At 39.6% G+C, this 72,089-nt stretch overlaps 1 protein-coding gene across 2 annotated transcripts in view; it reads left to right on the top strand.

The window, feature by feature from the left end:
• Positions 1-71,342: 71,342 nt before the first annotated feature.
• The window catches only part of LRRC55 (leucine rich repeat containing 55), a 9,025-nt gene continuing 8,278 nt past the window's right edge, over positions 71,343-72,089 (top strand). The window contains exon 1 of one of the 2 annotated variants that reach the window (XM_007497462.2): positions 71,343-71,751. The gene's annotated coding sequence lies outside the window, so the exon portion shown is untranslated. Of the gene's footprint in view, positions 71,752-72,024 lie in introns of those variants that run through there. The other variant, XM_001376135.3, reaches the window with a different exon arrangement.

The raw sequence follows: 72,089 nt of genomic DNA, 5'->3' as shown, positions 1-72,089 counted from the left end.
TATTGTCAATGGGATTAATGGCAAATAAAGACAATAAGAACAAGTCATCAAAGTTCACCAAATGCCTTAAAGCTTCTACAATGTTTTCTTCTCCCCAACTCTGTCAGCCAGTGGGTAGGTATCTTGAGTCCTATTTTATCAATGAGGAAACTGAAGATCTGAAACAGGAATGTGTTGCCCAAGGTAATCCCACAAGGGTGCAATGAACTGGGAATGAAGATGCTCTTTTGTGACTCCCATTCCAATAACCATTCTCTTCCCACAAGACTACTCTGTTTCCAAATCCGGTTTAAACTTTTTCAAGCCAATAATCTTTCTAACCAGAATACGGACCACCCTGCTCTAGGAATCTGAGAATAAGCTATGCTTCTATAAGCCCAATCAATGACTGTTTCTTTGAATCAGGAGCCTCCTGATTAAAATATTATCTTTGCCGACTGAGCCCTGGGTCTTTCGTGGGATTTGATTTATCATGTAATAACAGTGAGGTCTATGGGGTGTTCAAGGAAGACTAGCACCCCTGGTATGAGGGTTTTCTGAGCACTTTTCAGGACTGTTCATCCACATTTGGTGTCCACCTTTCACCCAATTCTCACCTGAAGTGCCTAGAAGTTGTAGCATGCACAGCAATCACACCCCAATAAAACCACCTTGGGAGGGAGGTTAATATAGGTTGAGAGTAATCAACAAGCCTCAAACCCATCAGTGAGTGAGGAAGATATCTATTCTAAGCACCCAAAGACTTCCACTGTGGAATGGATAGAAGAAAACAATTTGTTCCATTAGCCATGAAGGCAGCTGAAGCATGTGCAATGGAGCACTTAATTTTCTTTTGTCTTACCACTGGTCTTGACTGACTCTGGAAGAGAGATTGAGGCTATGACTTTGTGCAACTCTGCCTCACTTACATTCAGTTCCTGGGCAAGTCAAGACAGCACCCCATGATATCATTGATCATCTTCAAAAAGGGAGAAACAGCAACAATAATAGTGATGTACAAGAACACTTTAATGAGTAAATTAAACCTACGGCTTTTGTCAAACTGCCCATGCTTCTGTGGAAGATATCTCTCAGCACTGTAGGAAGAAAGGGCAAAGCAAAATCTCATTTCAATCCCCATAATGGCTCCTTGAGTCAGGGGATATTGTGATTATCATTTTACAGTTGATAAAATTGATGCTGATAGCCTCATCAGACTTTAGTACCCAGGCTTCTATGCTCTCACTCAAGCATTCTTTTAACACAGCACTTATTTCTAAAAGCACTTATAAACTTCATCTAACCCTCACAATCTTAAAATTGCTATTGATTTATTTTGAAATGTATTTTCTTAAAACTATTACCTTCTGTCTGGGAACCAACACTAAGTATTCGTTCTGAGGCAGAAGAGTGGTAAAGACTAGGCAACTGAGGTTAAATGACTTGCCCAGGGTCACACAACTAGGAAATGTCTGAGGTCAGATTTGAACCTAGGACCTCCCATCTCTATACCCAGCTCTATCTATGCTTATTTCCTTTCTTCCTTTGGGTGCTTCTTAATTTCAGTTCTTCAGAGACTCTAGTGTTCCAGGACCTAGTGACATAAGACAAAAAAAAAAGAACACTCGTAGTTAAAACATAGATCTTGTAATTAAAATTTAGGGGAGACTGAGGCAGGTAGAAATTAGTTTCTCTCTGCAAGGAGTATTATATTTTTAGAGGTTTATTAAAGGTTAAGGATCAAAGAAAATACAGAATAAGAAAAAACACGTGCCTAGGCCAGAGGCCTAGACAAGATAACCTCACATCATGAAAGATACGCCTCTGCTCCAAAACGGAAGTCCAAAAAAGCTCAAAAACCTTTGCAATCAGGTTAAATCCCTTCTCAATCTCAGCCCAGATAAGATTACAGGGCATTCTGGGGAAGTGGAGCAAAGGCTTGTGGGTATTGAAGTCCTGGATTCCAATCCATTTTTACAATCTATTTAGGAGTCCTTTAAAAAATCTATAGTTTCTCAAAGATGATCCAGTCTACTTTTCTTCTACTCTTTCATGCTATGTCCAACTCATTACTTCTCTTTGTTAAGGTCTAAATAAATGTCTCTGTCTATCTTGGGAGCCAAGTTCCAATTTATAAAATGGGTGACTAGGAGGATGTAAAGTTGTTTCCGTGGAGAGCTGAGTTCTGAGTTCCAAATACATTTTCAAAATTTCCAAACATTTCTAGTTTTGCTCCCTTGTATTGCCCTTACCTCCAGGCTCATGAATATCTCACCTCTCTCTTCTTTGTGCACTGGAATGTAATGCTGTCTTATATAACAAGGATCCTCCCACTGGCAACTAAAATAAGACATCAAATCCCTGCCACATCAGGCACCTAATAATCACGAGGTGTTTGTTAGACTTCTCATTCGGCATTGATTCAAAATTCTGATCATAAAGGGAAAGCTTCCAAATTTCAAACCTGCACTAGAAGGTTTCTTTTTAGCTCGGATGACCTCTGTTCTCTATTCAAAGGTCAGTCTCAGTTTCAATATTCTAAGGTCAATTTGACTCAGTGGGCTTTTAAGTGCCTACTGAGTGCCAGACACCATTCTAGGCACTGATAATGCAAAAATGAAAAACAACATGGTCTTTGTCCCCAAAGAGTTTACAGGCTAAGAGGGAGAATATAATTGGACATGGATAAAACAGCATGTAATATATGTGTATATAATATTATAATATCTAATAATACAAATGTTATCTATAATTATTACATAATTGAATAATAGCAATAACTAGTTCTTATGTAGTACTTTAAAACCGATAAATTTATTGTCTTCCTGGCCAAGATTTTCAAACATGTTCTCTTCACTAATGCCATCATTCTCATCCCCCTCTTAAAGATCCTGTTCTCTTCTCCAGAGACCCTGAGCTCTGGCAGGTGACTGCCTTATCTTTCCCAGAATTAGACCTTCATGTTAATTCCTGGCCATTCCCAAGCCATATCCCTACATTAGTAGCTAGTAGCTCCTCTTCCCTTGAAGCTTCCCTCAGTATGTTGTCTTCCCCGAATAGAATGCAAGCTTCTATAAGGCAGGGGCCATTCTGTTTTCCAGTTGTTGTTGTTCTAAAACCCAGAACTTAGTAAAGTATCTGACATATAGTAATTACTTAATACATTCTTTATCATTCATCCATTCATGATCCTACTTGCATCTCACCACAACTGTGTGACATAGATGCAACAGGTAGTATTGTCTCCTTGTTATAGATGATAAAAGTGAGGCTTAAGGAGGTCATTAAGTCATTGATTTGGAAGCAGAAATGACTTTACAGGGCACTGAGTCCAATTTTTTTTTATGTTCAAAAATGAAGAAACTCAGGCAGTTGGCATGTTGCATGATGCTGCAAGAAATATACCTCTTTCTCATCCAAGTCCAGACACAAGAGAGAGTAGAAAGAACACCCCACCTTTCATTAGAAAAGTCCCACATTCCCATCTGGCTTCTGACTTACTAGTTGTGAATATGGGCAAGTGACTTACTCTCTATGAGCATCAGGTCTTCTTCCATAAAATGGTGATAATTGTAGCAACATCACATGGTTTGCTGTGAGAGGGCAAAGAGACAATATTGGGGAGGAAACTGCCCTGTAAAAATTGAAATATATAACTATAAGTTATCTTTATAAGAGTGGCCAATATAAGAAAAAATGGCATGAGATGCTAGCCTTTAATGCAGAGGTATTTAATCTGGTATCTGTAGACTAGTTTAATATATATGTATATATGTATAAATAATTGAATTTTAGTATAAGTTGACTCCTTTGTAATGTAAACTATTTTGTTTTTTATTTATTTATTTTAAGCATATATCTATTTTCTTTATACTTTATTTTTAATTTCTATTTAATTTCATTTCTTTGTTTTATTTCTTTTATTCCTTTATATTTTATCTATATCTCTTTGTTATTAATTTATATGTATTTTTATTTCATTTTTATGCATTTAAAAACATCATTCTGAGAAGGGATACTTGGGTTTTTCTAGACTTGTGAATTTTAAAACTATTCTACCCTAATCAGACCATTCTTTAGAAGATCTGATTTAGCTATTTCCTGATCAATAACAATGGAGATACAGAATCAGGTCTTGGAAAACCCACATTCTCCACCCTACTCAGTTTAACAAGATTTTGAAAGGTCTGCATAAAACTCAAGATTTAATTATCTGAGGAGATGGCCTTCAACAGACATGTGCAAAAAAAAGGACAGACCTCTGGGCTGTCCTAAGTCAAGCTAAGTCCTCATTGGTACAGATGAGATGCAGAAAAGTGATTTAAAAACTATATAAGGCACATCAGTTTCTGCCTCTCTCTCTTTCCCTGGAGAGACCACTCTGGCTGGCAGCATGCTAAGTGCTCTGACATCTTGGAGTATTGGGTAGTGAGTTTGCCCTAGAGTTGATTTCAGGTTTGGGCATCTTAGCTAAGTCTCTTTGGGGGTCCGGCTGATTCTTTCCTCTTTCACACTCAAAACCTTACTTTCTAGATATCCTATCTTTCTGCCTGATACTAGCCCCTTCCTTCTTCCTTCTTCTTAAAATCTTCTCTACTATATCAATTAAATCACCATAAGATTTGGCAGCTGACCTGGGTATTTTATTATTTGGGATTTCCTTTGACGACCACTTAAATTTAGATTTTTTTCAATCTCAACCATAATTTCACCCTTTACAGACTGCCAGAGGATTCAGTGGTATAAAAAAAAAAGGTTAAGAATTCTTGCTTTTTGATCTCTCCAAGGTAGAAGGCATTGAAAAGGAAGAATTTAAAGATGAAAGGGAGTTTGTTAACAACATGGAGTGTATACTGGTACTATGTCCATGCCCCAAAAAGATCAAAGAAAGAGAACTTCCCATACATATAAAAATTAGTTATGGCAGTTCTTTTTTTAGTAGCAAAGAATTAAGTACTAAGGAAATTCCCATCAATTGGAGAATGACTGAACAAGTTGAGGTATATGATTGTGCTAAGAACTAATGAGAGATTGTTTTAGGAAAACTTGGAAAGACTTATATGAGCTGATGGAAATGAAGTGAGCAGAACCAGAAGGACAATTTTTACAGTAACATTATAAAGGTAATCTACTTTGAATCACAATAATTGCACCAGTTGCAATTCCAGAAGACTCATGATCAAGTATACTAGCCACCTCCTTGGACTTAGAGTGCAGTTTGAACCATATTTTCTTCTCCTTAATTTTTTTGGACATGACTGATTCGGGAATTTGTTTTGAAAAACTCTACAAATTTTAATATATTTTGTTTTTCTTGTCTTTTCAGTAGGTAGAAGAGGAAGAGGGGGAAACTTAAGAGGAACTTAAAATAAACTTGAATTTTTAAAAACATGGAGAGTATGTGGTAGGGAGCATGGATTCAGATGACACCGAATGGAGGCTGGAAAGGATTAGAGATAGAAATGATGTTCCAGACTTTTCTAGTTCTTAAGTTCTTGGATCCCATTTCTCCATTAAACACCATAATTCTGAGACTGAATTTGGAAATGAAATATTAAGCATATGGAGCAGTAAATTCATTGTTCTCATCCCCTAAGCTAGCAAGTCCTATTTCCTGTAGCCTCACCTGGGATGGTCTTCCCTGTGATATCTTGCTTTGCATGATTCTATTTCATAAACCTTAGAATCTCTATCAAGTTAAGGTTCTGGCTTCAGATATGCCACTAAATATTGTTTCCTGTCTTTACTCTTCCTTCAGCCTCTGTTCCTACATTCTTAAAATAATAATGATTATTCTTCCATGACCTACCTTACTGGAGTGTTAAAAGGATCCAAAAAGAGAAGATATTGAAATCATTATTTTATTACATAGGTTAATGACAAATCCCTTTGAATAGGTGCAACCTTTGAATGGGTGAAACTTTTTTTTAACCTTCACCTCCTGTCTTAGAATCAATATTGTGTATTGGTTCTAAGGCAGAAGAAAGATAAGGACTAGGCAATGGGGGTTAAGTGACTTGCCCAGGGACACACAGCCAGGAAGTATCTAAGGCCAGATTTGAACCCTGGACCTCCCATCTCTGGGCCTGGCTCTCAATCCACTGAGCCACCCAGCTGCCCCCTGAAACTTTTTTTAAATCATCGTCAGTCCACAATGTTTCCATCCAAGAGATTGAATGATGGACATCCAGGTAACACAGTAGATCAGTGTCAAAGGGCCATAGAAGATTGTTTGCCTCAGCTGGTCAGGAACCAAAGCATTTAGCATTGAATAAAAGACACATCTCACAAAAAAAAGACAGACAGCTGCTCTTTTATTCAACCTTATATCCCAGAATGGAGATTATCCTTTTGAATTTGAATTTTTAGACTGTGTGGGAAGATATGTCTCTCAGCAAGCCTGTATCCTGATCCATTTTAAAACAAGATCTGGGATTGGCATAAAGCCAGAGACTTTGACACTGGTGGGAGCAGAAGAATATGAGTCAGCTCGTTGCTCTTCCTCTATCCCTATCCCCAGCAAATCAGATGGGACCAGAGATGCAGGAAATTGTTAACACTGACAACCGTTAAATAAATCTATCATGAAGTATGAAATAGAATATCAGTATAGTCTAAGAAAGTAGCCAGTCCAAAGAGACCCAGAGGATCATGGGATTCAAAATCAAAATGGAACTTTAGAAATCTTGAATTTTTTTTTTATTTTATGAATGAGGAAACTGAGACCCAGAGATGTTAAGTGACTTGCTCAAGGTCATAAAAGCAGTGAATGTCAGGGCTGGAATGTGAACCAAGGTTTATTCAATAAATTGTTCAATTTTTTTTTTAAGCACTGAGGCTACAAACATTATGAATGAAACATTTCCTACTTACAAGGGCCTTATATTCTAATGGGAGAGGCAACAACAATACATTTACTTAAAGGGTATCCTAAAAGTCTTAAAGCCATTCAAGTTAAAACTATGATTTGATCTAATCCCACACAGTTGCTGATGAGAATACTTGTTTCCAGTGCTGTCAATCTACATTCCCTTAAGCCTAATTAAGTCTGTAAATAAATCCTTTCTTCATTCTACTTTCTATTTGCTTTCTACTTGACCTCACTTCTGTGTTTCCTCTACTAATCTCTACTTCCATTTTCTTCTCTCTGTAAACCTGGTGATTGGTGGTTATCTTTAAGTGGATTTCCCTCTCACTTTTCCTTATCTTTAGATTCTCCCAGGATCACTTATTCCTACTTTCAATACCAATAATAAAGCCTGCTTTGGAATTAACTCCTTGGGAATGACTAATTACCCTCTCTTCCCAGCTGATTCCCAGGCAAACCTCTTCCCCATTCTTCCCCATCCTCTCCTTTGAGTAAGTGGGAGTCACCAGAGTATTCCTGTTTTTAACTAGAGCTTTACATTAAAGAGTTTCAGTACTTCATATTTGAGATCAGATAATTGGGAATTTCTTTCTTTCCTGATGTTTTATAATGATTCAGTGATAGGCAACATGGGGTAGTGGATAAAAAGCTGGCCTGAGAATTAGGAAGACTTGCCTCTGATTGAAACTGGCTGCATGGTTCTAGGTAAATCAATTAATGTCTCAGCACATCAGGCAACTATCAAACTCTAACTTGTAGAGCAGTTTCTAATCTGTATTGGTACAGAGACTTCCTCACTGAGAATTCTCTACCCTGATGAGAATCAGATGCCCAGTCCAAAAGAAATATGAAATATTCTCAGTAGGGAAAAATTCTAGTATATAATGATAGTATTTCATATTTTCAGCTTACTTTACTTTTTTAAACCCTCACTTTCCATCTTAGAATCAATATGAAATATCAGTTCTGGAGCAGAATAGCAATAAGGGCCAAGCAACTGGGGTTAAATGCCTTGCCCAGTCACACAACTAGCCAGGTGTCTGTGGTCAGATTTGAACCCATGTCCTCCCAACTCTGGACCAGGCACTCTATCCACTACTCTTTACCTTCCTTTATTTATCAATAAACATGAATTTGTTCAACACAACTGTGTGCCAAACAGTGTTCAGAATACTGGGAACAAAAAGATAGAAATGAAACCTTCTCAGTCTTCAAGGAGCTTACATTCTATTAGGGGAAACAACATGTACATATTTAAGTGAGGGAGAATATAAAATAATTTCTTATGAGGACAGCAAGAGGCACAGTAGACAGAATACTAGGCCTCAAATCAGGAAAATTTGAATTCAAATCTATCCTCAGACACTCATTAGCTATTTGACCCTGAGAAAGTCATTTAACCCTTGTTTGCCTCAGTTTCCTCAACTATAAAAATGAACTGGAGAAGGAAATGGCAAACCACTTCAGTGTCTTTGCCAAGATAACCCCAAATTGGGTCATGGGGAGTCAAAACAACTCAAATGACTGAAAACAATCATTTCTTATGGGAGAAGTACTAGCTTTTAGGGGCATTTTGTATAGAATGTGGCACATGAACTAAGCTTTAAACAAGAAAGTCCTGTTGTGTTACATTATTGCCTCCCTCCCCCATTTGGGTTAAAGAGAAGTGAAACAATTTTCTGTGGTCACACAGCTCATAAGGATTGGAGCTGGGACTAGACCCCAAGTTTTCTGACTCCACATCAGATATGTACTCTTTCAACTACACCACCCATCACAGAAGACCATCTCCCCCTTACTTGATGAAATGGAGAAATTTTGGATTCACATAAATCTTACTCTCCCTATTTTACCCTTCCTTCATCTATGTTTCCTTCTCTCTCTGGTATATAGACAGTTAGAAAAATCACCACTACTAATCAGAACTATGGATAGTTCCAGAGACATTGACTACCCCAACTCTTCAAAGTTACACATCAATGTATCCATCTGGATCTAAAATAGAGACACAATTTTTACCAATGAACATTCTTGTGAAATAGAATTTTACTGTTCAAATTGTGAATTCTTGAAATGCTGGAGTTTACAGAGGGTCCCCCCAACCAAGTTTGGTCCTGAACAATCCATAAAAAAATGAATCAGTCAACAATTATTTATAAAATATCTACTCTATGCCAGACACTGTGCACTAAGGATATAAGTACAAACAATTTCAAAATCCCTACTCATAAAGAGCTTATGTTCTAATGTAAGAGACAATAAGCACATCTGAAATATTTAGCATAATGATTTCTCATATACAATGAGTATCATATTGCTTGCCTTCTCAGTGGGTAGAAGAGAAATTGATTTGGAAACCTAATTTTTCAACATGAATGTTAAAAAATAAAACACTCAAAATATATAACATAAAAAAGAAGTAAATAGGGGGCAGCTGGGTAGCTCAGTGGATTGAGAACCAGGCCTAGAGATGGGAGGTCCTAGGTTCAAATCCAGCCTCAGCCACTTTCTAGCTGTGTGACCCTGGGCAAGTCACTTGACCCCCATTGCCTAGCCCTTACCACTCTTCTGCCTTGGAGCCAATACACAGTAATGACTCCAAGATGGAAGGTAAGGGTTTAAAAAAAAAAAGTAAATAAATACGATATGCTAATTAGTTAAATACAAAGTGGTTTGACAGGGAGGGTATTAGCAGTAAGAGAATCAGGAAAGATTTCATTTAGAAGGTGTTTTGAGCTGTAGCTTAAAGGAAGAGAAGGTCCCTATAAGATAGAGGTAAAGAAAGAGCACATATAGGGGCAACTAGGTAGCTCAGTGGATAGAGATCCAGGTCTGGAGGCAGAGTTCCTGAGTTCAAATCTGGCTTCAGATACTTCCTAGTTGGGTGACCCTCAACAAGTCATTTAACCCTCGTTGCCTAAATCTAACAGCTCTTCTGCCTTGAAACCAATACTTAGTATTGATTCTAAGACAGAAGATAATGGTTGTCTTTTTTTAAAGGAGGATATTCTAGGGATGGAAGACAAAACAGCCACTGTAAAGGTACAGAGTCTAAAGATGGAGTTTTCCTCCAACAATTCACTGTGGCATTCTTGGTAATGATAGCAGCACTGGTTTTAGAGTTCTTGCTCTTACACTTTCTAACTATAGTTGTTCAGTTGATTTTAAGTTATATCTGACTCTTCATGAAGCAATTTGGGGTTTTCTTAGCAAATATAGTAGAATGGCTTGTCATTTCCTTCTTTGTCTCATTTAACAGATGAGAAAACTGAAGTCAATTAGGTAAAGTGACTTACCCAGGATCACACACCTAGTACACATCTGAGGTTGGACTTGAATTTACATAGCTGAGTCTTCCTGACTCTAGGTCTAATAACACTCTATCCACTGTACTACCTGGCTGCTCCTTTCTAATTGTAACCTTGGGCCAATTACCCTTTCTAAGTCCTACTTGCTTCATGTGTTATTTGATGGAGATAATTTTTATGCTACTAGCCTCACAGAATTGCTATAAAGTTTATTAAATCTTAGAGGCTTATTAAAATGCTACTTAGCATTACAATCATTGTTATATTTAGTTTCTAATCAGATTCTTAAGGGTCCCTTGGTCACCCTGTATGACCAGTTTCAATCCTTTCACTTCTTTTGCCATTAATAAGGCTATTTCCCTCTGCCCTTCTAGTTTTTACTCATTAATCAAGGTACAACTCAAATGGCACACACCTCTGAAATGTTCTCTGTTTCGCTACTGTATCTCCTAGAAGTAATCTTTCCCTCCTAAAATACCATAGCACATGTGCCTCTCCTATCATGTTTAGCACTTTGTCAAATATTGGTTAATATGTGCTAAGTACTTAATATATAAAAGTTCCCATGAAATGAGTATTCATGTGATTAAATTTTAAGGCATTTTGTAAATGGTGATTATCTTCACCTTCCCACTCTGCCTTGTATTATATTTGTATATCTACAATTTGCCTCTATCTTGGGCCATCAGTTTCTTGGAATTAATGAACATTTCTGATATGAGGGTAAATCTGTGCTCTTGAAGACACAAGATTTGGATTTGATTCCTAGGTTCAACACATAATTGATATGGATTGCATAGGGAAATCACAGAAATACAGAATCTCAGAGTCGGAAAGGCCCTCAGAGGCCTTCTTATTGCTGTTCACTCATGTCTAACTCTTCATGGACATTTGGGGTTCTCTTGACAAAGAGACAGGAGTGGTTTGCCATTTTCTTAGCCAGCTCATTTACCAAATGAGTGACTTGCCCAGGTCACAGAGTTAGTTTCTGAAGTTGGATTTGAACTCAGGAAGATGAGTCTTCATGATTTCCAGCATGGAACTCTGTCCACTAAGCCATGTAAACCTTAAAATTTCTTAGACTTATGAATGTTGGAAATTTCCCCATTGGGAAATCTCATACTGGAAAAAATTTCCTACTGATAGTAAGAACTCTATTGGAATGTGAACCCCCTTGGCATGGGAGGATCCTTCTCCTCCCTACCTAAGACTACTTTAGGACAGAAACCTTTTGCTAAACAATGGAAAGGGCTTTGACCTATGCTTAAGCATAGAACAGGAAGTTCTTTGAGTCATGATTGATTTTAGAATTGATACAATAGAGATACTTGGAATGACAGAACCGGGTCTTGAAACTACAATCTCCACCCTACTCAGAGTAAAAGGATTTAGGAAGGGCTGCAGCAAGGATGAAGATTTAATTATTTGAGAATATGACCTTCAACAGACATGTGCAAAGGGGCAGACCTCTGGGCCATCCTGGGTTAAGCTAGAGCCACCATTGGCACAGAGAAGACATGGACAGTGATTGGTAGATGTGAGATCTGAGGGGAGGGAACTTAGATGGTTTCCTTAAAGATATCGGGGGCTGAGGACTGGAGGGGTTCGAGAGGTTTTGCTCTGAGAGGTTGTGCTCTGAGAAGTTTTGCTCTGAAGGAGGCTGGAGGTGGAGGCCGCTGAGACTGTTTCTCCATTTTGGTCACGTGAGTGATAGGGACTGATCTCTTTTCTTTGCCTCAGCTATCTAAGGGCTTGGGCCTTTTGGCCCAGCCTACAAAACAGAGGGGGTATTTAAGCCCTATTCCCTTCTCTCCCCTTTCTCTCTCTCTCTCTCTAATACCTTTCTTCCTCCTGTTTGTAATTAAACTCCATAAAAGGTTGACTGCTGACTTGAGTTTTCATTTAGGAATTACATAGCTAAATTCCTTGGCGACTTTAAATTAATATATATCAGTCTTTTAAAGTGATTTCCTTGTCACAGCCACCTAGTTGTCTTCAGACCAATCCAGGTCCTAAATCTGTCCATGGAAACTATGCTAATACCATGGCATTAGGGACGTAGAGATAAGCATACCAGTAGACAGTTTTTTTTTTTGGCAGGATCTTATAGTAGAATAACTTTAAATCACTAGACATGAGCCCAAATCTCAGCTCTGCTATTTATTATCTATATGACCTTAGGTAAGTCAATTCAATTTAACTGACCCTCAGTTTCCTCATATCTAAAATTTAAAGATTAAACTAAGAAGTCCCTGTGTTTCCTTCCAACTCTAAATTCCATAATTTAAATGTAATTTTTCTGAAATCTATTTCCCACACCTCTCTCTCCTCTTCCCACTTCTAATTTACTCCTTTTATCTACTGTGGGTTGGAAATCCAAATACCCAAGCTCGAATGCAGGAAAAATATAACTAGGTATAAAACAAGAGGTAAAGGGGGTCTGAATTAATAGCCTAAGAGAGTTCCTTAAAAGGAGAAGGCTTCAATTTTCAACATGGACTCCATTTCATTTCATCAAATCAAAACCTCATAGTTCTGGAGCTAGAAGGGTCACTTAACCAGAGGAGTAGTGACCTTCCCTAGGGCACATGGGTAGTGAACAACAGAGATGGAACCTAGACCCAAGTCCTCTGATAGATCCAACACATTTCACCAAATATTTACTAAATACTTGCTCCATGTGAATTCCTGAGCTGGGAATGGCTAGGTGTGCCTAGATATGCTAAACCTAACCCTTACTAAACCTAAGCCTTACTCTTCGGCTTATTTGGGAAGGAAAGAAAAGGAGCAGCTAGGTGGTTCAATAGACAGAGCACCTCAGATAGGGTTAGGAAGACCTAAGTTCAAATGCAGCCTCAGACACTTATTAGCAGTGTGACCTTAGAAAGTCAGCTTCCTTGTTTCCTTATCTGTAAAATGATCTGGAGAAGGAAATGGCAAACCACTCCAGCATCTTTGCCAAGAAAACCTCAAATAGCACCAGGAGGAGTCAGATATGACTAAAATTACTTCAACAACAAACAAGAGAGGAGGGATGATATTAATGTTCATCAGAATGTGTTAGTGCATCTGACCCACACATAACACACTCCTATGGCCAGAAACTAAGGAGACAAATCTAAAATAACTAATGGAGCTTACATTCTACAGTTCATGTGGCTTTTCTTCAGTATAGTTCTGTAATCACATTTGTGTAGTGAACTGCCAAAGAGGAACCACCAATGCAAGAAAACAAATTTTGTGCAACAGAAGTTGTCTTAGAGTATTTAGAGTTCAAGTGACTTGTTCAGGGTCATTGAATCCAAAGTGGTACTTGAATTGAAGTTTCCCCGACTCCTAAAGCATCTCTCTACTATACCAAGGTGCCTCTTATATATGAGATATGTCCCATATGTCTATGTAAGTGTGAGACAAAACAAGATACCACAATCAATTATTCCATCAATCAGCAAGCATTTGACACGTGATAGTCACTGTGCAATCCATAAGAGATATAAAGAAAAGCCCAGGGGGCATCTGGGTGGTTCAGTGGATTGAGAGCCAAGCCCAGAGATGGGAGGTCCTGGGTTAAAATCTGGCCTCAGACACTTCCTATCTGTGTGACCCTGGGAAAGTCACTTGACCCCCATTGCCTAGCCCTCACCATTCTTCTGCCTTAGAACCAACACAGTATTGGTTCTAAGATGGAAGGTAAGGACTTAAAAAAAGAAAAGAAAAGGAAAGAAGAGAAGAGAAGAGAAGAGAAGAGAAGAGAAGAGAAGAGAAGAGAAGAGAAGAGAAGAGAAGAGAAGAGAAGAGAAGAGAAGAGAAGAGAAGAGAAGAGAAGAGAAGAGAAGAGAAGAGAAGAGAAGGAAAAGAAAAGAAAAGAAAAGAAAAGAAAAGAAAAGAAAAGAAAAGAAAAGAAAAGAAAAGAAAAGAAAAGAAAAGAAAAGAAAAGAAAAGAGAAGAGAAGAGAAGAAAAGAAAAGAAAAGCCCCAAAAGGGAAATATTCTATGTGAAGGAGAAAGGAGCAACCAGGGATGCACCATAGACCAGGTAGCATCTTTAGTTGTCCTTGAAATACTCACTTCTATTTAATGGTGAATGGATGAATGATAAAGCATTTAGCAAATGATTACTACATGTCAGGTAGTGCTGGAAATAGAAATACAAAAGCAAATTAGTTCCTACTCTCAAAGAACTTAGGTTCTAAGTGAGGAGCATGACATGAAAAGCTGACTTGAATAGGAATGGGGAAAGAAAGAGGAGGGTATGATTTGAAGATGGCAGCTGAGAAGTCCAACATCTTCAATGTTTCCTGTTGTTGAAATCTCAATAGTGTCTCCCTATCACTGAAAGTTGCTAAGGAGACACTGGACAGCAATCTATGAGGTCTCTTGTAAATGGGGTAGTTTAAATTATCTGTTCTCTACAGCCTCCTCCAGCTCTGATATTCTATGATGCAACTCAATTCATAAGTATCCTTTAAGGGCCTACTCTGTCCAAAGAATTTTGGTAGGAGTTGGGGAGCTAAAGACTAAAAAACATCAAGCAATCACATGATTATCTCAATAGATGCAGAAAAAGCCTTTGATAAAATACAACACCCATTCCTACGAAAAACACTAGAAAGCATAGGAATAGAAGGGTCATTCCTAAAAATAATAAACAGTATATATCTAAAACCATCAGCTAATATCATCTGCAATGGGGATAAACTAAATCCATTCCCATTAAGATCAGGAGTGAAACAAGGATGCCCATTATCACCTCTATTATTTGACATTGTATTAGAAACACTAGCAGTAGCAATTAGAGAAGAAAAAGAAATTGAAGGCATCAAAATAGGCAAGGAGGAGACCAAATTATCACTCTTTGCAGATGACATGATGGTCTACTTAAAGAATCCTAGAGACTCAACCAAAAAGCTAATTGAAATAATCAACAACTTTAGCAAAGTTGCAGGATACAAAATAAACCCACATAAGTCATCAGCATTTCTATATAATTCCAACACAGCTCAGCAGCAAGAACTAGAAAGAGAAATCCCATTCAAAATTACCCAAGACAAAATAAAATACTTAGGAATCTATCTCCCGAGACAAACACAGGATCTATATGAACACAACTACAAAACACTTTCCACACAACTAAAACTAGACTTGAACAATTGGAAGAACATTAACTGCTCATGGGTAGGACGAGCCAATATAATAAAAATGACCATCCTACCCAAACTCATCTATCTATTTAGTGCCATACCCATGGAACTTCCAAAAAATTTTTTTACTGACTTAGAAAAAAACATAACAAAGTTCATTTGGAAGAACAAAAGATCAAGGATATCCAGGGAATTAATGAAAAAAAACACAAATGAGGGGGGTCTTGCAGTCCCAGATCTCAGACTATATTATAAAGCAGCGGTCATCAAAACAATTTGGTACTGGCTAAGAGACAGAAAGGAGGATCAGTGGAATAGACTGGGGGCAAGCAACCTCAGCAAGACAGTATATGACAAACCCAAAGATCCCAGCTTTTGGGACAAAAATCCACTATTTCATAAAAACTGTTGGGAAAATTGGAGGACAGTGTGGGAAAGATTAGGCTTAGATCAACACCTCACACCCTACACCAAGATAAATTCAAAATGGATGAATGACTTGAACATAAAGAAGGAAACTATAAGAAAATTAGGCGAACACAGAATAGTATACATGTCAGACCTTTGGGAAGGGAAATACTTCAAAACCAAGCAAGAATTAGAAAGAATTACAAAATGCAAAATAAATAATCTGGATTACATCAAATTAAAAAGTTTTTGTACAAACAAAACCAATGTAACCAAAATCAGAAGGGTAGCAACAAATTGGGAAACAATCTTCATAAAAACCTCTGACAAGGGTTTAATTACTAAAATTTATAAAGAACTAAATCAATTGTACAAAAAATCAAGCCATTCTCCAATTGACAAATGGGCAAGGGACATGAACAGGCAATTCTCAGCCAAAGAAATCAAAACTATTAATAAGCACATGAAAAAGTGCTCTACATCTCTTATAATCAGAGAGATGCAAATCAAAACAACCTCACACCTAGCAGATTGGCTAACATGACAGCTATGGAAAGTAATGAATGCTGGAGGGGATGTGGCAAAGTGGGGACATTAATTCATTTCTGGTGGAGTTGTGAACTGATCCAACCATTCTGGAGGGCAATTTGGAACTATGTCCAAAGGGCGATAAAAGACTGTCTGCCCTTTGATCCAGCCATAGCACTGCTGGGCTTGTACCCCAAAGAGATAATGGACACAAAGACTTGTACAAAAATATTCATAGCTGCGCTCTTTGTGGTGACCAAAAATTGGAAAATGAGGGGATGCCCATCAATTGGGGAATGGCTGAACAAATTGTGGTATATGTTGGTGATGGAATACTATTGTGCTAAAAGGAATAATAAAGTGGAGAAGTTCCATGGAGACTGGAACAACCTCCAGGAAGTAATGCAGAGCGAGAGGAGCAGAACCAGGAAAACATTGTACACAGAGACTGATACATTGTGGTAAGACTTTAGAATGGATGAAAAGGGGACTGAGTTTATAAAACCTGGGCTCATTGATTCCAGTTTCCATTTAGTGAAATAGGTGGGGTTGAGCCAAAGCATACGTTATTTTATTTTAGATTCATGATATTTTATTAAATGATATGAAGAGGGGAAGGACTGTGTATACTAAGTTAATCTGACTGCTTTTTCAGATTAATATTCTTAGTGAAACTTTATTAAAGGTAAAAAAACAAAAAATGTGTTTGTATTGTAGTTGCTGTTTGTATCATGTTTATGTATATGTATGCTTTCAAAAATATTTTGAATATACATGAAATTCAACTTTTCAAATAAAAGTTCAACTTCATGTAATCTTAAAAAAAAAAAAACATCAAGCAGTCTGTCTCTCTCTCTCTTCAAGGAGATTACTTTCTTCTAAAAGAGTCAATAGAGTCACTAGGGCCCGGTGTTCAAATCCCAGACTTGCCATTTACAAACAGTATGGTCTTGGGAGTCTGCCATAATGTATAGAATATGGGACCTGGATTTAGAAAAAACATGTTCAAATCCTATCTCAGATTCTTGTGAGCTGGATGATTCTGAGCAAGTCATATAACTTTGATGAGCCTGTTTCCTCATCTGTAAAAATAAAAAAGGAGAAGGGGGTGGGGAGATGTCTAGACCAGACAACCTGATAAGGCCCTTCCAACACATAAGCTGTGACATTTTGTTTATGAAGTGTGTGTCAATAGATAAGAAAATACAAGATAAATTTGAAGTTGGAGGAAAACATGAAGGACCAACGATATCTGAAAAAGGATGAGTAGGAGCTAAAATCCATCTTGTGTCTTGACAGAAGCTAAAGATTTTTGTCAGAGAAGGGATTTGAACCCAACTCCTACAATCTTTTCCCAATTGCCTACAACTGATAAATAACCTATGGCTTCATTCATCTAGGTGCTTCTTCTATCAAACCAGATCATATTTCCTTCATCCTTTCGCTGCAGATGCTTTAATGAGCTGCTTGGACAAAAAAAATAATAATAATAATTTCCTATTGATCATCCCTTTATCCATGAATATAGCTAGCCTGGTCATAGATTTGGATTTGGAAGGGAGCTAAGAGGTTATCTAGTCCAACACTTTCACTTTACAGAAAAGGAAACTGAGGTCTAGGAAGGTTAAGTGACTTGCCCAATGTTATTTAGGTAGTTAGGAGAAAAATTATGGTTTGGACAAAATTCCTCTGACTCTACATAACATCATGGACTTCACTGTGGCATCTGTGACCAGGACTTTTATTATAGACTTTTTGGCTTGATAAGATTGACCACAGCCTGAATTCCACTGAAATGGTCTTCCAGAATACAGATTACCTCCACACCTTGGAGAAGCATCAGAGGAGGAGGAGGAGGAGGAGGAGGAGAAAGAAGGAGAGAAAAAAGGAAGAGGAAGCCACCAGGGGCTCATTGAGACAGCTGATGGATTTTACAGACTGGTAAATAAAGCCATTCTCTTTTCAGCATCACTGGGAACCCAGGTGTGGGCTCTGCCTCTTGGGAAAGTGTTAATTTCCCTACCAGGTGTCCTTGGCTGGGGATGATTCGAGCATCAATGGTGGGTGGCCATCATCCAAAACCAAACAATAGGGCAAAAATAGCTCCCGAACTCCTGCTTCCACTCCTTCCCTGCCTAGTCATCTAGTTCAACCCCACCCACCTACCCACCCTCAAATCCACACCCAGGAGCTCATAAGTAAGAAGCAGGCTTCATTCAACTTTTGTTTTCAAGTTTAGCCAAATAAAATATTAACTTTTAAATGTCAGATGGCTGGTTTAGTGGATGAAGAATTTCCATAGGAATAGCAGCTATGGTATAGTGGACAGGGTTTCAGATTTAGATTTGAGACCAGGTTCTGCCACTTACTGCCTCTGTGACCTTGGGCAATTCACTCTCTTTTCTGGCCTCCATATCCTCATCTGAACAAGGGGTATGAATTAGGTGTAAATAATCAATTTCCACGTCCTATGAAAGTGAGGACACAAAGAGGCCTTCCAGTGATAACAGGATTCTAAAATTCACTTGTTTACAAATATTAATCTGGGATCTTGTGTTCTTCCTTGACTATTTGATGAACCTTAGATTCCCAAGATATGCAATAAGATATTCCTACGTACTTGGTTCCCTCAGACATTTGTTAACTGTATGACATTGGAGAAGTTATCAAACCTCATTGAATCTCAGTTTCCTCATCTGTAAAATAGGCATAATAACAATAACAAATGAAAATCAAAGAACAAACATATATTAATTGCTATGTACTATGATTAGCACTAGGTATGCAAAAAAAAAAGCAAAACCCATCTCTGTTCTCAGGGAAACAGCATGTAAAAAACCAAATTTGCAAGACAAATGCAAAAAAGATGAAAGTAATCACAGAGAAGATGATAGGATAAGGTGTCAATCTGAAAGCACCAAGTGCTTATTGTAATGGTTCTTTTTAAAGAAACTCAATCATCAAAGCTCAGGACTAAAAATCTGGAGATCATCTTATTGATCACCTATGATACTTGGAATCACCTCAATGGCATCGCTAATGAAAGATCATCTGTCTTCCTGAACAAATGCAGTGATGGGAAACTCCTAATTTAAAGTAGAATTCTATTCCATTGGGTGCAACTCCAATTCTCTGGAAGTATTTCTTTACATCAAACCAAAGTCTGTCTCTTCAAACTTCCACCCACCCTCCCTAAAATAAGTCTAATCCCGTTTTCATGTGAAATCCCTGCAAGTATCTGAAAACTGCCATCATCCTTAGCCCTATACCAGGTCTTCTCTTCTACAAGCTAAATATATCTAGTTTTTTCAGTCTGGTCTCAGCTGACATGGTTTTTAAATGTTGGTTAAGGTTTCGATAATAGCATGGCAAACTTCAATTTCTTTTTTTTTAATTTATATTATTATATAAAACACTCTTCTATATTGATCATTGTTGTAACAGCACTCTCATATATAACCCCCCCCAAAAAAAAACCATAAATACACAAATGTGAAAGACAATTCCAACAGTTCCTTCTCATAAGTCTTTCAGGATTATCCCAGATCATTGCATTGCCAAGAGTAGCCAAGTTCTCACAGATAATCATCATCCAATATAATTATTTCTGTGTACAGTGTTCTCCCAGTTCTGCTCATTTCACTCTACATTAATTCCTACAGATCTTTCCAGCTTTTTCTGAAGTCATCTTTCTTATGTCATAGCATAATAGCATTCCATCACCAACATTGTACTATAATTTGTTTAGCCATTGTCCAACGGATGGACATTCCCTCAATTTCTAATATTTTGCCACTACAAAAAGAGCTTCTCTAAGTATTTTTGTACAAGTAGGTTCTTTCCTCTTTTTTATTATTTCTTTGGGATATATATCTCTTTGGACCCTAGTAGTGGTATCACTGGGTCACAGTTTTATAGCCTTTTGGGCATAATTCCAAATTGACCTCCAGAATGTTTGCTTCAATTCACAACTCCACCAACTGAAAAAACCAAATCAAACTCTCTTTGTCTATCAATCAACAACTTTTGAGTTAATCAATCAAAAACTTAAGTACCCCTACTTAGTAACTTACTAGTCACTAAGTATGAGATTTCACAAGTCACTAACTAGAGCGGTTGACAACTCCAGGGGCCAACTCCCTGCCCCTGGGCAGTGTTAGGCAAATTGAAAGACTGCAATTGGTTCCCATAAAGTAGGGAAGGGGGGACAGGCAGTGATGTGGAAAAAGGAATATAAAAAGTCCTGAACCTTTCCAAAGGACTTCTCCTTTGAACTTCTACTCCTTTTGAGTTCATTTTTTGAGACATTCACTCTGCATCAGTGAATTGGACTGAAGGTGGAGACTCTTCCTGGATCCTAGTTGGCTTCTGGGTGAGTAGCTCACCTTCCTTTCCTGGCTTCTGGAGAGATTGTTTCCATAGAGGCCTTCCTTTCCTGGAGGAGACTGTGTTGATGGAACCCTCATTGAAGACACCACTGGGACTCCTGGCTTAAGAGAATACCATGACTCCATGTGGAGATCAGGACTTGAGAGCCCTTGCCAGGTGGTGAGGTGGACTTCTTTGGACAGAAATTATAGGGTATCTAGCTAGGCAATACTTTCTACTTCCTTCCTACATTTCTTTCTTTTACTATATCTCTATTAAACTAAATTGTTAAGAGCAGCTAACATATTATGACTTGAGTTAATTTTTTTAATTCAGTGATCACAATATTACTTCACAACTTTCATATTTAGCATAAAACCTAAATTTTAAATTCTTACACAATAATGCATTAGTGTCCCAATTTTGCCACATTCCCTCCAAATTTACTACTTTCCTTTACAGCCATATTGACCAATCTGATAGGTATGAGATGGTACCTGAACATTGTTTTAATTTGCATTTCTCTAATCAAGAGGGATATCGAACATTTTTATATGATTATTGAGAGCTTTGATTTCTTCATCTAAAAATTGCTTGTTCAGATCCTTTGACCATTTGTTAATTGGAGAATGACTTGTGTTCTTACAAATTTGAATTAGTTCTCTATAAATTTGAGAATTAGGCTATTATCTGAGACATTTATTATTAAAAAAAATTTCCCAGCTTATTGTTTCCCTTCTAATTTTGGTTACATTAGTTTTGTTTGTACAAAAGCTTTTTTAATTTAACATAATCAAAATTATTCATTTTACATCTTATAACACTATCTCTTGTTGGGTCAAAAACTCTTCTCTTCTCCAAAGATCTGTCAGGTAAACTATTCTGTGTTCTGCAAACCTCAATTTCAACAGAGGGCAAGAAAGATGTTGTTGATGTTTGCTCTTCAATTAAAAAAAAATCACAAAGGGATGTCTTAACTTATACATGAATTGGATTTGTGAGACAGAGTTGCACAAATTCATCAGTTTTGTTCTCTCTTCCAGAGTATTCAGATCCCACTGGCTTTGAATGGATGAAATACAGGACAACTAGTGATGGCCCAGGATGCAATGGAGGACCTTAGCATCTTCAATGTCTGACCAAGCTTTAATCTCTTCACAGTTCCTGCTTCAACCATCTTCATAGCTATTGGAACAAATCATTCTCATTCACCCATTCTGCCAAGGAAAGTCTTTACTTGTTTGGTGTAGACACCCCAAAGGAAAGAAGTAATACTGGACTATAATATTAGGCTAATATAATCATCTATCTTCTGATTGCACACCTGTATAGACAAATTCCTAAATCAAAAATCAGCCAATCTATTTTTAATATAATTCTTTTCATTAATAGGATTCTATTTTTCCTTCCCTTTTAAAAAAAAAGAAAAGCAAAATCCTCAGAACAAACATTCATCATCAAGCAAAACAAATTCCCATTTTTTCTCAGCCATTTCAGACATGACTTGCTCTTTGTGACTCCATGGAACTCTGACCAGGGTATTTTCCTGACAAAGACACTGAAAGTCACATAGCTAGGAAGTTTCTGAGTGTAATTATTAAAATTCTCTGGAGACTGGAGACTGAATATTAATTTATAATTATTTATTAGTAAGAGAGAGAGAGAGAGAGAGAGAGAGAGAGAGAGAGAGAGAGAGAGAGAGAGAGAGAGAGAGAGAGAGATCACCTGGCCACCCTAACTAAAAAGCCTCTGGGTCAAACTACACTTCCTAGGCTCCAGTTACCAGTCAAGGTTCAAACCAGTGCCTTAAGTACTCCAGCACAGGAAGAGAGAGAGTCCCATGCAAAAGAGCAAGTGCTATTGCTCTGTCCCCTTTCTTATAAGGCCAATGCCTTCACTACTCCTATGGCTCTAATTAGCCAGGATTAACTTCATTCCAAGTTCCAAGTCTTGCCTCTCAGACATGTCACCCATCACACAGGGACTTCCACTATTCCCTTCCAGAAGTCAGGACCCCATGTACCCAAGGGATCAATTAGTTACATGACTCCCTTCTGTCCTGCTTTAATACACATGCATGAATAAGGAGTTTTCAAATGGAATAAAGGAATATACTTTATATTAAATTCATAGGGGGCAGCTGGGTGGCTCAGTGGATTGAGAGACAGGCCTAGAGACAGGCGGTCCTAGGTTCAAATATGACCTCAGACATTTCTTATCTAAGTGGCAAGTCACTTGACCCCCATTGCCTAGCCCTTACCACTCTTTGGCCTAGGAACCAATCTACAGTATTTATTCCAAGACAGAAGGTAAGGGCATTTTTTAATTATATATATATATATATATATATATATATATATATATATATATATATATACAATATTCAAAATAAGGCTGGATTTGAACTCGGATCTTCCTAACTCCATTTCTCTATCCACTATACCACTTTGCTTCCTCTGTGAATTCCTAGATTGGACACTCACAAAAAAGATAGTCTCATTCTTCATATTGAGTCCATCACTACTCTATCATCAGTAAGTACTATGTTTGATTCAGAATTGTGATTAGTCATTAAAATGATCCAAGTTCATCTTTAAAAAAAAAAACAAAATCTTACCTTCCGTCTTGGAGTCAATACTGTGTATTGGCTCCAAGGCAGAAGAGTGGTAAGGGCTAGGCCATGGGGGTCAAGTGACTTGCCCAGGGTCACACAGTTGGGAAGTGTCTGAGGCTAGATTTGAATCTAGAACGTCCCGTCTCTAGGCCTAGCTCTCAATCCACTGAGCTACCCAGCTGCCCCCACCAAGTTCATCTTTTAAAACTGTCTTCACAGTATTGTTATTACATAAGAATTTTCCTCATTCAGCTCACTTTAGTCTCCATCAATTCACACATCTCCTTTTCTTAACTGTCCCTTTCATCATTTTTTTTGCGGCTCAATACAAACTTATTCCATTTTTGCTCTCCATATCCTCTTCTAGTTGGGAGGCACAAAGTGAAACATGTGGTACTTGAGGTAGACATGGCCCATAGTCTCTCTCTCAAACATGGATGAACAGAAGGTTTAATAAAAAGGATTGTAATACCTTCAAATCTATTACCAACAAAAGTGATTTGGAGACTTTCTTCTTTGAAGAATTTAAATATTAGAATAAGCAGCAATCTGGACAATTTCATTACAAGTCAGCCTGGAAATGAAAAATCAGATAAGCTTTAGAGATATTTTCCCCTCTTACAATCTACCACTAGAGCATTTCAACATTGGTTTTGCCATGTTTTCTTATCCGCCTTATATTTCTCACAAAACAAAGTAAAGAGAGCCAGGGAAAGCTTTAAGGGGATTTATTTGTCCTTTAGAAATTGATGAGGTCAAAACTGAAGGAGGCATCTGGTGCAGCTCCTGGAAACTTCCGGAAATGGAGACCGATAAAAGGCGTTTCCTTAAAACAGAAATATGGACTTGATAATGGTATATTATCTGAAGCAGGAGGAAGGAAACGTGTGGTCATCATTTTCCTGGACACCTGACTTTAGCTAATTAGCACTTTCACCCATAATTTAGACTTGGCCTCGGTTTTCATCTTTTGCCTGGTTCTGGATGAACTTTATAATCTCCAAGGGCTCATATCTCATAGAATTTAGGCTGGAAAAATACCATCTGGTCCAATTCCTTCATTTTAGAGAGGAAAGGAATAAGGTCCATAGAGATAAAGTGATTTACCCATGGTTGCACAGGTCATAAGCCACAGAGTTCAGATTCAAACTGAGTTTCCTAACTCCAAATCTACCATCATAAATCTGCCTAACAAATGTCTGAGCAGATCTGAGGGCTGAAGAGTAATAATACTATTAGATAGAGTTGCATGTTAGCACGCCATTTTTAAGTAACTTACTGATCACCTCTACACTGACTGACCCAACTAAGCATGACAATAATGAATAAGAATGGAATGAGCTACTCTTTGGGGTATGCTCACCCCTCCCTTAAAGGTGTTCAAGCAAAAGGTAGATAGCCCCAGTTTCATAGGATTTAGAACTAGAAGAGACATTAGAAACTATTCAGTCTGACCTATTCATTTTATAAATTCAGAACTGAGGTCATTAAAGGCAATGAAAGAAAGGTGTATGGCCATAGTGTATGTCAGAGAAGGGACTTGGACCCTAAGACTCTTGCTCCCAAGTCCAGAACTCCTTCCACTACATTTGCTTGCCTGTAATTAGGGACATTTTAAATCTCTCACATCAAATAAATTGGCAAACATGCTAGAAAAGAGGAATGATAAATGCTAGAGGAGATGTGAAAAATGGGTACACTAATGCACTATTAGTGGACTTGTGAGCTGGTTCAACCATCCTGAAGAACAATTTGGACTTATGCCCAAAAGGCTCTAAAACCGCACATATCTTTTGACTCAGCAATCCCACTCCTAGGTTTGCATCCCAAAGAGAGCAAAGAAAAAAGCAAAGTATCTCTATGTCCTAAATATTTCTAGTGGTAGCAAAGAATTAAAAATTGAGGGGATATAGTAAAGTACTGCTTAAAGAAGTGAGATGACTTCAATGGTCTCTAAAGTGTCTTCCAAATCTCTGGTTATAAAAGAGTTGGGGCAGATGAACATCAGACTGAAAGGGAGGTACACCTGGGAACAAGTCATTACTCCATCTTTTGCAAACAAGATCAAAGTGACTTGAGAACTTTGGGACCTCCTATGGACTAGCCTTGCCAACCTGCTCCCATAGCAATTGTTTAAAGTGGATCATGGGGAGGGGGATAGCTGGGGAGCTCAGTGGATTGAGAGCCAGGCATAGAGATGGGAGATCCTGGGTTCAAATTTGACCTCAGACACATCCCAGATGTGTGACCTTGGGCAAGTCACTTAGCCCCCATTGCCTAGCCCTTACCACTCCTCTGCCTTGGAACCAATATATAGTATTGATTCCAAGACAGAAGGTAAGGTTTAAAAAATATAAATAAATAAAAATAAAAATAAAGTGAATCTTTGACTTCTGATGGACAATCTACCTAGTACTCTCATTGATATTTACTGACAATGGCATAAATGCCAAGTAAAGTATACCAAAGAATACTCTGGCATCCACTGCTTACCACCATTGTTTTAGATGAGTAATCACCTTTCTTCAGGAAAGGCTTGATCATTCATCTATTCTCCCTCTTCTCTAATCCTCTCCTAATACCAATATGGACAGAGAATATAAAGAAGAAGTGGAGGAAATAGTAGAAGATCATATTCACTAATTTTCTCCTTTACCTTCTCAGCCTAGCATTCAAAGCTCTCTACCATCCAACCTTATCTTCCATTCCAAGTCTTCATGAAACCACTGCTTTAGTCAGATAGCCTCTCATTATCTTTTCAACATGCCATATCTATTCCTAACTTGGTTGTGAAGTAGAAAATGGATTCAACCAAATTTTAAGTAAAATTAGGGCCAGAGTTTTCCAATTATGTTTGGGAAAGTGAAGAATAAGTCTACATTTCATTCCTCCTGTTATGTTACACCTCCCTTTCATCTATGTGAATCATATCCATCCTCCATTACTCTCTTTAAGTCTTGATTCCTACTCCTTGAAGTCCTCCCTGCTTACCCCAGCCCTCACTGCTTTCTATCCCTCTCAATATTCCTAGAATCTTGGGTACAAAATCAGAGAGAACCCGAGAGGCCATCTAGTCTGGCTCCATTCTAAAGATGAAAAATCTTAGAGGGGGACTTACTTACCCAAGGTCACACAGATAGTAGATAACCAATTCTTGGCACATAATAAGCACTATATAAAAGTTAGCTATTATAGTTATGATTAGGAAAAGATAATAGACTATAATAAGCACTTATCAAGTACCTACTATGTACTGGGGACTGTGTATTCAATTTGCAAATATTTTATCATCTGATCCTTACAATAATCCTGGAGACAAGTGCTATTATGATCTCCATTTTACAGTTGAAAAAATTAAAGCAAAATTTAAGTGACATGCCACGAGTCCCACAGTTAATAAGTGTCTGATGAAAAATGTTTCCATTGCTCTCTTCACTGTGGCACCTCAGAACAAGATACTGTTATACTTCCTTTGTGTCAGGCACTGTGCTAGGTGAAGGGATACAAAGACAAAAAAGAAAACCATTCCTGCCTTTAAGTGCTTATATTCTACTGAAACAAAAGAACCAAAAGACAAAATATATAGACAGATAAATTTTAAACAAAAATACAGATTAAATAAAAGGAGCTCTCCTTAAATCCTTTTGTCTGATACCACAATCACAGGAATCCAGGTACAGCTCAGAGTTGGGAAAAACCCAGGAATTGAGGTACTTCTAGGTACTTCTATCCAAAGACAGGGAGAGAAGCTCCTTCCAGTTCAAGGACCAGAAAAGAGTTCCACCTCGAAAGTCACTGTCACACTGTCACTCTCCCACTCTCCCCTCTCCCCTGCAACTGCCTTCACTGTCCATTAGTCTTTACTCTAACATTCCAACTGCTGTCTGCTCTACCTCAGTGGCAGAAATGCCAAAGCTTGATTCAGTTTTCCTTTCCAGGTTGGAAACTTGTTTTCTTTTTGTCAGTATGACATGCTTGACTGAAGGAAAGCATTCCAGGAATGGGAGCCAGCCTGGGCAAAAGTACAGAGAAAAGAAATAGATATCCATTAGTCCTTCTGGGCTATAAAGTACATGAAGAAAAATGATAGAGCAAGGCAGGCTAGGCTCTTTAAGTAGCAAAGAACTGAAATAAAGTAGACACTGATGAATTGTCTTCCATCATTCAGTCATATCTGTGGGCCATGCTGTCCATAGTGTTTTCTTGGCAAAGACACTAGAATAGTTTTCTACTTACTTATCCAGTGGATTGAGCCAAACAGAGATTAAGTGTCTTGTCTAAGGTCATACTGCTAATAAGTGTTTGTGACCACATTTGAACTCAGTTCTTCCTGACACCAAGCCCAGCACTCTATCCACTGAGCCAATTAGTTGCCTCCTAGGCAAACAGAAGTTAAGTGACTCACCCAAAGCCATAAAACTAGTATGTATCAGATGCCACATTTGAAGTCAGATCTTCCTGACTCCAGACCCATCACTCTATCCACTAAGCCACCTAGCTGCCCCCTAATGGATTAGGCAGAGCTAAACAAATTGAGGCATACAAATATAATGGAATAATTATTATATCTTAAGATATTTCAAAAAAGAATAGGAAAGTTTCTACAAACTCATACGGAGTAAAGTAAGCAGAACCAGAAGCAATATATAGAATGATTATGACTATGTAAAAGGAAATACACCAAAAAGAAACTGAATGCTATGTAATTTTGATTAACAAGCTTGGCCCAGGAGAAGACTTGAGAAGATGGAGCCTCCTTTCATCCTTCATTGAAGATTTAAGGGTCTATGACTGTGGAATATTGAATACATCATCACAAACAGCAGAGTAAATTAATATTGTTTTTTCTCTTTATCTTTCATCTTTATTACAAGAGATGGTTTGATAGGGAAAAGAGGAATATATAATGGAAAATATAATGTAAACTATTTATTATATATGACAATATATGAATATAAAATATATGTTTAATGCAATATATATTTTATATAATAAAATACACAAAAACAGAAGCATCAAGAACAATGAGTTGTGTTGTTTTAGCATCAGAAGCCAAATTATGGAAGGATTTAAAAGCCAAAAAAGAAGGGTTTGTATTATATCCTAGAGACAATAGGGAGACTTGAAGCTTCTGGAGCAGTAGAATCCCTTCTTCCCAGTAGAGGATAGATAAGAAAGGAGAGAGACTAGAGGCAAGAACTGTTGCATGGCTCCAGCCAAGAGATGATGGGGATTTGAATTTTGGCTTTAGTTTCAGTGCTCTTTCCATCACACCATGAGGTCTCCCCACTGCTTGCTCCCTGTTGTGGCCAAGGACATTCCTGGGGCCTCTGAATGTCACAGTCCAGTGGTTCTCTGTTTCACTGTTTGGCTCTGGCCAATGGCTTTGCCCTACATCTTGGGAGACAGTGAATAATTCTTCTTTTCTTTGCCAAGGCTGTTGCCTTCCTGATATTTATAGACCCTGCTCCTGTGCCTGCAGAGTCTCTTCTTCGGCTTCTATTAAATTTAGCTCCTTTGTCTGCTCCCCCAGCCTTATCTGCTGATCTCTGCATGGGTTTGGTTTCCCTGCTTTGTTTTTATTCTGCATCTTCTTTCCTCTGCTGAGCCTTGCACAATCCACCAAGTTGGAGGAACTTTCTCCTGGTGCTGTGATATAATGGCCCTCTCTGTGCTCCTCTTCTTCCCTTCAGCTCTGCATACTTAAAACCTTAAGAACCAAAAGGAGCCCTCCTATTCTTCATGGCCCTTTGCTGGACCTCTCCTTTGCACTTAGGATCTTTCCTTTAGGGCAAGAACTGACCTTAGACTCCATCTAGCTCAATACCCTCATATTACAGAGGAGGAAACCGAGGCCAAGGTAGTGATCAGTCAGTCAAAATAATAGTGATAACAATATCTTTCTAGGGCTTAAATTGAAAAGTTTGAAAAGTACTTTTTGAATGTTTTCTCCTCTTATCCTCTTAACTCTGTGAGATAAATGCCACTTTAGCCCCATTTTACAGCTGAGGAAACTGAGGCATTCAGAGATTAAATGACTTCCCAGGATCACAAAATTAATAAATGTCTAAGGTTGGATCTAAATTCTGGTCTTCCTAGGTCCAGTACTCTGCCTGCTGCCATTTACCAGGTGTAGCATTTGCATAGGACTTTAAGATTTGCAAAGCTCTTTCCATATGTCATCTCACTTCATCTTTATAACAACCCTGAGAGGTCTATGTTATTAATATCCTCATTTTTCAGATAAGGAAACTGAGGATGGAGAAGATTAAGTGACTCACCCAAGGTCACATATCTAATGGATATCTGAGTCAAGATGGGCAGCTGGGTGTCCTCACAAACTTACTAGCTGTATGATCCTGGGCAAATCACTTAACCTCATTTGCTTCAGTACCTCATCTCTAAAATGAAGTGAAAAAGGAAATGGCAAACCATAACCCCCCCCCCCAAGATGGGGGTTGGACATGACTGAAATAACTGAACAACAAAAATCTGAGATAATATTTGAACTCAGATCCTTGTGACTTTAAATTCAGAGTTCTAGTCTATAGCTCTAATAGGATCAGAGAAGAAAAACCGTGTGTCCCAAATCGTCCTACCACAAAACTAGTGTCCTTTCAATTGTACCACTAATCTTGAATTCCCTGGGAGCCTAGTTTTTTGTCTACTTATCTCATTAGCCTGCAAATTATTTGCCAGTAGACCTTTGCATCCATTTTTTGTGTCACTGGTGCCCATCATAGAACTTTGCAAAGAGCAAACATTTAATAAGGACTTCTTTTGAAAACTTTATGATCATGGAATCTACCACCTTGCCAAAAAAAGAAATCAAGACCCAGAGAGAGAGTAATTTTCTCTGAGGTGACACAGACAGCTAATTGCACACCTACAACTCTAAACAAGATCTCAAAGTCCTCTTCCTTAAAATCTGGCTCTTTCTTCTAATCACAGCTCTTTGCCTAATCCTGTGCCTGGCAAACATAAAGCATTTAATAAATGCTTTGTCTGATCTAATCCTTGAAAGAGAAATTGTGATCAATTTCTACATGAAAGAAAGGCTAAATGCATTCCAATCTTGTCAAATTAAAAGCTCTTTTTTTAGCCTCTGGCTTCTTCCTGCCTTCCTCAATCAGTCCTAGTCTGAGCTTTCTTTCCCTTCTCCAACTCCTATCAAGCTTTGTCAGCTTTTTTTTTTCTTTTCTCCAAATAGCTAAGTAATACTACTTAGGTCCATATCCCAAATTAGCCCACCTGTATGTTCTCTCTCTCTCTCTCTCTCTCTCTCTCTCTCTCTCTCTCTCTCTCTCTCTCTCTCTCTCTCTCTCTCTCTCTCTCCTCTCTCTCTCTCTCTCTCTCCCCCCACCCCCCCGTGTGGGTGTGGGTGTTCTACCTCCTTCTGATTCTATGTGTGCTCTTTCCTTCTCTGGATTTACCTTCAACTCTCTCAGACTCTGCCTTCGCCATATTTGAGCCCTTCTTTTTAAGACAAAAGAGAGGAAAGGAAGTGAGAGGAATTTTTCCTCTCATTGGGGCTTCTCAAAACCATAAGAAGGAAGGAAGGAAGGAAGGAAGGAAGGAAGGAAGGAAGGAAGGAAGGAAGGAAGGAAGGAAGGAAGGAAGGGAGGGAGGGAGGGAGGGAGGGAGGGAGGGAGGAAGGAAGGAAGGAAGGAAGGAAGGAAGGAAGGAAGGAAGGAAGGAAGGAAGGAAGGAAGGAAGGAAGGAAGGAAGGAAGGAAGGAAGGAAGGAAGGAAGGAAGGAAGGAAGGAAGGAAGGAAGGAAGGAAGGAAGGAAGGAAGGAAGGAAGGAAGGAAGGAAGGAAGGAAGGAAGGAAGGAAGGAAGGAAGGAGGGAAGGAAGGAAGGAAGGAAGGAAGGAAGGAAGGAAGGAAGGAAGGAAGGAAGGAAGGAAGGAAGGAAGGAAGGAAGGAAGGAAGGAAGGAAGGAAGGAAGGAAAATTATGCACTTTTTAATGCAGAACATTGAACTTCATAGTTGCAGAACAAAATCAAAAGAACACATTCCTTCATTCTAGTAGCACTTTCCCTTGCTTCCTTCTCAAGCACTTATCATATATTGTAGCCATGTGCATTGCTGTCTTATCCATTTATTACAACATAAGTTCTCTGGGAATCGACTGGGAATGTCTCTTACCCAAATTCTTGCTCAGAGTCTAGGCACTGAGCTGACGTATTATGGGTTGAAATGAATGACTACTCAAAGCAAACTGAAGAGGAAGAACTGATGTTTTAAAAAATCAACCCAATTGGGCATGTAAAATAATGACTCGTATTAATATAATATACTTTTCTCAACTGTGTATTAGTATCTCCATTTTACGGATGAAGATCTTGATGTTCAGGGAGGTTATATGATTTGCCAAATTCTTAGTTCAGGGAGACACAGGACTTCAGAGGGAATGGTCCTTCATCTAAATAATACTCTAAACAGTACAGGAAGGGGCAGTCCAGACATGCTGCCACCACTAGCCTATAGTAAGTGTATTGGTTGCTTCCCACTTATCTTGCGTATACATCTCTTGTTGGTCCACAGTTGTTTGCATGTGACTTCTATTATTAGTCTATGAACTCCCTGAGCATAGCAAATTGTATTTTGCCTTTTTTTGTATCCTGGGAGGTTAGCACAGTGCCTGGCACTTAGTAGGTACTTAATAGATAAGTGTAGAACAAGGATAATATACACTGAGGGCATAAAAGTCTTTTGTGTGACTTGTTTTGCTTTGGAATTCATTGCCAAGATCTGCTGTTCCAACTCTGTCTCTCCAAAACACACAAAAGCCTCTTTCAAAATATCTTTCTTTGATCCTCTATTCAGTTCAATATTCAGATTCTCAAAATGATGAGGCCAGCCCTGGTTTCTTAGATTCTTGTCCAAGAAATAGTGGCCAGAGGGCAGCTGGGTAGCTCAGTGGATTGAGAGCCAAGTCCAAAGATGGGAGGTCCTAGGTTAAAATCTGGCCTCAGATACTTTTCAGCTGTGTGACCCTGGGTGAGTCATTTGACCCCCATTGCCTAGTCTTACCACTCTTCTGCCTTGGAATCAATACACAATATTGACTCCAAGGCAGAAGGTAAGGGGGGGAGAGACAGACAGACAGACAGACAGACAGACAGAGACAGAGACAGAGAGACAGAGACAGGGACAGAGACAGAGACAGAGACAGAGACAGGGACAGGGACAGAGACAGACAGAGACAGAGACAGAGAAAGAGAGAGAGAGAGAGAGAGAGAGAGAGAGAGAGAGAGAGAGAGAGAGAGAGAGAGAGAGAGAGAGAGAGAGAGAGAGGAGAGAGAGAGAGAGAGAGAGAGAGAGAGTCTCCCTACTGGTAAAGATGCAAATATCCAAGCTTGCAAAGTTCTAGCAGAATATAGTCTTCCCCCCACCCCTAATTCCAGAGCACTCTAGTGTTCAATCCATAATACAATGTGCTTCCCTAGTCCTGGGGGTCCCAGAGGTTCTGGAATATAGCCTAGAACTCTCATTGGAACTGTTATCCCTATCCACAGAACAACTTGGACAAGTCGTTTGCTGGGTCTCAGTTACTTTATAAAACCAGGACTTTAGACGAAAAGGCTCTTCTTTTTCCTTCCAACTCTAACTCTCCATGTTCTAAGGCCCCTCTTAGCTCTGGCATTCTGTGTTCTAAGTTCTCTCCCAGTTCTAATACTTCTATCCTTGTCTGAGGTCCTTCCACAAAATTCCTCCTCTTTGCAAGGCAGTTCCCAGCTGGGTGTTATATGTCGGCATAGCACAAGGGGGCGGTGTGGTCCCACACTGTATGGCTCTTTCATTCATAAGTCTCTTAGCAATTGGAAAATTACCTTAAAAGTACAGAAAATCAAAATAGATGAACTAGTGTTCCAGGGGAATTTTCCAGGATAACTGGATTTCCCCAAGACTCCAAGGCCAGAAGTCACTTCTGACTGCATAACTTGTTGACTTTTATAGCACTTCACTGACAGAGGCCAAGCTCCAGATGAGCTCCAAGAAAGGGAGAAAAGCAAGAGTACCTCCCCCTGGTCTGCGCTTCTCCTTGTGTCTTTGTCTTTGCCTCTCTCAGACGTTGTACCTCTTTTAGGCTGTTTCTACCTCTTTGTGTGTGTGTGTGTGTGTGTGTGTGTGTGTGTGTGTGTGTGTGTGTGTGTGTATCTCTGTCTCTCTTTTTTCTTTCTATCTCTCTTTCTATCTCTGTCTCTGTTTCTGTATCTCTCCCACATATAGAATACACACACACACACACACACACACACACACACACACACACACACTCACAATTATTTTCTTGTGACCAATTATTTGGTAAGGAAGGGTTACTATTTTCAGCCCTCACTTTCCATCTTGGAATCAATAATGTGTATTGGTTCTAAGGCAGAAGAGCATTAAGGGCTTGGCAACTGAGGTCAAGTGATCTACCAGAGTCAAACAACTAGGAAGTGTCAGAGACCAAATTTGAACCCAGAACCTCCCATCTCTAGACCTGGCTCTCAATCCACTGAGGCACCCAGTTGCCCCCAGAAGGGCTACTTTTAAAAGAGATCCTCCAGGGGGCAACTAGATAATTCAATGAATCGAGAACCAGGCCTAGAGATGGGAGGTTCTAGGTTTAAATCTGGCCCCAGACACTTCCAAGTTGTGTGACCCTTGGCAAGTCACTTGACCCCCATTGCCTTAAAAAAGAGAGAGAGATCCTCCAGTATTTCAATAGATTGCCAATTTCAACAATGTGGTTGTTCCTTCCAATGATACCTAGAACTACGTATCCAAGCTTTCCTATCCTTTGGGACCCTTATCCATACTGTCCTATAAGTTGGCCACAGAAATCCATCAACCTACTGAAAGTATTCTTTGATTTTTCTTGAAATCCCCAGGATGCCAATGGGATGCTAGAGAGAGTTGTCCACCAATCACATCTCATGCTTATTCTAAGTGGCCAGCCAATCTACTTTTTTGCCTATACATTTTCCAACTTCTACTTGAGTTTTCCTTTGAAGTTCCTTCTCTGTTAAATATGGCAGCCCACTCATACATGATATGTGCCATTGCTTTCTTCAGTGATATTCATTTTTTAATTCATCAGAGACTACAGGGTCTCAAAATTTAAAGTAATAAGGTTAAGAGTGGAGTACTCAGATTAGGAAATGCATTCTGTTTCAAGGAAATTTTTCATATCATTGAAGGGGGTTGTTTTTTTAATTAAGTTTATTTAATTAAATAAGTAATTTAAAATATGTTTCCAGGGTTCCAGGATCATATTCTTTCCCTCACCTCCTGTCATTCCCTGCCTGTAGCCAACAAGCAATTCCACTGGGTTTTACATGTGTCATTGATCAAGACCTATTTCCATATTATTGATATTTGCACTTAAGAGTCTACATCCCCAATCCTATCCCCATCAACACGTGATCAAGCAGTTGTTTTTCTTCTGTGTTTCTGCTCCCACAGTTCTTCCTCTGGATATGGATAGCATCTTTCTCCTAAATTCCTCTGGATTGTCCTGCATGATTTCATTGCTGCTAGTAGAGAAGTCCATTACAATCAATTGTACCACAGTGTATCTGTCTCTGTGTATAATGTTCTCCTTGTTCTGCTCCTTTTTCTGCATCAATTCCTGGAGGTTGTTCCAGTTCACATGGAATTCCACCAGTTCATCATTGAAAGAGATTTGAAGACAATCCAGCCTTCTTTTCTAATCTTGGCCCAACTCGTGGTCTATTTGTACAATTTGTCTAAGAGACAGACAAGCTCTAAAGGATGCCCATCTAATTACATGTCATAATATGAACAATAGATATTCTTCATCTATTTGGTAAATGGTTCAGCCAACCTATTCTAAAAGGTTATGGTTCTCAAAATGAAATAATGTGTGTTCAACATTCTGCAAACCTTAATGACTGCACTAAGATGTGCTATTCTTTCCACACATTCTTGAAGAGCATTGCAAGAGAAAGGATTTGTAGGCACTAAGTAAGCATTGTGATGGATGCCAGAGATTTAATTTAAAAAATTGATACCAGGGTAACTGGGTAGCATAGTGGATAAAGTGCCAGATCTAGAATTGGGAGGATCTAGGTTCAAATCTGACCTCAGACTCTTCTAAATGTTTGACCCTGGGCAAGTCACAACTGCAATCACCTAGTCCTTGCCACTCTTCTGTCTTAGAATTGATATGAAGACAGAAAGTTAGGATTATTTTTTCTAGTGTTACCCCGAAGACCCTGTCCTCAAGATGCTTACAATCTAATAAGAGGATGAGCAGGTATACAAATCATTAGGATACAAGGAAGATTGAGGTACTTGCTATGGCTAAAGCTTAGCAAAATATTACTAGAAACCTGAGTCATTGAGTGGGAAAATCACTGGACCTGAAGTCAGAGGGCCTAGTTCAAATCTTCTCTCTGTCACTAACTGCCTGTGAAGCCCTCTACTCTTCAGTTTTCTCATTTGTAAAATTGTGAATTTGGGCTAGAAAACTTTTAAGATTTAATTATAAATCTAGGAAATCTATGAGCATGCCCTTGGGGGAAAAAAGACCAGGAAACCATTCATGGAAGATGTAATCTGAGTTGGAACTCAAAGGAAAGGCTTCAAAAGACCGAAATGAATAGAAAGTGGAGAGTCAATTAAATTTAATAAAAATAAAAACATGGGAAATGAAACAGCTAGAAAGTGCAGTGGCTAGAGTGCTAGGCTTAAAGTCAGGAAGTCATTTTCTTGAGTTCAAATATGGCCTCAGACACTTGTTAACTGTGTGACCCTGGGCAAGTCATATAACCCTGTTCCTTCAGTTTCCTCTTCTGTAAAATGAGCTGAAGAAGGAAATAGCAAACCATTCAATTACCTTTTCTAATACTGAACTGGAATTTTTTTTTTGAGAAATGGTTCCTTTTTCAACCCCCAAGAACAGTTTCATTTTAAATTGTCTCTCTCCATACTTTGAAATAAGTTGGGTCCTCCCTTCTTTTGCCTAGATGTGAAAACAGACAAGATGGAGACCTGCTCCCTATTATCTGCAAACAAAGAATTGAGTAGAAGATGAAATCAACTAGGTGGCCGCCATGTTGGTGCATGTGTAGCTAATGGTAGGGAGGAAGAAGTCCTTTGGCCTCCTAAGACATGTGGTGAGGGAGAAGTTGAGGTCTCTGAGACCACTTCCTGCATGACTGTTCTCCAGAGATGTCCTGAGGAGGGACTAAGTGATAACATCAGAAGGGATATATATTGGCTTATACAATAGGAAGTCAGCCTTTTTTGAGCAGTCAGATGACTAATTTTCCTAGAGCTTAAGCCTTTATGCTTTCTCTCTCTGGCCCAGCTCTCCTGCCCAGCTGCTAACTTTTGTTCAGCCTCTGCTCTTTCTAGCAGAGCCGGACTGACTGGTTCTAGTTCCATGGCATCTGTTTCGACTCTGAGGGAGTCCATTGGCTAGTTAGAAATCTTTACTAGAGATTAATAAATTAATATTTTAAACTAAAAATACAACTTCCAGAGAATGTCATTCTTTTCACCCAGAAAGTCTCAGATGGGGTCACAAAAAGTCCTACATCATTAAACAACAGCAACAATGTGGGATAAGCTAGAGAGCACTCAAAAGAGACCAAACAAGATGGTAAAGAGTTCATAAGATTATTAAATTTAGATCTAAGAGGGACTTTAAATGTCATCTAGTCTGAACCTACACACAGAAGACCAGAGTGGGAAGTGACTTGCCCAAGGACACATCAGCAGAAACTGGTAAAGCATAAGTTTAAATCCTTATGTTCTGATTTGAAATCCAACATACATCCCCATAGTAATATGGGGCTATTTCTGGATAAATTGAAAATGTGTAACCTGAAGAACAGAAGACTCAAGAGGATATAATAGCAATTGTAAGTGTTTGGAAGACTGTCACATAAAAGAAAAATTTGACTTGTTCTGTTTGGCCCCAAGGGGTAGAGTTAAGAGCAAAAGGTAGGGCAGCAAAGAGACAAAGATAAAACAAAACAACTTCCTGACAATTAGAGCTATGCAAAAGTGGGATAGCCTCCTCTAGAAGGTATTATATGTTCCCTCCCTCATTGGGCACCTTCACAAAAGAATTGGGTACCCATTTGTTTGTTACTTTCTGAGCAGGGTGCCTAATGGATGAGAAAAGGAAGGAAGGACCCTGAGTTAGGAGCAGGATCCTGAGTTTACAGAGAGGAAAGTCAACTTCCACACAATTATTGATTTCATATGATAATCAGAAGACCATCTTGGATGCTCTAAAGATTCTGCCTATAGGAATGAAGCATAGTCTCTGCCCTCAAAGAGTTTATGATCCATTACCCTCCTTCAAAGTAAGATTGTAGATTAGTTCAAAATTCTATAATCACCACTAGATGGCTACAAGAAGAAACCTTGCTATCTGGCATCATTCCCTTTTCACTACCTCTCTTCAATTCTAATCTGTCCTCTTATCTTCCTAGGTCCCTGCTTTAATGGCCCCTTTATCCTCCATGGCCACCCACATCCTCTTATCGGCGACCTCTCTAGTCTCCTATTAGCAGGCTTCTCTCTTTCATCTTGTTCATGTCCTTATCTGGCTCTCTTCCTCCTTTATCTGCTGGTCCATATCCTTTCTCTCTGTCCCTGTCTCTGTTTCTGTCTCTCTGTCTCTCTCTCTCTCTGTCTATCTCTCTGTCTCTGTCTCTCTCTCCCCCTTCCTCTCTCTCTCTTTCCCTCCTTTCCCTCTCTCTCTCTCTCTCTCTCTCTCTCTCTCTCTCTCTCTCTCTCTCTCTCTCTCTCTGTCCCTGTCTCTATTTTTGTCTCTCTGTCTCTCTCTCTCTGTCTCTCTCTCTCTGTCTCTCTCTCTCTGTCTCTCTCTCTCTCTCTGTCTCTCTCTCTCTCTGTCCCTGTCTCTATTTTTGTCTCTCTGTCTCTCTCTCTCTGTCTCTGTCTCTCTCTCCCCCTTCCTCTCTCTCTCTTTCCCTCTCTTTCCCTCTCTTTCCCTACTTTCTCTCTCTCTCTTTCCCTCCTTTCTCTCTCTCTCTGTCTTTGTCTCTCTCTGTCTCTGTCTCTCTCTGTCTCTCTCTCTGTATCTCTCTTTCCCTCTCTCTGTATATCTCTGCCTCTCTCTTTCCCTCTGTCTGTCTGTCTTTCTCTCTCTCTCTCCCTCTCCCTCTCTTCTGTAGTATCTGTTATCAGCCCTCTCTCCACTCTATCACGTCCCTTATCCATTCATCTCTTTGCTCATATATACTGTTCTTTTTGTCTTGATAAAGGGTCAAAGTAAACATCAGCAAGTCAGGAGATAAAGAATCCAAGGTAACTGACTGACTGACTGACTGGCAGGCCCTTGAAATGGGGTAATTAATCCAGCCTGGGAAAGCACAATCCAAGTGCTCATCAATCACTAAGGCCCCTTTTGGGTAAAAAAAATTCAACAGTTCTATATATATATTCATGCAATGCAACTCAAATACTGAAAAATCTGACCCTCGTTTTCTATCACATCTTCAAGAAGTGAAGATGGATTTCCCAGAATGCCAGTGTGCTGAGTGGAAGGGAACTTGGTCATAATGTAGTCCAATGTCTTCTATTCACAAATGAGAAAACTGAGGATCACGTAGGGCAAGACCCTAGGGTCAGAACTGAAAGGGACCCTTTCCAAAGCCCATATTCCACAGATAAGAAAATTGAACGCCAGAGAATGAAGGGGCTTAAAATCATAAGAATTTGGAGTTAGAAGGGACCTTGGAGTCCATTTCATACATTTTTCTCATCCTCATTTTACAGATGAGGAAACTGATGCTCCCACCACCTCAAGTTCACAGAGCTGATTGTTAATTGTATTCCAGGCTAGAATTCCCTTTGATTCCAAGCCCAATGTCTTTTCTACTATACCATGCCTCTTCCCTAGTCTTGTTGGGAATCATGGAGGAGGGTTGTTTTATGATGCAGCTGGATTAAAGGTCTTCTGGGACCCTATGCAGTTCAGAACATCTAAGTCCCAGTTGACTTCCTGAGGTATGGAGGTCTTAGGCATAAAACATTTCCAAGTCTCCTATGTGGGTGGATGAGATGCCTAAATGTGGAGTCTGCAGCAGTCATGATTGCTAGAGATTGCTAATCTCATTGGAACTCTCTTTCTGGTTTTCCCACCGAGTTTGCTGAGAGGATCTGGCTTCCCAAACTCTGGCCTACTCCACTAGCAACAGTTTGGAAGAGGACAGCTGCCTTCTGCAGGAGGCCGATTCCCAGAAGCCATGAGTGGCCAAAGCAGCTGCCCTTCCTTCAGATCCCAGTCCCCAGCCACAACAGCTGCTTTGTTGGTATGGAACCAAACAGATCCTTGCCAATTTGAACCATGAGAAATTCAAGTTGGAAGAAGATTATAAATGTCTGAGTTGTCTTTCAGACTTCTGAGTTCACCCTAAAATATCTCCAATCCTTGAATTTTAGCCAACCCTCCTAAGCCATTTGGGAGCTTTGACAAGAGTCTGAGTTCTTTGTCTCCATAGGGTTGGATACATGGAGTTGCCGAAAAACCTTTAAAACCTGAGCAACAGGGAAAAAAACAATGTGAAGAAGACCCAACCTGACCCATCAACTAATGTTCCCACTATCACTAGGGTTCCCAGCTCTATTTAAAGTAGAACAATGATAGGATAATAGAATTCTCTAGCAAAAAGGGACCTTAAACATATAGCCAAAAGATAGAATGCCAGTGCTAAGTAGAACCTTAGAATATAAAAATATCAGACCTAGAAGAAATCATAGAACATACAATTTGGAAATTTAGATGTGGAAAGAATCTTCAAATATTCAACCTAGAACAGAGAATGTCAGAGCTGGGAGAGAACTTTGTGCATAATATCAATATCAGAATTTCCAGGAATATCCAACCTAAAACAAAAAAAAAAAATGTCAGAAGTGAAGATGCCTTAAAACATGGAAAATAGAATATTAGAGCTACCAAGAACCTTAGAATAGAGAATATTAAAACTTGAAAGTAACTTAGACATCCAATCCTTCATTACACAGAGGAGAAAACTAAAATCCAGATCAGGGAAGTTGTGCTGTTCTTCTCAATACAACTATAAACATACTCAGACTGTTCTCTACAGACATGCACGCACGCACGCACACACACTTTTTGCCCCAAATTAAAAAAAATAATCCTAGTTTTATTGATCACTAAGCCACAGTATGTGGGTTCATCAAGAATGTCTCTTGAGAGACAGCTGGGTGGCTCAGTAGATGGAGAACCAGGCCTAGAGATGGGAGGTCCTAGGTTCAAATCTGCCCTCTGACACTTCCTAGCTTTGTGACCCTGAACAAGTCACTTAACCCCCATTGCCTATCCCTTATTGCTCTTCTGCCTTGAAACCAATACACAGTATTGATTCTAAGATGAAAAGTAAGAGTTTAAAAACAAATGCATCTTGAAAGAGAAATTTCTTTTCTTTTTTGGATTATAAGACTGGTAGATGATCATTTGACTAATGAAGGCATTTTTTTCCTGAATTTTATCAAAGCACTTGACAAAGTCTCTTCTATATAAGACAAATGAAAAGTTTACTAGAATACAAATGGCACAGTTGGGATGCTATAAAACTAATTAAATGATTGGGCACAAAGAATATTTAATGGGTCAATTTCAACTTGAAGGAAGGTCACCAATGGAGTGCTCATGGGATCTGTTTTTGGACTCCTGTTATTTAACATTTGGATGAAGGACTGATCACACTCATCAGATCTTCAGATAATACAAAGCTGAAACATTTAGCTTTGAAGACCTAGAGCTAGAAGGAATATTAGGGATTGTGAGTTCCATTTCATGGATGAGAAAAAGAATAGTTCTGTGACCCAGTAACAGGATTGGAATTTGAACTCAGGACCCATGACTCCAAACTCAGTAGGAATGTTCAGTACTCTTTCCATTAGAACATATTGTCTTCCTAAAGTTAACACTTACTTTGGATGTCAATCAGAATCTAAAAAGTCTTTCACACAGAAGAAAAACAACTGCTTGATCACATGGATTGATGGGGATATGATTGGGGATGTAGACTTTAAGTGATCACCCTAATGCAAATATTAATAATATGGAGATAGGTTCTGATTAATGATACATGTAAAACCCAGAGGAATTGCATGTCAGCTATGGGGAGGGGAAGGGGGAAGAATATGAATCATGTAACCATGGGGAAATATTCTAAATTTATTAAATAAAAATTTTCAATTAAAAAATTAAAAAATAAAATGTCTTTCAACTTGCTAGGACAATAATCCTAATGTAATAAAAAAAAGAAAGAAAGACAGAAAGAAAGAAAGAAAGAAAGAAAGAAAGAAAGAAAGAAAGAAAGAAAGAAAGAAAGAAAGAAAGAAAGAAAGAAAGAAAGAAAGAAAGAAAGAAAGAAAGAAAGAAAGAAAGAAAGAAAGAAAGAAAGAAAGAAAGAAAGAAAGAAAGAAAGAAAGAAAGAAAGAAAGAAAGAAAGAAAGAAAGAAAGAAAGAAAGAAAGAAAGAAAGAAAGAAAGAAAGAAAAGGAAAAATTCATAGGAATGAGTCCAGAGTTCTATATTTACATTCAACAAATAACTTTTACAAGTGGTGGAGCCATGTTTGGACAATAACTTGGGTGAAAATATGGGGGAGTCTTGATAGATCTCAAGTTCACTGTGTGTGTGTGTGTGTGTGTCAACAGTGTGATAAAGCTGCCAAAGAACTTAATGCTTGCTTTTCTGAAGTATATTAAAAGAATTCAAGGGCAATCAGAAGAAGAAAGGTGATAGTTCTAACACATTTTGCCTTGATCAAATTATACCTAGAGCACTGTGTTCAGCATAGAGCCACATTTTAAGAAGGAAATCGGCATGCTGGGGAAAATGCAGAGAAAGGAAATCAGGTTAGCGAAAGGACTATCCCATACAAGGAATCAGCTGAAGGTCCCAGGCATGTTTCATCAGAAGAAGACTCAGGGTTGAGGGTGAAGGAAATGACAGCTGTGTTCACATATTTAAAGGGCTGTCATGTGGACTGATTGGACAAGTTCTATTGAACCCTGAGAGATGAATGAGGAGCAAAAGCCAGAAGTGGTAAGAAGTCAAATGTCACCTCTTAGTTAGGAAAATATTTCCAAAACCAAGACCTACCTAAAAAATAGAATGGGCCGTCCCAGAGGTAATGGGTTCTCACCTTCATTTGAGATCTTTCAAGAAAATAATGGGTGACCACTCATTGGAGAGTTCCTACAAGATGTTTTATATCATTCCAGCTTAGACTAGATGGATAATTTGGTGCTTCCATGATCCTCTGAATCCTCTTTTCAAAGTTCAATATCCCAACTAGTTCTTCCAACCAATCATAGAATGGTCAGGTGCCCAGGACTCTCACCTTCCTGTTCAGCCTTCTCCAGCCAGTCCCCAAGCTTGTCAATTTCCTTCCTAATCTGGGACACCCAGAACTCAACATCATCCTCTAGAATAAGCCCAATGGGTTACCATCCCCCTTAAACTGTGCAGTATGGTGCCATTAATCTAACTGAAAACCACATTAGCATTTTCAAGTGCCACCTCACATCGTTGACTCATGCTGAATAAGCTTGCAGGCCACTCAGGCCCCAAGGGCTTGTTTCATACCAACTGTTGTCTAGCCATGCCTCCCCCACCCTGATTTGTGCAGCTCCTTTTCTTTACCCCAACTGAAGACTCTCTGTTTCTCTCTACCACATTTCATCATATTAGGTAGTGCTCATCTTTGCACATGCCGATGCTGTCATTAAACATGTTAGCTGCCCCTCCCTGCTCTGCATCATCCGCCAGTGTGATAAGCATGACATCTACACCTTCATTAATAGCTGACATTTATAGAGAGCTTTAGAGTTTGCAAAAAATGTCACATATATTGTCTCACTTTAATCTTGAGGGACATTATTCTCATCTGTAAAAGTAGGGAGTGTAGATTGCAAGCGACAACCTGGAAGTAAATGCTCTTCTTAGTTATCTAATAATGTTTGCAGAAATAATGAAGAAACTGAGGCAGAGAGGGGTCTATATTATTTTCCCAAAGTCCTATAGCAGGTATCTGAGACAGGATTTGAATTTGTGTCTTTCTGACTCTAGCACTCTAGCTACTGCACCAACTGGGTACCTCAAGGAAGAGAAAATAGAAGGGGAAACACTAGATTTGGACCCAGAAGACAAGGAAGGGCTCAGACTTCTGCTCTGTCATATTTTTTAGTACATGATCTCCAGGACATCACATTTCTTCAGCCTTAGTTTTGTTGTTTGCCAAATGAGTACCAGAATTAAGGACCTTCCGGCTAGAAATCAATGCTCCATTGAGCCAAAAGCTCACTCTCTGCTCCTCTAGGAAAGAGACAACATGGCCTCTTAGTCATCCTATATGTGGGATAGAGGACTTGGGTTCAAATTTTCCATTTGGAATTATTACCTGTGTGAAGCAGGACAGGTTATCTAGCCTCCTGAGACCTCAGTATTCTCATCTGTAAAATTGGGGGATGTGGACTGCAAGGCTTCTGGGGTCCCTGCCAGCTCCAGTTCTAGGATCTTAGACAAAGACCAGGGGTGAGAAGAAAATATCCTGTTAAAAGGGGAAGAGGGAGGGACCACGACGACCTTGCCTCCAGGAGACCAGGATGTGAGTTCTGCAACCCCTCCTGGATGGCTTCCAGGTGTTAATCATTTGTTCACACCTTTGGAAACCTCCCCTCCCCTTCTCTCCTTTTGCTACATTTACCAGGGGTGCTGACTGGGTGTTGCTATGGAAAGTCACACCAAGAGCATTTCACACACCTGCTCTGGGAGGCAGGGACCAGCCCAGACCCTGCTCGACACAGTCCCAGCTGCTGCCCAGCTGACAACACGAGGAAAAGCTGGCTGGGATAAGGATGGAAGTGTGATATCCCTGAATTATGGATGAACCAGCCAGCCACAGCTAAGGGACCTCAGGGGAGTGGGGGAAGGAGACGGATGGCTGGGGAAGGGGAGGAAAAGAGGACTCTGATCCCAGCTCTGTGGCCATAGCTCAGAAAAGGAGGAACTCAGAGCCCAAAGGTATTTTAGAGGTAACCTGCCTACTTCTGGTTTTGCCTTTTGGAGAAACTGAGACCTAGAACTAGAGAGAGACTGAGGAGGGATTTGGCCAAAGTAACACAACAAGGTAAGAGTTAGACCAAGGGCTCCTGGCTCTCAATCTTCAGGCTCCTATAAAGAGGGTTGCACAATGGTTACCGACTTTGGAATCAAAGAACCTGGGTTCACTTACTAGCTGTGTGACCTTGGACAAATCATTCCATTTCTCTGGGCCTCAGTTTCTTCAGCTGTAAAATGAGAAGATCGAACTAAATGATATCTGTGTTTCCTCCCATCTCTAAATCTATGCCATAGGACTCTCTACCACTCACCATCTGGAAACTCCATTTAATCCTTCTCAGTTTGACATTGAAAGTTCTTCACTTCCCGTCTCCCCAACTACCTCGACAGCCTTCTTACATATGACTCCCTTTCTGAGCTCAGTGAACTAGCCAAATGAACCTCCTTGCTGTTCTTCAGACACAGCACTCCATCTCTGCGTCTTCGAATCCTCTGGCCCTCATGCGAGGATGAGGATCCGTTTCTTCCTCATCTCCACCTCTCGGGATCCTTAGGTACGTTAAGGATTCAAATCTGGTGCCCCTTCTGCATGACATCATGCCATCTTCCTGGAGCCCCTCCTCAGTTCTTCTCGGTCCCTTCATGATGGTTAATGGTTTCATATGTGTTTTACACACACACACACACACACACACACACACACACACACACACCCCACCTAAACATACATATCTATGTATATGTAAGGCTGTTGTCTGCTCCATGCCAATGCAAACTCCTGCAGGGGAGGCACTGGTCCTTCTGACTTTGGATCTCTAGAATCTATCATCACTGTTTTAGGTACATAGCAAGAGTTCAATGAATTTTGTAGATTACCTGATCACTTCGTTGAGTATTTGTTACACTTGGGCAAGACACATTCCTTGTCCTCATTAAACTTACACTCTAACCAGGAAGGATAAAATGAACACAGAGGAAATAGTAATAATAATAATAACAGCAACCAACCAGGTGGAAGAAGTTGGCATTCATGTTCTAAACTCACTTCAGTCCTCCCTGACCAGAAAGCATCCTCTGATCATAAAGACATTCAGGACAGATCAATGGGACAGTGAACAGAATAATACCCAGGGATATAATATTTTATGATACAACTTTCCTCTACCAATAGATATAATGTGGCTTGATTCTAACCTTGGACTCAGATCTGGGTTTGAATCCTGCCTCTTTGTTTACTAACTGTGTAGTTCTAGATTATCATAGTTCTGAAGAATGAAGTTATACTGCTTGAATACATGGGTTGATGGGGATATGATTGGGGATGTAGACTCTAAATGATCACTCTAATGCAAACATCAATAATATGGAAATGGGTTTTGATCAATGACACATGTAAAACCCAGTGGAATTGCTCGTTGGTTATGAGAAGGGGAGGAAGGGAGAGAAAGAACATGAATCATTTAATCATGGGAAAATATTATGTTAATTAATTAAATAAAAATGTTCAATTAAAAAAAGAATGAAGTTATAGTCATAGCTGTCAAAATGAGATTTCTAGGGGGCATCTGGGTAGCTCAGTGGATTGAGAGCCAGGCCTAGAGGCAGGAGGTCCTAGGTTCAAATCTGGCCTCAGACACTTCCCAGCTATGTGACCCTGGGCAAGTCACTTAACCCCCATTGCCTATTCCTTACCACTCTTCTGCTTTGGAACCAATACACAGTATTGACTCCAAGATGGAAGGTGAGGGTTTACAAAAAAAAAAAAATTAGATTTATAAAGCACAGATCATATCCCTCCCTTATACAAGAAACTTCTGTAGCTCCCTTTCACCTCTGGGATAAAATACAAATTCCTCTGTCTGTCTTAAAAACTCTCCACCATCTAGAGCCAAGCTACCTTTTCAAGATCAGAATACATTAATCTCCTTCAGGTTGGACCAGCTCTGTGGTATAGTGGTTAGAATGTTAATGTTGGAATTCAGGAAGACGAGTTCAAATCTATCCTCAGACACTTACTAACTAGGTAACCCTGGATAAATCCCTTAATGCTGTTTGTCTCTGTTTAGTCATCTGTAAAATGAGCTAGAGAAGGAAATGTCAAACCACTCTAGTATTCTTCCAGAAGGAATCATGAAGAGTCAGACACAACTGAACCACAACGACTCTCCTTCAAGTATTCTGCATTGCAGGTAAACTAGCCTGCTTCCTATGGCTACACTCCATAATCCATCTGTCATCACCATACCTTTGCCCAGGCTCTTTTCTATGCCTGGAATTTATTACTTTCTTGCCTCCTCCTCCCAGAATCCCTAGCTTCCTTCAAGTTCAATTCAGATGCCACTTCTTTTATGTAAAACGTTATATCATAAATTAAAGGGCAAAGATTAGAAAATACCTCTTGAAGCTCTGGGTATAGGGGAACAAAGATAAGGGAAGAGCATATGGCCAAATGAGAGACCTCAAAAGATGAGATAACAAAGTTTGGTTCCATAAAATTAAAGTTATTAAGGGAATTTTCCCACAAACAAAACTAACACAATTCAAATTAGAAGGGAAACAGATAACCAGAGGTGGAGGGGAGATAGGATCTTTGCAACAACTTTCTCCACAAAAGACCTCTTATACAAAATTTATAGGAACTAGCTAGAAGAACACGAATCATTCCTATACTGATACACACTCAGGCAGATCTAAAAGGACAAAATCCAAACAAACAACAAACAAAAATGCTCTAAGCCACTAGTAATGAGAGAAATAAAACTTGAAGCAACTTTAAAGTTCCACCTCCCTCTCCTCAAAAAGGGCAGTGACAACAAAAAAAGGAAAATAATGACAGTTACATTGTCTGTTCTCAGCACTGTTCCTTGAACATGGTAAGAATTTAATAAATGTTTGTTAACTGAGTGATGCAGCTGTGAATTGGTCCAGATGTTCTGGACAGCAGTTTGGAACTGTGCCCCCAAAATCACTAAACTGTGCATGCTCTTTCACCCCTCAATTCTGCCTCTAAGCCTATACCTCAAGAAGATAAAATAATGAAGAAAGGACTATGTGTGTATAAAATAGAGAGAGAGGCTCTTTTTAAAGTGGAAACTATCATTTCAGGAAAGGTCAAACAGATTGTAGTATACGGATGCAATAGAACAATATTATACCACAATAACTTATCAAAAGGAGACTGGAAAATCTGTATGAACTGATACAGAGTAAAGTGAGCTGAACCAGGAGAACAATTTGTACAATACTGTTAAGGAGCATCTGGATGTCTCAGTGGATAGAAATCCAGGCCTGAAGATGGAAGGATTCAAGTCTGGCCTCAGATACTTCCCAGTTGTGTGACCCTGGCCAAGTCACTTAACCCCAATTACCTAGTTCTTACAGCTCTTCTGCCTTGAAACTAATTCTTAGAATGAATTCTAAGACTGAAGTTAAAGTTTTAAAAAATAATGTCAAAATAACACTTTGAAAGACTTGAGAACTCCAGTCAATGGAATGCCCAACCATAATTCCAGAGAACCAAGGATAAAGAAAGCTACCTTTGAGCCTCAAACTCTGATTCTGATGCTAACCCTGGTTCTAATTCTAACCCAGTTCCAATTCCTGACAGAGCTGGACAATGACAGACTCAGAGTCAAAGATTAAGCTATGATATTTTTTGCACTATTTTGTTTTGTTTGACCATGTATATTTATTTAAAAGATGTTTTTCATTGCAAGAGTTTTGATTCCAAAACAGAAGGGCTAGGAAGTTGGGTCTAAATGACTTGCCCAGGGTCACACAACTAGGACTAGGAATATGTCAACAAAAAAGAAAAATAAATAAAAGGTCATTGATGCATGTTTTAATGCACAGAAAAGAATGTTAAGACACTTAGAAGGAAATTCAATCAGGACACCTTTGAAAAAAACACATTGATTTTATTATATTCTTAAAAATAAAATCAAGCTCTACATAACTGAGATTCTCAGTTTCATTGACAATCCTTTTTTTGATTCTACTGTGTATATGGAAATTCTAATTTTATTTAATGTTTAATTCAGAATTTAAAAATAAAATGGAAAATATCAAATGCTACCTCCTACAGGAAGTCTATCCTGAATATCCTGGTTTTTAATGTGTTCCCCTCAGAAATGACTTTGTACCAATTTTATATTTAATTTTCTATGTATATGTTCCCTCTCAACCCCCAGTAGAATATAACTTTCTCAAAAACAGAAAAATGTTTCATTTTTGTATTCCTGGCATCCTTGCTAGTGACTGGCACATGACAAAGATTTAACAAATTTTTATTTAAATGGATAAGAGAATAAAAGCAACCAGGGGTCAACAGAAAAACATGTGGTAGGCTTCTGATATGCTATAACATATTATGACTGATGAATTACACAGGAAAATGACACAAAAGACATTATCAGAGAGATGTAAGAAAGGGAAAAAACATGGGCCATTAATTGGAGATGGGCAAATGAAAAATGGACAGGCCAGATTCTGCCTTGATAACATGCATTATGTTTTAACCCTTCACTTCTTTCTTAGAATCAATACAAGTATTAGCTCCTTGGCAGAAGAGCCATAAGGGCTAAGGAATTGGGGTTAAGTGACTTGCCAAGGGTCACCCAGCTAGAAAGTGTCTGAGCCTAGATTTGAACCCAGATCCTCCCAACTCTAGACCTAGCACTCTATCCATTGAGTCTCTTTGTTTCCCTAATGACATTCTCTAGTAAAAATCCTCAAAATAGTCCTGTCACTTTGAGTAAAGGTTTATTCTGTGACAAAAACAAGCTATACAAGATTGGCAAATGGAGATGGGCTGCAATCCACAGCATAAAAGGAAGTAGCCACATGGACAGGATCAAAGATCTATTGCATCCAAGTCTATAATCTTCAGGGCTCCACATAAATTTTAATCTAATGCCTTATCATGAGCAATGAACCCAACGACCTCGGAGAGGCATTGAAGACTGACAGTGAATTAGAACTGGCATCAACCAAGAGAAGGCAAGCAAACTAGACTGCCTTTGGGAAATTCTACCACTTTCAGTGATTCCTAACCTGCTCCCTGATGAAAAAAATAATAATAATCTTTTAGTCATTCGTATTCTCTCAGGGATGTTATATGATTGCCAGTAATAGAAATCAACAATCTTCAAAACATAGTAAATGTCAATGACCCCAAAGGGCAATGGAGAGTGGAATGGTGGATGTAAGCAGGATGGATGATTCTGTCAACCATGATGTTCATTCAAGAATTAGTATAAAGGATTTTACTTAAGGAAATGTTATGAGTGGAAAATGAATTGGCCCAGCTATGTGTCTGGAGGGATAAACAGAGGCATGGAAGATGAACAACACAATACATATTGTAGATTGTTAAAAGATCAAGAAAATTGGGGATATAGACTAAATTATCCTAGTGCAAACATCAACAACATGGAAATAGGTTCTGATCAAGGACACATGTAAAACCCAGTTTAATTGCGTGCCAGCTGCGGGAAGGGGTGGGGGGAGGGGAAGGAGGGGAAAATATGATTCTTGTAACTATGGAATAATCTTCTAAATTGACTAAATAAAAATTTCAAAAACATTTATTAAAAAAAAGTATACAATAAATTTAAAAAGTTAATTATAAAAAAAAAAAAGATCAAGAAAGCCTCAAGTGATTTGGTTAATGCCACCGTGGAGGACCTGGGGAAAGATCCATATTTGGGATAGCATTTTAGGTCAATTGCCATACTAGGCTCTATACTTTCTGAAGATAGGAACTGGGACTTACTCATCTCTGCCTTCCCCATGGAGTCTAAAACATGACTAGCATAGTAGGCTCTCAAAAAACAATTAAAGGGTTCTATATGATGCCCCCTCTTCTCTCACACCCCCAAGCTAAGGCTATGGGACATTGCCTCCATCCCTGAAAACTCCCCTAAGATCAAGGACTATTGAGGACTTTTCTACAATAGAATCAATTTCTAGTACTAAAAAGCTAATCTTAATCTATCTTGTCCAGAGGTCAGAAAGCCTAAAAGGTCTTTGCTCTCTACTAAGGAAGAAAGACTTGGTGGAGCTCAAAGCAACCTCTAGACAGTATAGATTTAGAGGTGAAGCTAGCCTTAGAGGTCTTCTAGTCCAACTCCCTCATTTTATATAGAAGAAATCAAGGCTGAAGAGGTTTAGTGGCTTGCTTTAGGTTGCATAAATGGTAAGTGGTGAACTGGAATCCAAAAGCCTGGATCTGTGTGTATGAAGAGACAGAAAGAGTATCTCTTGCTCTCTGCCTGCTGAGGGCTATGCCCACTCCTTCCCCCCAAGACAGCACTAGTGGTTAGTGTCATTGTCCATAATGATACCACTAATAAGTGGCCTGGGATGTACCCAAATTCTGGTTTCCTCACTCTAGGTTCAGAACTTATTCCATTACATAATGGGGAGAGCTGAGGAAGAGATAGAATACACAAAGGAGCAATCAGGAAGAGAAAGGAATCATGGGATCCAAAATTTAGTATACTGAGATAGAGCATCAAGTGAAAAAAAAAATCTATCCTTTTAAAGAAGAGGAAACTAAGGCCCAGAGACTTTCAGCTAGTAAATGACATTTGAATGCAGGTCATATAACTCCAAAACCAGTGTGCTTTCCCCTGGCCCACAGAACCTCTCAAAACAGCAAGAGAGACAGAAAGAAATGAGAAAAATTGGCAGAAGACAAAGCAGAGAGAAGAGTAGGAGGAAGGAACTCAGGAAAAAGAGAAGTGGAAGGGGGTGAAGTAGGAACAAGATGATAAGAGCACAAGAGAAGCAGCAGGATTGCTGACCTATTTTTTAATGTAAGTTCCAACCTGAAAGTAACTTTAGCTTATGAAGGTCAAGAGGCCCTAGAACCAAGAATGTGATGGAAAATTAAATTAATTAGGGCAGTCTGCTAGGAAACTCTGAAAGAACAGGTCCAGTTCTTCCTTATGATAGTGAGGGTAACCCATGGCAGAGGAGATAAGGACTGGGAAATAGGAAATGGAAAAAAACCTTTCAACTGATCTATATGACTAAGGAGTCTTCTTGGGGCTCAGAACATTGGGAGAACCATTCCTATACCCAAGTTAAGGCACAACACAGGACTCAGAGAAGCTTGGGGTGAGATCTGGGGTCACAAAAGAGAAGAGACATTTGTTCACTGGACTGGCTGTAGCCAGGCTGATCTAGAAGTTCATCCTGGGTACATTGTTCCCTCCATCTGATCAAAATCATAATTATAGAGGAGAATGTTAGGAATCAAGGATGCCAAATCGGTAAAGTGGATATTTAGATGGGGATGATTGAAGAGCACTGAGAAGGCCCCTTTCCCCAACTTTGAATTGTTCACAGAATCTCTTAGAAATAACCTCAGATGCCAGGAAACATTTATTAAAGATAATAGAAAATATAATCAGGAAAAAAATAAAATTAATTAAAAAAATAAAGGATCTCAGACATATTAGGATCATTGACATATCATAGGACCATACATTTGGAGTTTGGAGGGACCTTAGAGGCCTTCTAGTTCAACACTCTCATTGTACAGATGAGGAAATTAAGGAAGGGAGCAGCTAGATAACCCAGTGGACTGAGAGACAGGCCTAGAGATGGGAAGTTCTAGGTTCAAATCTAGTCTTAAATACTTCCTAGCTGCATGAGCCTGAGCAAGTCACCTAACCCCCATTACCTAGCCCTTACCTCTCTTCTGCCTTGGAACCAATAATTAGTATTTATTATAAGACAGCAGGTAAGGGTTTAAAAAAAGAAATCAAGGTGATATAATTTGCCCAAGGTCATGAAGTTGGTAATGACAATAGCATTTATAAAACTCTTACTAAGTGCCAGGCACTATGTTAAGTGCTCTACAATAATTATCCCATTAGCCAATGCTAACATTTGAACCCAAGTACTCTGACTCAAGACCCATTCCACTTCATCACAATTCTTTTACTTTGTAGTTCAATCCTTATGCAAATGTATTCCATTGTGGTCTTCCAGCCTCTATTTGGAAACCTCTAATGATAAGGAATTCATTACTATCTAAGGTAGTCCATTCCACTTTGGGGCAGCTCTAATTGTTAGGAAATTTTTCCTTGATTCTTTAAATCTGTCCCATCATTATTATTAACAGTTTTCCTGGCTTTTGCCTGACACTGGACTTTGATGACTGTGAAAGAGAGAGTGAGGCTACTTTGTGAAACTCTGAAAATCCAATTCACATGCAAGTTAAGACATCAATCACCCTGTCACCTATCATGAAATCATTGGTGCTCTTTGAAAATGAAGGTCAAACAACAATAATAAATCTGTTTCATTCCAGAATTTAGGCTCATATGAACACAGATAAAATTTTAAGAGTGCTTCAGAGACTCTTTAGTCCAACTCTCTCATTTCACCAATGAAGGGAAGAAGCACAGAGAAATTAGATGTGACTTGCCCAAAGTCATGTGGATAAGTATCAGAAGCATTATTTGAACTATTGTCTTCCGATTCCAAAGTAAGTGAGCTTTCCTTTGTAGCACACTTTCGTCTACTGCATCTAGTCCTACACTCCAAGACCCAGAAAAAAAAAAGTCAAGTTCCTTTGCCACATGGTCCAAATTCACACCATTAAAGCCATCCCCTTGAGAGATCTGGAATGTTCTCCCTCTCCTTTCTGACCTCTCCAGCTTCTTTTGAGTCCCAGATAAAATTTCACTTTCTATAGAAAGCTTTTCCTGATCTCCCTTAATTCTAGTACTTTCCATCTGTTGAATACTTTCAGGTACATATATATCTTCTCTGTACATAGTAATTTGTACGTTGTCTCCTCTTAAAACTATTAATTCCTTGAGAGTAGAAAATGTTTGGGCTTTCTTTGTGCCTCCAGCACTTATAGTAGGCACTTAATAAATATTTATTGACTGAATAACTAACTGACCTCTCCAGCTCACCATACTCCTGGAAGAAGTAGTCATTATGTTATCAAGGGTTCACCATGATTCACACTTGGTGAATTATTCTTTGGGTCCCTATACATAACAAATGGGCATTTTGAATGAAAGGCTAGTAAGACCTGTACAAGAGGGACTGCCCATAGAAATCCAGCCAATCTAAGATGGTTACCACCATGAGAGACCCTGGACAGCTTAGGACTGTACCAGAAAGAAAGAGAGACATAGAATGGGAGGTTGGAGTTCAGAAGATATAATTAAGATAGACTTTATTCATTTCAATGAGGTAGTACAGTACATCTTATGATCCTAAATGAAATGATAACATTAAGGTCTCAATTTAACATTTAATGTAAATGTTAAAGCACGATATGTGCTTATTGTTATTGCTATCATTATCATCACCATCATTATTACCCTGGAGCAGAAACTAGGGAACCCGGTGTCCTGGCCAACGTTGTCACTCACTGGGAATGTCATGGCCAAGAGGACTTTGTGAAAGAAATTGACTTTCAGGAGTTATATGAGGATAGAGAGTAGGCATCATTTGTCAGATAGACAGAGGGCTAATTATCAGGGGGAAGTGGTTGCAGTGGATGCTATCACCTGTGTGACCTTCCTCCAATGTTCTCACCAAAAGTCCATGAGGCTCCTCTCATCTAGCTGTAGTTTGATTACACCCCACCCCCACATCCACTCACCCAGACTACATCTCTCTGAGGGGTCTCTGAAACCATGACTCTTCCTCTTTGTGGCCCTTCCTCCACACAGAGGATATCTCAGGTTTCTTCTGTACTTACCATCTGGCCATCTGCTGTGACTCAGGGTCTTTCCTGAAAGTAATGCCTCGCCAGCATCCTCTGGGAATTTTCACAGATTTGGTAGAAAAGTCTTGAGTTGCCCAGATTGTCTTTCTATCACTAAGGCATACTTCTGTTCCTCCTCAAAAATCTTGGAGTTCCTCCCTTCCTGTTTCTTAGTCATGCCCTCTCTCCCTCTCTGTCTATCTCTGTCTCTGTGTGTATCTCTCTGTCTCTGCCTCTCTTTCTCTGTCCCCATCTCTCTGCCTCTCTCTCTGTGTCTCTGTCTCTCTGTCTGTCTCTCTCTGCCTCTCTCCAGCAGAGTTCATCTACTAAGATCTTTGGGCTTTCCCCCTATTATTCTACTTTAAGATTGAAATTATATTTGTGGGAACATTATAAAAACATCTTACTGAGCCTCCGAGCTCTCTCTCTAATGTCTATCTCTTCCTCACAGAATCATAAGGTATTATACCTCTAATATTGAATATTTCAGAATGCAAAGGACCCTAAAATACAGAACTTTAGACCTGGGAGGAACTCAAGGTCATAGAACTTCATGACTGGGAAGGTCCCTAGAAGAGAAAATTCAGAGTTGAGAGGGACCTTAGAAAATAAAAAATCAGAACTGAGAGGGGCCTTAAAACATTTACTATCAAATCTAAAAGGAATGTCATTTGCTATGTCCATCCTTGGAAGTCTTCAAAGTCTGGTTGATCACTTATGAGTGTGTGATAGTGGAGAGTCCTTCTGGTATAAACTGGTCTCAGTGGCCCCTGTGGTCCCCTCCAATCCTCAAATTCTGTGATTTTCTAGAAATATCCCTGGAATATAGAACACAAGATGGCAGAACTGGAAGAGACATTAGAAATTGTCTAAGTCATTCACTTTAAAGACTGGGAAACTGAGGGTCAAAGAGGCTAAGGAATTTGCCCAAGGTCATAAAGGGGCAAAGTTATTCTAGAACCCATAGATTCTTCTTCCTTGTCCTATAATGTTCTTATTACAATTCATAATCTTTCCTAAAAGCCTATTTTCTGCTCATGCTCTATATCTGACTATAAGTTCATTCTTTCCTCAAATGAACAACCTAGGAATCTAATTAATTAGACTTCTGGTACCACAGATTTAGAAACAGCAACTTATTCTAAAGCAGGGACTCTTACTCTTTTTTTGCTTCATAGACACCTTTGATAATCTGAAGAGAACTATGGATTCCTTCTCAGTATAATACTGCTTCACTTACTTTAATAATTGAAAGAAACAGTTCAGTTCAAATTTAGTAAAATATATAATATTTTATCTTTAATTAAGTTCACAGATTCAAAATCTGTTCATGGGTCTCAAGTTAATGACCCCTGTTCTAGAATTGATATGTCCCATTTTAGGGCTGATAGCCAGACTCTCAAATTGGTTGTTACCCAACTATATTCTATCTGGTGGTCCATACCAAGGAGATTTCTCCAGGAGACAGATCTGGAGTCTTAACTCCCCAGACCAGAATACTTTCTAATCCTCTATCTTACATATCACTAAAAAGCTCAAGCTTCTGTTCCAAAGATCTGACATCTTGCTTTGTGATCTGAAACTATAAGATAATAGCCCTTCAGGCTAAACTAAAGAAGTCTGATAAGCACAGAGATAAGATAAGTGATTTTAGCAGCCAACCTTTTAAAAAGGCAGAAACAGTGAAAAAAATTAACCTAATGGTTTCTGAGAAAAGTGCTGACCTTAGGAATGGAAATGATTCTTGAGATAGGAACTGCAGACTGGACACAATTCTAATATAGATAGAATGATCAAAAAATTATTTATTATTCTCATTTTACTGATGAGAAAGCTGAGAATCTGAAAGGTTAAATGGATTGCTAACGGCCACATACATACACCATTCAGCGTCTATTTAATCAACAAGTATTTATTAAGCATCTACAATGTACCAGGTACTGTGCAAAGTGATAGAGAATGAAGGCAAAAATGAAACAGCTTCTGCCCTCTAGAACATGACATTGTACTGGAGATTTTTGTTTTGGGAGATTTATTGTTGTTCAATCATTTATGACTCTTTGTGACCCCATTTGGGGTTTTCTTGGTAGTAATGTCAGAGTGGTTTGCCATTTCCTTCTCCAACTTATTTTATTGATGAGAAACTGAGGCCAATAGGATTAAGTGACTTGCCCAGGATCACACAATTAATATGGCTGGATTTGAACTTATGAAGATGAGTACTCAGTACTCAGTACTATGTGCACTATGCCACACGTAGCTTTCCATACCACATTGATCTATGTGCATATATACAATTACTTTTTAAATAAATGCAAGATATTTCAGAGAAGGTGATAGAAACTGGACTCTGAAGAAAGCTTGAGACATAGGAGAAAAGGAAGAACATTCTAAGCATGGAGGACAGCTATGTAAAGCCTTGAACATGGGCAATGGAATTGCTCCAAGAAGGGTAATTTTGCTGATGTGTAGATAATATATGAAGAAAATAATGAGTCAGATCCCTAGAAAAGAAGATTAGAGTCATATTAAATGCCAAGAAGAGGAGGTGTTTGTTTATTTCTATGTTTGATTTGTTTCTTTTGTCCTAGGGTAATAGGAAGCCATTGGAGTTGATCAAGCAGGGGAGAGGCATGACCAGATCTCTATTTAGAAAAATCACTTCAAGGGCTATAATGAAGATAGATTGGAGAGAAGAAGGACTGGAGGCAAAAAAAAAGTTACTGAAATAGTCCAAGCAGAAGATGATGAGGATATGAGTTAGACAAAATTGAAAACCCCCTGCTTCTCAAATACACACCATGTTCTCTTCCTTGCCCTTAGCTTCTACCTAGCTAGAATGACTATAGAATAATCTTCTAGAATGGTGATCCCTAGAATGACTTTCTTCCTCTCTCCAACTATTGAACTTGCCATCCTGAAAAGTTCAATTCTGTCAACACCACTTGGTCACACCCTTTCCCCCTCCTCACATAGCACCAACTTTGGTAAGTGTAATGTACATAAGTATGTTAAATACATAAAGTACATTAAGTATGTAAAATGTAGAGGTTTTTTTTTAGTTATCTGCATTGATATAGCACAGTGCCTGGCACATAGTAGGTACTTGATAAATTTTTATTGATTAGTTCATTGATATCTTAACACCCCTACTGGAATGGAAGCTCTGTATTCTGGAAGCAGAGAGACCAACCATGTCTTACCTAAACTCTCTAGTCTGCGTTCAGTACCTTGGACAGTGTTCTGCAAAGACTAGGTGCTTAATAACAATTAGTTGATTTACTGAAGAAACTAAGGACTAGAGAAAGGAAGTGGCACACTCAGTGACACACAACTAGTTAACTGGTCTCTCCTGATTCCTATCAGCACTATTAAAAATTTTTTTGTCATGGGATAAAGAATGATGCATAGTATAAAGTTCAGCCATTGAAGACATGCTGGTCTCCCTCTTGCTGACATTTTGCATTTTTTTTACCTTTTTTGGTGAGCATCATACCTTCCCAGGGGCCCTCAAGACATTGCTGCTCTTTTCTTCAGTTGCATCCAGACCATTTCCCACTCTGCTGTTGTTAATAATAGCAGTGCAAAGCACAGCAAATGTGCTTTGATTCTGTAAAGGGTGTTCCAGTTGCTTTTATCAGCAGTCTTTTTCCAGGGATCCTAGACAGACTTTAAAATTACTCTGCAGCTAAGGAAGCTGAGACAGGAGGTTGCTAAACTGCTTGTTTGTGTTCAACAAATCAATGAAAGGACTTATATTCATATTGTCTGGATTCATGCCTCTCATGGGTCTACTATCTATCTGTCTCCAATAGGAAAAGGCCATCAATCAAGGGGGGGAAATAGGCAGCACCTAAAATGGCAGCATTACATCCTCATTACAACAGCCAATGGAGATAGAAACAAGAATTTTATGTTATTTTATTTCTTACTAAGATAATAGCAATATTTGGGATATATCTTTCTCTCCTCCCAGGGGATATCAGAGTGTCATCCTAGACTGATCAGTTGGACTCCGAGAATATCAAAGCTGAAAGAAATAGTGTATAGAATGTTTGATCTAAAAATGATATTAGAACACAGAATGTCAGCTGGAAGAGAACTCAAGATATAGAATGTCAGAGGTGGGAGGTACCTTAGAATATAGAATAGCTGGAACAGATCTTAGAAATTATCTCTCATTTTAGAGATGAGGAAAATATGGCCTGAAACTGTGGCAACCCCTCTCCATGAAAGAAAAATATCCCTTACTATTATTCTCACTTTTAGGGATAGACTAGTCACTGATTTTCCTAGCTCTTATTAGTCATTCCTTTCCTTTCCAGTCATTCTTTCTGCCTCCCAGTTTGCTTCCTTATTCATAATTGCCTGATTAAGACCAACTATAACCCAGGAGGACAAGCCAGTTCTCCAGTGATGCCAAGTACTCAACTAAGCTACAACAGTCAAATAGAAACAAAAATTACAGATTTCTTACTGGTGTTTAAGAATAACAAGGTAAAATCTTTCTTTAAACATGTTCTATTTTGGTAATAATTTGTAAGTGTTCAAAAGGAAAATGGAATTTGGGACCTCTATAATTATATTGTAAAAGGAAGAAATCATTCGCCAGGGCTTAGTTCTATAAGAGAGAAAAAAATAAGTTTTAAGGGAATCAAGGAACAACAGAGCAGAATATTTTATACATTGTCAAGCACCATCACTAAATCTCTTTTTTCTTTCTTTACTGTTTTTCTTTGTTATAAAGGAGGGTTCAACTTCAGAGAAGGCATCATTGGATCACAGATCTAGAGCTGGAAGGGATCTCAGAAACTAGCTTGTCAACCCCCATCATTTTGTGGATGAAGAAACCAAAGACTAGCAAGATTAAGTGACTTGTCCAAGGCTACTGTAGGTATGAGTCAGGGGCAATATTTTTTTTATAAACCCTTACCTCCCGTCTTGGAGTCAATACTGTGTGTTGGCTCCAAGGCAGAAGAGTGGTAAGGGATAGGCAATGGGGTTTAAGTGACTTGCCCAGGGTCACACAGCTGGGAAGTATCTGAGGCCAGATTTGAACCCAGGACCTCCTGTCTCTAGGCCTGACTCTCAATCTACTGAGCCACCCAGATGCCCCCTTCAGGTGCAATATTTTAACCTAGTTCTCTAATCCCAGAGGCAGGTTTTTCCTGCTATGCCACCAGACACAATAGACATATATAAAAGTGAAAGATATTTAATAATTTTTTTAAATAAGTTCAAATTAAGAAGTGGAAGCAGAGACTTTTATCTTGAAAAAGGCTGTTTGGAGCCACCTTAGCTTTTATCTACCCAAAATGAAGAATACCTTTCACCTAATGGCATCTCTCTGAAGGGCAAGCATGATGGCAGTGTCAGGTACATTGATCACAATAGCCATCTTGTCACATCTTTCAGGCATCATGTTTTGCAAGCCAGAGAATCACTGTTGTTGATGAATGCCAGAGATTGAATGGACAGTATCTTGAGTATGGATGACTCAGCTCTACTAACCCCCAGGAATCTCATAGTATTCCCCTTTTCATGACAGGCAGTGACTCTGACTTGTCTCTCTCCCCTGGGGCCCTCTCTGTCGCAGTTACCAGACATTTCTGCTCCTATGAGCATCCTCAAATTTTCTTTGACATAGTCATATAAGAACTCAAATTGGTGTACTGCAAACTGATTTAAAAAGAAGGGCTTGGGGACTTGCCTGTGCCCAGGAAGGAAAGGAGAGGAGGGAAAGGAAGGAGAGAAGAGAAGCAGGAGGGAAGGACATGAAGAAAGAGAGGGGAGAGAAAGGGAAGAGGACAGGAAAAAATATCTCATGAGTATCAGAAGGGAAAGAGTGAGAATAGGACCTGGACTACCTCCTTGGAAAAACTACTCAAGGGCACTTGCTACAATTCAACATAAGACACTAAAATGAGAGGTATTATCCATACTGGCAAAGAGAGAGGAATTACACCAGATTACCAAGAGTAGCAGAACATGAGCCTGGAAAAGAACCAAAATGAGTTGAAACTTGGGAGACTGCCAGCTGACTGATTATGCAGAGAAAAGATAATTAGGAAAATAGATCAACAGTGAATCAGATGCCCTCAGACTTGACCCTGCACAGTAGATGTATAAAATGCCATGAGGTAATGGACTTTAGAATATGCTGAAAATTTTCAGATGTGAAAGAGACCTTAGAACAGAGAACAAGGTATGTCATAGCTAGGAAGGGCTTCGGAATATAGAAGAGAATGACAGAGCCAGAAAGGATCTTGGAACATAGAACAAAGAATGTCAGAGCCAAGAGAAATATTTGAATAGAGAACAGAGAACATCAAAGTTGGGAGGGGCCTTAGACTTAGAGCAGAGAATTTCAAAATTGGAAGATGATCTGACAATATAGAATGTCAGATCCAAGAGGGTCCTTAGAATGTGAAACAAAGAATGTCAGGACATAGAATAGATAATGTTGAGGCTTGGAAAGACCTTAGAATAAAGACCAGATCATAGAAACACAGAATGACCGAATTAGAACCTTAGGAGCCATTTAATTCAATCTATCCTTGACCAAGAATTCCCAGAGTAGTCATCTAGCCTTTAGTGATAGGTATTTCCTTTCCTCCTGAGGCAATATAGTCTACTATTGATTTGTTCTGTTAGAAAGTTTTTACTGGCCTCAATCCTAAATGGATGCATCTGCAATTTCTTCCCATTGCTCCTAGTTCCCCCTTCGAGAGTCAAGTAGAATAATATGTCCTTCAAACATCTGAAGAATATTGTCATGGCCCCCACACACACCTTCTCTTCTCCACTTTCCTCAATCAATTGGTTTATGGCATGGTCTCCAGTCTTCTTACCAACCTAGTCACTATAGATAAGTTGACTATGGGGAATTTGATATGTCCCACCTTGTAAATGCTCTACCTAAGACATGATACTCCAAACTGAGCATAACAATTCAGGTGTGGTATGACCAGGGCAAACAACAGCAGTACTATTGGACATTCTTTAATTTGGGTTAATTTGTCTTTCTCACTGAATGCTCTTTTTCTCAGCCAAGACACTCCATTGACTCATTCAAAGCTGTAAGTGCACTCAAACCCTGCTGCCTTCTCCACATGGCCATATAGGGAACTTGGCAACCAAAAATGTCAGAGATGAAATTAAACTTAAAACTCAGAATATCAGAGTTGGCAAAAAGCAATCTAAAAAGATGATCTATTTCATCATTTATAAATGATTAACTGAGACCTAGAGAGGGCAAATAACTTGCCCAAGATCTTATAGAAAGTTCATCTCAGAGTCTTGCCTGGTATTCAAGTGTCCTGACTTCCAGGCCAGCCATACCCTCCCACATGGCCAGTTCCCCCTCTCAGTTTCTTCATCTATAATTTGGGAGTACGACTAAATGAAAGTCCTGAAGCAAGGGTCTATGAAATGCATATATATATATATATATATATATAGAGAGAGAGAGAGAGAGAGAGAGAGAAATCTAGAAAGACAGAAAAAGACAGAGAGAGACAGAGATACACATATATAAGATACATATGTGTGTGTTTATAACTCCATTTCAATACAATTGATTTCCTTTATAATCTGATATATTTTATTTGATGAATATTATTCTGAAAAGGAGTTCATAGATTTCCACAGACTGCTAAAGGGGTCCATCTATCAATGATACACAAAAAAAGTTTAAGAAGCCTTGGATTAAATCATCTCCAAATATCTCCAAGCTCCAAAACCTATGAATCCTTTAGTACTTTTGAATCTCAAGATTTAATAGGATTGGGGAGGGGAATGTAATGGACTATAGTTTAAGACCTGGCAGGGACCTTGGAGACCAATAGGTACAATTCCCTCATTTTATAGATGAGGAAACTGATGCAAAGAATAGATAAGGGACAAGTGTTCCATGTGGTGGTTCAGTGATGCCTCAGTGGTCCTGTGTCCCTGCATACCTAAGAGGGAGCCATTGCTATCACTACTGATGGCAGCCTAGAGGCTACTCTGTATCCATATTTGCCCTTCATCCCTAAAGCAAAAGGCCAGGGCCTGAGAGACAGGCACATACTTTTGGAGGAGCCACCTGCCTTTTGTTGGCTGCCAAAGAACACCCATTCTTCAGTGGACACAGAAACCTGGAAAGCATTGATGCTTACAGACCTGGAGTAGGAATGAGAGGCAAGTTGGCTGTGTTTGCAGTTCTTGATGGCAAACACAAAAGCTGCTGCTATTCCAGGCTATGGGTAGAGGCGGCTGTGTCAGAAGAAGGAGGAAGCAGAGGCTGCTGCCCCCTCTCTCCAGAGCTCCCAGAAGATGAGCCCACTTCTCCTGGAGTCATTCAGGCCTTTGCACAGCAGTGTATAACTAGCCTGCTATTTCAGTGCCAAAGCAGCTAGCTGGGCCAGGGCAATGAGGATTCTGGGTCCTGTGCTGGCTTTGGACAGCCCTAGAGGAAGGATGAAGTAGAACTTAGGGAGCTCAGAGATAAGGGATGAAAATACTGTCAGGGAGCAGAGAGAAGGCTTTGCAAGAGATGAAAGGAGCTAAATGTGTGCAGTTTTCCTAAGCGGTGACTAAATTGGAAGATGATATCAGTGGGGAAATATTTAAAAGGTGCAAACACCTGATGAGGGGGAAGCATTTAGTCTGCACAATGCAAGGGTCAGAACCAAGAGGCACACACTGAAATATGCCAAGGTGATATTGTATGAGGGTCAAGGAGAATTTCTAGTCAGCAGAACTTGTCAACCTGAAAAACTGCCTCCCAAAAGGAGGAGTTTTCTCTAATGGGATCTTTAGGCCTGGAAGGAACATTAGACCACAGAATTCCAATGCTCAGAGAGAGCTACAACTTAAGAACACAGAATATCAGAGTAGGAGGGTACCTTAGAATACAGAACGCATTATGTTAGGACAAAAATGGGTCTTCAAGAATTAGGACATAGAATATGAGAGTAGGAAAAGACTCTAGAACATAGAAGATTCCCTAGGGCACAGAACATAGAATATTAGGACACAGAACACAAATATTAGAGCTGAGGACAGCTGGGCAGCTCAGTAGATAGAAAGCCAGGCTGGGAGACAGAAGGTCCTGGGTTCAAATTTTACCTCAGATCCTTCCTCTTTGTATGACTATGGACAAGGTAATTCAACCCAATTGCCCTAGCCCTTACCACTCTTCTTCCTTAGAAAAACCAATATTTAGTATCTATTCTGACAGAAAGTTTGGGTATTTCAGAGAGGGGGGGTAGATATATAGATATATATAGACAGAGATATATATAGATATATAGAATATATGTAAATCCATAACAGAGTTGGCATTTGACTTAGAGCATAAAATAGACAGACTATTTGGACTGAAAAGGATCTTAGAACAAATATATAGAATATCATGGTTTAAAGAGAACTTAGAACATGTAACATAAATATCAGAATTGAGAGCTACTTTGGAACATAGAACATTAGTCCTGAAAATGACCTTAGAACATAAAACACAGAATGCCAGAAATGAGAAGTATCAGGGCATAGAACATTTAGGCTGGAAAAGACCTTAGAACACAGAAAATAGAATGTCAGAGATGGAAAGAACCTTGGAACATAAGGTGATCAATATGAAATGACCTTTGAGACCATCTAGTCCAATTCTCTCATTCTATAGAAAAGGAAACTGAGACCCAGAACGGGAAGTGATTCAATCAGGTTCCCAGAACTAGTTATTATATAATAATATTTCCTTGTCTAAATGCATGTATTTATTCTTATTAGTTATTCCTCATTCCAGGGTGGAGAATGACCAGTACCTCACCCAGTGGATGATAATCATACCCTTCTTTTCCTTTCACCCATTGGTGAAAAACCAATGGACTCAACTGTGAGCAACCAAGTTACAATGAAGGCCATTCAGAACCCATACTCTTAGGATAATTCTCCTCGGATATTTGAAGGGCTATCATGTGGAAGAGGTATCAGACTTGTTCTGCTTGATCCCAAGGGGTAGAACTTGGACCAATGGAAGAAGCAGTGTCAGCTTGGTATATAGGGAAAGATCCCTACAATGAAAGCTGCTCCAAGGATGCTGAGCTATCTCAGGTGGCTGTGAGGGAGCCTCTCCAGTCCCAGGTATCCAGCTATAGAGAATGTTCTTGATTAACAATGAGTTGGAGTAGATGGCCTCTGAGATCCCATGATTCTCTTGCCAGTAACAACAGCAACAACAACCATTCACGATCTTCTGGACTTGACATTGACCCATAAAAATTTAAGGAAAATATATTTAATATATGTGGAAGTATTAGATACTCCGCACCTCTGATTTATGTGGCATGAAAAGTTCTCCAAATATGAGGAACCACAACAAGCAATCAAAACCATGGAGGAAGTCTTTGGCCATCCCTATCATCTTGTCTGCTTCTGTGGTTGCCCCAAAGATGCTTTCCGTGAGTCTAAAGAAAATGAGCTGAGATCCCAATAGTTTTATTTAGGTAAAAGGCATCATTTTATCTGTCAACCTAATACTCTGCTGAACAAACAATAAACATGATATAGTATAGGAACAATAGTAAGATAGCAACTTCTCCCTGGATTATATCTATCTGAACTCCATGGAATATCAGAAGGGAATAATAAGAAAACTCATATGTATCTATGTTTTATATGTATATATCTGATATATAGTTAGAGACATAGATATAAAATACTATTATTTTTCCTTCCATCTTAGAACCAATACTATTATGTATTGGTTATTATGTACTATTATGTATTATAATATACTATTACATATTTATTCTAAGACAGAAGAGTGATAAAGGTAGGCAATGGGAGTTAAGTGAATTGCCCAGGACCACTCAGCAAGGAAGTGTCTAAGATCATATATGAACCCAGGCTCTCTATCCACTGAGCCACCTATCTGCACCCAAATATTATTTTTGAGGCCCAAGTAGAGCTTCCTTAGAATCCTAGAATCCTTAGAGAGCATCTAGTCTGAAATCAGCCTTAAGGATATATCAACCCTCTCTACAAGACCCCAAAAAAGTGGCTGTCTGGACTCTACCTGAATACCTTTAAGGGACCAGAAACTTGCTCCCTCATGAGATGGCCTTTGCCATTGTTTCATGAAACTTCTACCATCAACACCATCCTTCATCATAAGTTTAAAATATTTAGAACTCAAGGGGCTTTGGAGATGACCTAGTTCAATCCACTCTTCCCAAATTAGGAAACTGAGGCCAAGAGAGCTTAAGGGCATGGCACTAGTAAGTTATGGAACTGGGATACAAACCCTGTTCCTCTTATTCCAAAGTCAGAACTCTTCCCATTGCACCACACTGATTGCTCACTTTTCTAATCCCTGTAACAGATAAAGGGAGAGAGACAAAGAGGCAGAGGGAGAGGCAGAGAGACAGAGAGACAGAGAGAGACAGAGACAGAGACAGAGAGACAGAGAGAAACAGAGAGAGAGAGAGAGAGATCCACAAGAGCAAGAGATCTCAGGTGAAATATTACAGAGCATGTCTGCTTCTTAATTTCACTGTGCACTTTAGCAATTAATTTTTTTGGCTTCAATTTTTTCAAGAATTCGTGTGGGATAGTCTTGTATTCCAGCATAGATTGTAAACTCTTTGGAGGTAGAAGCCATGTCCGACATTTCTCTTGTGAGATGGCTTATGATAGAAAAAGCCCATAAATCAAATTGGAGAATGGATGTGAGTTCAAGACCAGACACTTATTACCTGTTTTGTCTTGGTTACTAAGTTACATCAGCTGTTAAGCCTCTGAAAATGTGAGTTGGCAGGGACCTCAACTAACACCTAGTCCAACTTATTTATGATATTAATCCTCACTATACTATACTAACAAGTTGTCGTTCAGGCTCTGCTTGAAGACCTCCAAGGAAAGAGAATCCATCACTTCTTTTTTTTTTAAACCCTTACCTTCTGTCTTGGAGTCAATACTGTGTATTGGCTCCAAGGCAGAAGAGTGGTAAGGGCTAGGCAATGGGGGTCAAGTGACTTGCCCAGGGTCACACAGCTGGGAAGTGTCTGAGGCCAGATTTGAACCTAGGACCTTCCATCTCTAGGACTGGCTCTCAATCCACTGAGCTACCCAGCTGCCCCCTAATCCATCACTTCTTGAGGCAATCCATTCTATTTTTGGACAGCTCCAGCTTTTTAGCAGTTAGTGGCAGCAGGAGATAGAGTATTAGTGGTGGATTCAGGAGAACCTGATTTCAAATCCTGCCCCAGACACTTACTAGCTGTGTAATACCGGGTGTGTCACTTAACCCTGATTATCTCAGTTTCTTCTTCTGTAGGATGAGCTAAAGAAGGGAATGGCCATTCCATACTATTCTAGTATCTCTACCAAGAAAACCCCCATGGCAGTCATAAAGAGCCAGACACCATTGAAAACAATTGAAAAATTATTTTAGGAGGTATTTTTTCCTGACATTGTCTAAATTTGAATCTCAGTTTCCTTAAATATGAAATTAGAATAATTTTACTTCTTCTGAAAGTAAGGAACAGTTTGGGGGTTTTTTAATGTTGTGTAATAATATAGCCAGTGAGTGATTTCCCTCCACCAAAATGGGTGCAGAATGTGTTGGACAAGAAGGTATTATGCTTGAATGGGAAAAGAGAACGGAGGCAATTGGACACAAAAGGGAAAAATTCATGACTCTCTAGTTAAAGGATATGGATTCAAATTCTGATTCTGGTGTGCATATATGCTCTTGGATAGGTCACTTCACTTCCTGGACCTCCATTTCTTCTTTGGTAAAATGAAAGAGTTAGACTGGAGGGCCTCCAAGATCTTCATCTCCAAATCTACATTCCTTTGAACCTCCTATGAAGAGCAAAAAAGTCAGTAAGAGTAAGCTGGTCGCAGTAAACAAGGAAAGGTCCTGTTAAGATATGGCAAAGCACTTGCCAGCTGATGCAGGTTCTTCCTGGGTATGTACCACCATTATGAGAACCAGAAACCATCAGGGAACCTAGTACATAAAATATTAGGCTCAAAAAGGAGCTTGGAACATAGAATAGCTGAGCTACAACAGAGAAGAGAACACAGAATATCAGAGGTAGAAGTGGGCTTAGAATGTCAGAACAAGAAAAGAGAACCACACAGAATGTCAGAGCTAGAACACTTCCCCATCTGTGGCAGCCAGGCTGCCACTGCTGATCATTTATCTCTTCCCTAATCTGCCCTGTCATCATTCAAATGTCCTCCTTTCCAACACTGGGCATGGGAATCCTCCAGAGAGCCTACAATAGCTGTCCTTTATTTCTGGAGTAGAATCCCCTGGATCAGAATCCCCATTTAATAGATGAAAAAACTGAGGCTCAGAAACTGGAAAGTGACTGCCAATGGGCAGGCAGTGAGCTGAGACTGGGCAAACACAGAGATTTGTCAGGATCAAGCAGACACTGGAAGTTAAGAGCTAATGGATCAGGCCCCAGCTGGTAAGCCACTGTCAGGATATATGGGATATATTGGGGGAGGAGGAACCAGGATTCCCAGTGAATGAGAAGATGGATAAGTCAACAAGCAATTACTAAGTGTTTACTATGTGCCAGGCACTTGGTCAAAGAGAAAAGCAAAAGGAAAACAAATCTACTCCTTTTCCTACAAGGACCTTATATTCTAATTGGCCAGACAGAGGATAAGCAGGAATGAATACACGGGCATCAAAGAGCAGACCAGAATCCAGGCCAACAGGCATGAGGCCAGCGATGAGCAAGGAGCAGGACAAAGCAGATAACAGATTCTAGGCAGCAGGGATGAGCAAAAGAACTGAAGAAAACATCCAGGAAAGAAGCTGCTCTGGGCTTCCTGAGACTCAGGACTGGACTGAGATGGATAGGTGGGGATAATTCAGTGCCACAGAGCTGTCTGAAGTGGGAGATAGAAGGACAAACCCAAAGGAGAGCTGAGAAGGCTCCGATGCCTCCTGAATGGCTTGTGTCATATTATTGTCAGCAAAGAGGATCTGGACAGAGAAACCCCAAATAGAAACCAAGCAACATTCAAACTTTGATGTATGGTTGATTCTGTTCTTGACTTCATTCATAGGAAACTGGGTTAGTGAAGAAAACACTGACCTTGGAATCAGAAATGTAGAGTTCAGCCTCCAGTCCAGCTCATGAGACCTAGGGCAAGTCACTTCCCCTCTGTGGAATTCCATTTTCTTATTTGTGAATTGACAATCAGATCAGGTAACCTCTAAAATCCATCTGAGTTCTAAGGTTCCTCTCAAAACTGATATTCAGAGTTCCAAGGACCCTCCCAGTTCTAACCATCTGAGTTCCATGTTCCCTTCAGCACTGACATTCAGAGATCTCTTCCTAAATTCAAAAGTCTCTTCTGGCATTGACAATCTGAGGTTCCTTTCTGGGTTCTAAACTCGCTTCCCATTCTCATGTTCTGAGTTCTAAAGTCCTTGCCAAGTTCTAAGCTCTCATATTCCCTGTGCTAAGGTCTCTTTCCAATTCTAACACCCTGTGATCATGCAACTCCAAGTGAATTTATTTAAAAGCAGCTGTTGGCACAGTGGCTAGAGCACTGGGCCTGCAGCCAGGAGGACTTGAGTTCAAAAAGGGCCTCAGTTACTTATTAGTATCTGAGTTGCTCTGGATAAGTCACTTTGTCTCTATCTTAGTTTAAACTATAAAATGGGGTTAATAATAGCACCCCATCTCTTAGGTTTGTTGGGAAGATCAAAAGGTGCAATATTTATACAGTACTTATCCAAATACCTGCAACCATGGGGATACCAATTAAAAGTTCCTCCCTCCCTCCCTTCTTTCCTTCCTTCCTTTTTTCTTTCCTTTCTTCCTTCTTCCTTCCTTCTTTCCTTCCTTCTTTTCTTCCTTCCTTTCTTCTTTTTTCCTTCTTTCTTTCCTTCTATCCTTCCTTCCTTCCTTCCTTCTTCCAGCATAATGCCCCTACTTCCTATTGCCAAATATAGAGGATCTACCTACATTACTACTCTGGAAATATCTAATGTCACAGATAGTATAATCAGATCAACTGTACCACCCTACTCCATCTAAACTGGCTTAAATGAGGTACATTAGTCTGACAGTGACTCTCTTCACTTACCCCAAAGAAAAGTAAATTTCCCTGAGGCCTGATTTCCCCTTCTCATAGCCACTGAGAAGGAAGGAAGATTTCAGCCTTGCTTAGAATCAAAGAATTTCAGAGTTATACTGCAAAGGCCAGCACATCAAAATAAATTTTCTCTAAAACATTTCTATCAAGCAACACGTCCAGCTTTCACTAAAAGCCTCTAGTAATGTACAATTTACTATCTCTCAAGGAGGCACCAATGTGCCTCATTGGACTAACAGCCAGGCCTAGAGATGGGAGGTCCTGGTTTCAAATCAGACCTCCAACTCTTCCTAGCAGTGTGATTCACTTAACCCCTATTGCTAGCCCTAATTGCTCTTCTGCCTTGGAACTAATACACAATATTGATTCCAAGATGGAAGGTAAGGGTTTAAAAAAAATTATTACCTCCTAGGGCATTGATGGCAAACCTTTTAGATGTGTAGTACTGAGCCCCACCTCCCAGAAATTGTGTCCCATGCCCTGCCCCACCATTTCCCCACACAGGGGAGGGAGGAAATTCTCCCTTTGGACAACTGAGCAGAAGGACAGGTGATATGAAAAAAATGTCATCAGGCATGGTGGAGAGGGGGAAGGAAGCAGTTCTTCCTGAGGCTCTCTGCCTTTCTAATAACAAACTCTGGGGGTAGAGGGAGAGTGGCCACATGCCTACAGAGAGTGCTCTGTGTGCCATCTTTGGCACCCATGCTATAGGTTCGCCATCACTGTCCTAGGATAACTCATTCTACTTTTCAGACAGCTCTTCTTGTTGGGAGATGTGGCCTTAAATGCCTTACATTAAGTTAAGATCTGCCTTTAGGTAATTCCAACCTACTGGTCTTAGTTCTGCCATCTGCCACCATGTAGAACAACTGAAGGCCCTTCAAATACTCCAAAGCAGTTCTCCTGTGTCTTCCCTTCAGTCTTCTCTTGGACATCCGTTCCCAGGTACCACATTTTAGGAAGGGCATTTAACAAGAGGAAAAGCAACAAAGACAGTGAAGACACCCAAGGCTAGATGCAGAACAGATGAAGAAGCAAGAGATGTTTAGCTTGGTGATGAGATCCAACAAGGGTCAAGTTCAACAAGCTTCTCTCCTTCCTAGTCACAGACACTATTCCTCCATTAATGCCTCTGAAGATGGCACTAGCCATGTAACTACTGGCACATATTGTAGTGCTTTGACCATAGATTGCACCATCCTGGACTTGTAGACAATTGGATGGCAGGAAATCCCAGAGTCCCTAGCCATCTATGCCTTTCTGATCATATTTCTGAATGTGGTGGTCAGGCACTCACTGCTTCTAAGCCTTAGCTGGCCAAATGGAGAGAGAAGATGGCTGGGTTCAAGCTTAGGGCCACAGCCCCATAAGTCAGCCTCAATCATAAGAGCATAGATTTGGAGCTGGAAGAGTTTTCAAAGGCCATCTAATCCTACCTTCTCAGTTTATGGCTGAGAAAACTGAGGCTAAGTAATTCTTCCACATTCACAGAGTTGGTTTGTGTCAGAAGTAGAATTTGAACCCATGTCTTCTTGACTTCGATTCCATTCCTCTCTTCATTCCACTACACTGTCTCTCAGGCCAGGGAACTGTCCAATGGAAAAAGTGAAGCTTGTCTCCTCATATAGCCATTTGATATGCTCTGAGTCCACTATCTGGTTTACCACTTGTTCAATCATTAAGAAGCAGGGGGTTCTGGGAGTTCTCTTTGTCTGTTTAATTATTCAAAAATGGTGCCTTAATTGAGTCAACTCAGTAACCTGATAAGAAATGGTAGAGAGAAATCTCAGAGAGCATGCCTTTCTCTTCCTTTTCCTTTCTCTTTCTCGGCCGTTTTCTTTTCACCTCCACCACATGTTTTAGCTCATTCCCATTTCTATCTGGGCTAGCTCATATGGAGCTCTCCATCCCTAGCTCTGCCCTTGGTTGCCTATTTCCATATTTCTGGTTCCTTCCCTGATGGCTGTCCCTAAGTAGCTCCTCAGCCTTCTCTTTTCCCATCTTCGCCTGTCTGCCCTTGCCTCTCCTTTCTCTTACCCTCTCTCTCCCTGTTATTAAGATCTTGTGGGTGGCTACAGAGTCTCCCAACTGTGTTTGCCTTCCCCTTTTCTCTCATCTTGGTGGGGTCTGTAGCCAGCTCTGCTGTTGCTCAGAGATGTGGAGGCAGTTGCTAAGAGACAGTGAAACGTCAGTACCTGGCCCTCGAGGAAAAAAAGAGAGAGAGAGAAAGGGAGAGAGGGAGGGGGGAGAAGGGGGGGGAGGAAGGGGAGGAAGACCTGGCTGAAGCCACACACTCCAGCAGCCTTGGTACCAGCTGAGTTTCGAGAAGAGACATTTGGGTCCTCTGAACTTTCCTCTGAGCATCCCTTTCTCTCAAGCCATCTGAGGGAAGAGGGCTTGAGAGGGACAGAAGGAGGAAGCCTCAGGAGGTGCTGGCCAGGGAGCCCGGAGACATGGAGGAGGAGAGGGAGGGGGAGGGAAAGAGAAAAGGAGGGAAGGAAGGCAAGCTGTTCTCCTGAAACAACCTGGGATTCCAAGAGGGAAATCCTTGTCTGCCTCCACACTGATTGCAGCGTTCCTGGGCCAGAGTGAGTAATTGCTTTAGGGGATGCAGAGGCAGAAGAAGGGTAGGGGTAAGGTGAGGCATCTGGGAGCCCTTGGGGCTGGGATGACTGAGACTGGAGCTCGGATCATTTTCTTTTCTGAGGATCTGAGATTGGGAGGGAGGCAGAGGGATGGGTACTAGGGAAGAGAGTGACTAAAGGATGGAGGGGGAGGGGGGACAGTGGGCATGAAGGGTAATATGGGGAAGAGATGTGAAAGGTGGTACAAGGCCACCCAGCACTATGTTGTTGCTGTCTGGGGGAGGGACGGGAGCAAGTTGGAGGGGTGGGGGTAGGGAACATTCATGGAAAAGGATGCTGGG

Source organism: Monodelphis domestica, chromosome 6 (assembly GCF_027887165.1).
Source record: "Monodelphis domestica isolate mMonDom1 chromosome 6, mMonDom1.pri, whole genome shotgun sequence".
NCBI classification, from domain to species: domain Eukaryota; kingdom Metazoa; phylum Chordata; class Mammalia; order Didelphimorphia; family Didelphidae; genus Monodelphis; species Monodelphis domestica.
Note: the sequence above shows the minus strand (reverse complement) of the source record. Positions and strands in the feature narration are given on the sequence as shown.